The following is a 72,089-nucleotide window of genomic DNA, read 5'->3' as shown; positions in this document are numbered from 1 at the left end:
ACAAGATGGTGAGACTCTATATGAAGCATGGGAGAGGTTCAAGGACTTAACAAGGAGGTGTCCACCTGACATGTTCAATGAATGGGTGTAACTGCACATTTTCTATGAAGGGCTCTCTTATGATCAAAGAAGGCCGTAGACCATTCATCTGGAGGATCTTTGAACAAGAAGAAGACTATTGAGGAAGCCATAGATATTATTGAAACAGTAGCAAAGAACGACTACTTCTATGCTTCCGAAAGAGGGAACACAAGAGGAGTAATAGAGCTAAACAATGTAGATGCTCTGTTGGCCCAAAACAAGCTCATTACCCAGCAGCTGGCTGACCTCACCAAGAAGATGGAGATGAACCAAGTAGCAGTAATCTCCACTTCATCAACAACCCAAGAAGGAGTGAATGAAGAAGCAGAGGGGAGTCAGGAGCAAGCCAACTACATTGGGAATTCACCAAGGAAAAACTATGATCCATACTCTAAGACCTATAACCCTGGATGGAGAAACCACCCAAACTTTGGGTGGGGAAGTGAGCAAGATCAAAACCAAGACCAGAGACGTTACAACTCCAACAACAATGCAGCTCACCAGCAATTCACACAGAGGACATCTCAACACCCCCACAACAACACTTCTCCACACGCCTATCAAAACCAAAATAGCACATCTGCTCCGAATCACTCATCAATTGATGACAAGCCCTCTAAGATTGAAGCCCTACTTGAAGGAATATGCCAAGAGATTCAAGAAAATAAGGTGTTCAAAGAGGAGGTGCGAGCCAATATTAAGAACCAGGGAGAGACCATCAAGAAGCTGGAATTTCAGGTGGGATATTTAGCTGAGAAAAACCCCAAAGGAGAAGCAAAGAAAGTAAGATGGGAAGATTGCAAAATGGTCACTGCGAGTGATCAAGAGACTGAAGACAAGCAAGGCAAACTTTGCAAATAACCTGAAGACAACTCAACAAAGGAGGAGGATAGAGATCGCCAAGAACCAGAAATCTCACAACAAGAGCTGCTGATGCTCTATGCACCCTTCCCTCAACTGCTCAATGGTGCTGTGGGAAAAAGAATATACTCAAGGTTCCTAGACTTGTTTGCATCTCTGCATGTGAACATACCATTCATCAAGACAATTCAACAAATGCTTGCATTCATCAAGTATATGAAGGAACTTCTTCCCAGGAAAAGCTCACTCAAAGGAGGCCAGACTATAGTGATGAACAAGGAATGTAGTGCCCTTATTCAACCTGAGTTGCCTACAAAAAGAAGAGATCCAGGGAGTTTTCACATCCCTTGTGCCATAGGTGAAACTATGTTCGATAGAGCACTATGTGATTTAGGGGCCAGCATCAACTTACTACCCTTATCCCTGGCAAAGAGGCTGCAGATCAATGAGATAATACCCACAGATGTAATCATCAGACTGGCTGACAAAACTCAAAAGCAAGCAATAGGAGTGGTGGAAAATGTGTTGCTAAAAGTTGGGAAATACTTTCTCCCAACAGACTTTGTCATCCTGGACATGGAAGAGAGTCACACTCATCAAATCATATTGGGAAGACCATTCCTAGCTACGGCCAAAGAACTTATCGATGTAGAGAAAGGGGAGCTAATATTGAGAATCCATGATGAACGACTCAGCTTCAATGTTTTCAAACTCTCATAAGAAACAGATCAAGAGGACAAGGAACTAAGCACAAATGATAATGAGACACTGAAGGAGGAAACAAGCACTGAAGCACAACTAGTTCATTTTGAGATCCCCTTAATAGATAAACAAAGAAAACAGCAATTGCCACAACTCAAGGAAAAGTTGGAGGAACCTAAACCTCTAGAGGCAGGTGAAGACAGCACCACAACTCCTTTAGAAAAAGAGGTCACCAAGGGGAAGGCAACATCAAAAGAAACAAAGAAGAAGGTACCAAGGAGGTAGAGGAACAAGAAAATCCCTACGGAAGATTTCTCTCCAGGGGATAGAGTTGTCTCAGCTTACTTCCTAGATATTCCCCCTAATCTCCCCACTGTACCATCTCAGTTACCCAAGGTCTTCACTATCAACAGTGTTCTTTCTCTAGAACATGTGGAGATCATTGATCCAACCAATGGATATAAGTCCACAGCAAGAGGGGAGGACTTTAAGCACTACCAACCACCCTGTTGAAGGAAAAACGTCAAGCTAGTGACGCTAAAGAAGCGCTTCATGGGAGGCAACCCATGTTTTATATGTTTTTAAAATAATGAATAAATCAATGTTTATGAATTTCAACCCAAACTTGACAAACACTTGGTGAAATCTTTATCATGCAGTATATAATGAAGAACAAGTTTGGTGTTCAAAGCAAACCAAGATGCATGCTAGTCTTGGGAGCTTTGAACAAAACTTTTCATCACATTGCTTCAAACTAAGTTTGGTGTCACCCCATGGTGCCACCAAGATGCATATAAGGACCTACCAATAGTTAGTTAGTTAGTTGGAATTCATAAATAAAAAAATCAAATCCTTTCTTCCCTTTTATTAATATTAGCCGTAAAGTTCATATGGTCATTTTAATATCTTTTCTTACTTTTCTTAGTTTGTCTTTATAGGAAAAGAAAAGGAGCATAAAAAGGGATAGATTGGACAACCCCAATTATGACCAGATTCTGCAAGATATTTGTGTACCAGGAGCTAACTGGGAAAGGGGTGCGGGAAATAACCCAAAGTTCATCAAGAGAACAGATCTCACTCCTGAAGCCAAGGGGTGGTTTGAGCTAGTGAGAAGGTCTATTCTCCCAGTTGCAAACAACTCGGAGGTGAATGTCAAGAGAGCCACAATGGTGCACTGTATACTAAAGGGAGGAGAAATCAAGGTTCATGAACTCATAGCTGAAGGTATTAGAAAGATGGAAGAGAAAAGCGATTCAAGAGGAACGTTAGGTTACCCCAGCACTATTTACCGAATATGCAAGAAAGCTGGGGTAGTTTTTGAAGATGAGAACCCCATGTGGATAAAGGAAGGCATCCCAATAACTGTACGAAGGATGAAAGCTGCAGCATCCCCTCTGCTTCAGCGGAAGCAAATGAAGAAAACAGCCCCTCAAGTAGTGGAAGGACAAGTCTTAGAGGGTCAAGCACAACAGGCCTTGGACATGCACCAATTGCAGGAGGCCATTGATGGCTTGTCTAGACAATATTTGGAAAGCCAAGGAGCACAGAAAGAGCTTCAACTACAGATGATGGGGCAGCAAGAGGAAACACTTTCAAGATGGATGACTCAGCAAGGTGAGTGGCAAAGGCAAATGATGGAACAGCAACTAAGTCAAGGACAACAATGGGGAAAAATATTCAACAGGATGGAACAAAGGCAAAACGAGCAACAAGAATCCACCCAGAGGCTAATCAACATCCAAGCACATCAAGGGGCGCACATACATGAGATGCATCGAAGACAAATAGAACAGGCAGAACTATTGGACGAGCAAAGGGCATTCGCAGAAGGAGTTTACATGAGCGAAACAGGACATCATATAAACACTCAAGCCAGGCTCGGTTACTTAGTGGGACAGCTGCCAATATTGCATCCAGGAATAGCCAAGTATGACGAAATGAAGGATGAATTAGCACGAAAGGAAAGACAAAGGGTGGAAGAGAGTCATGAGTCAGTGAGGAAGGCACTTGAGGATTGGAAGCAAGCAAGATTGGCAAGGATGCGAGGAAATGCAAGAAGAAACAAGGAGGACAAGCAAGGAAAAGTGCATGGACATCCACAACAGTAAAAGGTGGTGAAGTTCCTTCTTTGTTCCATCTTTCTCTATGTTTTAAATAAGGAAGATCTTATATGAAATAGAACTTGCTTCCATGTTATGTTTAAACCTTTTTCAATTATGTCTTTTAAGTTTTTGGTATTGAAGAAAGTCTATGTGTGATAGTCTTTATGTCACTGCATCCTCCTTAACTTACTTGTATGCTTGTCCTTTTTTTTATCAAATGAAGAAGAGAATGTTTATGTTTTTTTTAAATGACCAGAGTAGAGTTCATAATGTGGAAGTGTATTCATGAATCTTTGGGGTAGTCATAAGTTAGCTAAGTTGGTTCAACCACAAGGCTAGGAGGACAACTATCTATCCTGAATACTTGACTTTGGATATACCCATGAGACTAAGTTAATAACAAGATCCTAATAAGAGAAAAGGGAAAGAACAATGGAAGTGAAAAACAAAAGAAAAAGAGTAAGCAATAAGGCTAGGCACCAATGGTTTGGACCTTGAGACAAGTGTCTGTGGTGCTCCTGTGTGAGGGATCTACTTGGATGAATAAGCTCTCAGGGGTGCTTTATCACTTGGTAACTTGGGTTAACTAACCCGGGATTATCAGCTGAAAATCCATTATCAAGAGTAACCCTCACTACAGAACATTTAGTAACCCAAAGAGGTACTGGACACCAAGGTTTCAAGAAAAGAAAATAAATGAACTATATGCCTGTGGTGTGTATGTATAGGGGAGAGACTTGAGGGAGTAAGTCCTTAGGGGTGCTTCAACACCTAGCACCTTGAAGCAACTGGTTCGGGAGTGTTGGCCGAAAGCTTATCTTAAAGAGTTGCCCCTTACAGAGCACTTAGCCTAAATAACACAAATAACCCTTGAAATAACAATAAAAGGATCAATGAATAAAAGTCTCATGGGATGTAAACAAAGTAAGTGTTTAGGGACATGATAAAAGTCTGAAAGCCAGTAATGGAATGAACCTAAGTTGCTATGTATGAAACCACCATAAAATCAGTAACATGACTTCCACAAGAATGACTCATTCCTCTGGATATTCCATTCATCATTCTCTTGTTCCAGCACTTGCTTAGGGACAAGCAAGCTTTAAGTTTGGTGTTGTGATGCCATGGCATCTTGGCCAGTTTCACTGACCTTTTCTTTACTGTTTTTAGGGTAGTTTCATGCATTTCTTTAGGAAATAAGCTAGTTTTGGGTAGATATTCACCTACACCTTGATTCAAGCATACATTGTGCATTTTACATTATTTCATGAGGATTTTGCATGAATTTAGTGACAAATTGTATGCTGCATTACCCATGACTTGGACTAGAACTTTGATGCACTCTGTTGCTTGATTTCAGGACCAAAGGAAGCAAAGAAAGGGAGGTAACTTGCAAGGTTAATGAGAAAAGTGATTGTCAATAACACTCTCAAAGCCATCATTGCCCACATTAAAAGTCACGTTAACTAAGTTAACGTGCACTCTAACGTGGAGAAGGGAAGTTGAGCCAACGTTAGTGACACTTAACATTGTCACTAACGTTGGCAAACACTCATGAGTGGCCACGTTAGAGCCCACGTTAACCTAGTTAACGTGGCCTCTAACTTTAAAGGGGGAAGAGAAGCCAACGTTAGTGACATTCAACATTGTCACTAACGTTGGCCTAAGGATTCAACACACCACGTTAACTCCCACGTTAACTTGGTAAACGTGGGAGCTAACATGAGAAGTGAGAGTTGTCGACAACGTTAGTGACACTCAACATTGTCACTAACGTTGGAAGCAACCACACAACCCCCCAAGGAGCCACGTTAACTTCCACGTTAACTTAGTTAACGTGGAAGCTAACGATGAGGAATGAATGATAAGCCAACGTTAGTGACACTCAACATTGTCACTAACGTTGGGATGGCTAAGAATGGCCACGTTAGAAGCCACGTTAACCTAGTTAACGTGGACTCTAACGTGAGATCTAGGGGCACATTGGAACGTTAGTGACAATGTTGAGTGTCACTAATGTTCTCGAAGTTTGGCAAGGCCACGTTAGAAGCCACGTTAACCTAGTTAACGTGGGCTTTAACGTGAAGCAAATAGGGGCACACTGGAACGTTAGTGACAATGTTGAGTGTCACTAACGTTCTCGAAGTTTGGCAAGGCCACGTTAGAAGCCACGTTAACCTAGTTAACGTGGGCTCTAACGTGAGGCAAAGGGGTACATTGGAACGTTAGTAAAAATGTTAAGTGTCACTAACGTTCTCGAACTTATACTTTCACTAAATGTTAACACCCCTAACGCCCTGAGCTAAAGTCTCTGCCCACTTAGCACTTTCTCTTTGCAAGTAAAGCCAAGCCCAAATAAAGAAAAGAACTGCTTCAAACTCAAGATCCAAAGGCCCAAGACTTGAAGAGCAAACTAGAAGCTGAGAAGAGTAGTATATATAGGAGTAGCTTTGAATTGTTAAAAGGAGAGTTCGAAAAGTTGAAAAAAGAGAATTACACTCTGTATTTTACTTTCTCTGCAACTTCTAGTTCTATGATGTATTCTCCATCTTTATTTTCATTTTCAAGAGCTATGAACAACTAAACCCCTTTCATTGGGTTAGGGAGCTCTGTTGTAATTTGATGGATCAATACTAATTTTCATTATTCTTCTTCTATCTTTTCTCTTGATTTTACTTGAAAGCTTTCGATCTTCATCCCATTGAGTAGTTATCATGGAAGAGAAGCTATTCAAACTTGGATCTCTTTTGAACCTTGAAAGAGGAATGAAGAGATCAAGCTAGAAATGCTTTCTCATGCTGGACCAAATTGGGTTTGGATGGGTATGTGACTATAACCCTCTCAATACTTGATTTGGGAAATGCATGTGGTATAATCAATGACCATACTTCATCTCTTCTCATGAGCAATTGACCAAGGAATTGGCTATTGATCAAGATTTGAGAGATTGAATTGCAAGAAATTGTAATTCAATCACTTATGATTGCCAAGGAGATCAATGAGTGCATTGATTGAGGAAGAGATGAAAATGAACTTGATCCGGAAAATTGCAACATCTCCTAAGCCCAATGAACTCCCCATCTCTGATCTTACCCATTCTCTTTAATTTCTGCCATTTACTTTTATGAGCAAATCCCTCATTCCCATTTACAATTCTGCAATTTATTTTCAGTCATTTACTTCCAGTCCTTTAATTCTAGCATTTACTTTTCTGTTATTTACGTTCCCGCCATTTTATTTTCTGCAACTCTCAACCCAAATTATGGATTCGCTCAACTAGAACATTCTTCTAATTAAAGTTGCTTGATCAATCAATCCCTGTGGGATTCGACCTCACTCTATTGTGAGTTTTTACTTGACGACAAATTCGGTACACTTACCGAAAGGAGATTGTTGAGAGACAAGTTTTCCGTGCATCAGGGTGTACAACCTCCAAGGCATATCATGATTAAGGACTTGGAAGAGGTCGATCAAGCGATGGAGATTAAAGTAGAGGAAGCACAGCCTCCCATGCCCTTGGTACGCAATGAAGAAGAGATTGAATTGGAAGAAAGCTACCAAGAGGAAGAGGTTGAAATTGAAGAAGCTTGCAAAGAGGTGGAAGTTGTCAAAGAGCACAAGGGAGTGGAGCTTGGAATCACCTTGCCAAAGTTATTGGAGACTCCTCCCCCTAAGTTGCCATCATCCTTCATAACATTCAAGTGGGTAAAATTCATATCCCTTAGCTTTCTAATTCCACTTGAATATGAGCTACTGGAGATGAATGGTCAACTTAGAGCTCTTTGTGACATTAAGAGTAAGAGGAAGATGGTCAGTGGTAAGAATTGTCCTGCAAGGTTCATTATGGTTGGAAGCTTTAAGTTTAAACGCAAAGGTTGGTGTAGAGCTCAATTGAATGGGTCTAGGAAGTTGTTTGGATGCTACAGTGAGAATTCTAAAGCTGAACCACCCGGATGGAATCATGATAATCAACTTGAAGACGGTTGTAAAAGCAAGATTTGGGATCCTGGAATCTACTCTGACATTTGTCACCCCGGGAGCCTAAGAATCTGTTTGAAGCTTCTTAAGGGCTTTACATGCCTATTTTGGGACCCCGGAGGTTACTGGAATCACAAACATTGGTGGAGATTCCTGGATGAATTCAAGCACAAGCCACCATAACAAGGAGCTCACCAAATATCCAACTTAAGAACTTTAACTAAAAGTGCTAGGCGGGAGACAACCCACCATGGTATGATCGTTTCTTTTTCAATTTTATTTCATGTTGTTTGTTTTTATTTTATTTTAATTTTATTGAACCTGTAATTATTCATAGCATCTACATTAGCATTGCATACTGCATAATTGCATAAAAAAAATAAAAAAATAAAAAAAACACGCATGCGACGTGGCAGCGTCGTTGACGCGTCCGCGTCACTAGTGTGTTGGGAAGAAAAGAATTGAACAGAGAGTCATGCGAGAGCGTAGCTGGAGGCACGCCTTTAGCATAATTTGACCCCACACGACCGCGTCATTGATGCGACCGCGTCATGTGGGAACTTTGGCCTCCCACGCGACCGCGTCACCCACGCGGCCGCGTGCCATGAAAATCGACGTGAAAGGGTGCATAGCCGAAAGTTATGCTGGAGTGGTGTTGGACTGGTGCTGAAAGCACAACCTTACCACGTAGACGCATGGCTCACGCGTCCGCGTCATATCCCTATATTGGCCACTCACGCGATCGCATCGACCACGCGATCGCGTCACCCAAAATTTGGCAAAATAAGATTTTGAACAGAGAGTTGTGCGAGCGCGAGGCTGCCCTCGCGCCAGTAGCATAAAACGTGTCATGCGACCGCGTGACCGACGCAACCGCGTCGATTAACTTAAAGCGCAAGTCGCGCGAACGCGTCACCCACGCGTCCGCGTCACCTGCGCTGCACAACTTATCCAGATCAGTGCCAATTATCTTATCTTTTCTTCCCCAATCCTAATTTTTCCCCCCTCATCTCTTACTTACTTCTTCTTCATCCTTTTTCACTTTCATTTTATTTTATTTAATTTATTTGCATACTTTCATTCATTGCTTATTTTTATTTTTCTAAATTTATTATTTTAACATTGGTGTTCAAATGTTCTTATTCAACTGTTACATCTTTTCTGGTATTTTCTTGGTGCTTAGTGACTTGTTTCATTCTTATTGAGTAATATTATTTAAATCAATGCCAATCTTTTATATCTGTATTACTCTTGCATTGACATGAATTTATATTATCTCTCATTCCCCCACTCTCTTCCCCATTTTTGCAAATTTTGCACCGCTGGTATGCCATGGCTTCTATTGTTTTCTCACGTACATATTGAAGCTTCCATGTAAATGAGACCCTTATCATTTGGCATTAATCCAACCATACTTCATTTATTTTCTTATCTTTATTACTGGGTTACCTTTCTTCCCCTTTTCTTTTAGGATGGCCACCTGGAAGGGAACTGGAAGACGTTTACAAGGGGAGACAAGACAAGTCCATCTGCACAATCTTTGGAGAAAAGCATCAGTTATAGCAGCCTGTCCACTTGCACATCTTAGCATGCACCGAGGACGGTGCAATCTTTAAGTGTGGGAAGGTCAATACCGATCTCCGTAGGTTAGTTACCTTCTTCTCAACACCAATGTTTTATTTTCTCTGTTAATTCATTGTTGCATTTGCATATTTGATTGCATATTTGTTTGATTTTGTGCATTTAGTTACTACTTGGTTGAAGTAATATTTTCTTTTTCAAGAAATTTTTATAGTATTTCACTAATTTAAAAATGAAAAATTTGTGTTAAACTTGTTTGGAAGTTGTATTTGGAACATGATTTTTGAGCCAAAGAACACAACCTGTGAGATTTTGAGCTTATTTACATGGTTACATTATTTAACCATAAATATTTTATACTTGTGTGTTTTCTTCTCTATAATTGCAATCTTTGCTTTGTTTCAGTCTATATGTCCAATATTTAGTGTATTTACATGCTTGAATATGATTGAGGCCATTATTTGTTATTAGCTCACTTATCCCAAATAAGCCAACCTTTTACATCACCCTTGTTAGCCGCTTTGAACTTTTTAACCCCCTTCTATTTCATAACCACATTACTAGCCTTAAGCAGAAAAACAAAATAAAAATCCCGATTTGAATCCTTGGTTAGCTTAAGATAGATATTGTGTATAATTTAAGTGTGGGGAATTTATGTGAACATGGGATGATATGAAAAAGTAGGGAATTAAATTGAATAAGTTATTTGAAAATTTGGGAAGCATGTTCATATGAAATCAAAATAATTAAATTATCATGTGCATTGAGAAAAAAAATATTAAGTAATTAAATAAGGGGATACAAAAAAATAAAAATAAATAAAAAAATAAAAAAAATAAAAAAAAGGGAGAAGAAAAGAAAAGAGAAGAAAAATAATATTACCCCAAATGCAAAATAAAAAGAATCAATGCACATGGGACAAAATTCAAAAAATAAGTTTGATACATGAGCATATAATACAAAAGTGGGAAAATTTGGGTAGCTAGGTAAAGTATTTTAAGTATGTATATGTTAGGTGAGATCTTAGACTAATCAAGGATTCACTTTATAAAGCTCACTTGGCCATACATATATCCTTACCTTCACCTCATCACCATTACAACCTTAAAAAGACCTCATGATGTTTGCATTGGTACATTAAATATTTGTTGATTGGTTAGATGAAGAACAAAGTTTGGAAAGCATGATTAGAGAAGAGTAGAGTGAATTACCATATACACTTGAGAGACTAGAGTGATATACACTACCAGTGAGGGTTCAAGGCTTGATTATATGTTCCCTGCGTTCATGAGCTGTCTTCTTAAAAGTTTACTTGCTTTTTATTGTACGATTTAAATTAGTGGAAATTAGTTTGTATCTGTCTTGAAGAACTTGTTTGCTTTTAACGAAGTAGGTAGAAACATTTTGCATGTAGTTGCATTCATATAGATAGGTTGCATTTCATATTAATCTACCATTCCTCTTCATCTTTATAGTTTCTCTTGAGCTTAGCATGAGGACATGCTAATGTTTAACTGTGGGGAGGTTGACAAACCACTATTTTATGGTTTATCTTGTGCTCAATTGAGTGGTTTCTATCAACTCTTTACCCACTTATTCATACTATTTGCATGGTTTTACATTTGCCTTCCTAATTATGTGTTATGATTGAAAACATGCTTCTTTGATCTTACAATTGCTAATATTAATCCTCTCTTATTACCATTAGATGCCTTGATATGTGTGTTAAGTGTTTTCAGAGATTATAGAGCAGGAATGGCTTGGAGGATGGAAAGGAAGCATGCAAAAGTAGAAGGAATACAAGAAGTTGAAGGAACTGCAAAGCTGTCAGCCTGACCTCTTTGTATTCAAACAGTCATAACTTGAGCTATAGAGGTCCAAACGACGCGGTTCCAATTGTGGTGGAAAGATAACGTCCGGGGCTTCGATTTGATATATCATATATCATAGTTTCCCTGACGCTAGGAGACGCGACTGCGTGCTCCATGCGGACGCGTCGCAGTGACAAAAAACCAGCGTGACAAATTTCTTCTCCGGCGATTTCTGGGCTGTTTTTGACCCAGTTTTCAGCCCAAAACACACAGATTAGAGGCTATAAAGTGGGGGAATGCATCCATTCATATGGAGGGCTCTGATAATTCATTTTTCATAATTTTAGATGTAGTTTTTAGAGAGAGAGGTTCTCTCCTCTCTCTTAGGATTTAGTTTTAGGATTTAGGATTATTTCTTCTTCATCACAGGTTCAATGTTCCTTTACTTTAAGCTTCCCTTCTACTTTTATTCATTCCATTACATTAGTTGATTATTTGATGTTGCCAATTTGGTTTATGGATTCCTATGACCAATTTAACTTTCTATTTAATATTATTTGAGGTATTTCAGATTTAAGATTGCTTGCTTTATTTATATTGATACTTTCAATTTAATTTAGATATTTTCCCTTTTGGTTTTGGTTAAATTATTGGTGACTCTTGAGTTATCAAACACACGCAGTCGCGTGGGCATGGTTATGCCTAAGGCGCACCTCCAGCCACACTTTCGCGTGACTCTCTGTCCAATTCTCTTTTCTTCAAAACGCGCTGGTGACCCGGACGCGTCAGCGACGCTTACGCGTCACGTGCATTTTTTTTTATGCAATATGCAGATGCAAATGCAGTGCTATTATGGATGTTATGAATAATTCCAGGTTCAATAAAATGGAATAAAATAAAACTTAAAAACAAACAAAACGAAATAAAATTAAAATTGAAATGGAATGATCATACCATTGTGGGAGACCATTGTGGGTTGTCTCCCACCTAGCACTTTAAGTTAAAGTCCTTAAGTTGGACATTAGGTGAGCTTGATAAATCACTATTTTATGGTTTATCCTGTGCTCAATTGAGTGGTTTTTATCAACTCTTTACCCACTTATTCATACTATTTGCATGGTTTTACATTTGCCTTCCCAATTATGTGCTATGATTGAAAACATGCTTCTTTGATCTTACAATTGCTAATATTAATCCTCTCTTATTACCATTAGATGCCTTGATATGTGTGTTAAGTATTTTCAGAGATTAGAGCTCCCTGTCATGGTGGCTTATGCTTGAACTCATCCAGGAATCTCCACCAATGTTTGTAATTCTAATGGCCTCCGGGATCCCAAACTAGGCGTATAAAGCCTTCAAGCAAGTCAAAGCAAGTGACAAGGCCCCAAGAGTGTTAATTGCTAGACTCAATTCTGGGGTCCCAAACCTTGCTTTTGCACCCGTCTTCTTATTGATCATCATGATTCCATCTGGGTAGCAAGCAATTTGAATTCTCTACGGAGTACCAAACTTTTCTTTTAGATCTAACCAAATTATCACCAGTTTAGCCCTTACATCTATCTCTTGGAGTATCAACCTTAATGAGCCTTGATTTGCAACTCCAACCACTAAACATTATTCTCTTACGCTTAATGCCACAAAGGTTCCTAAGTTGGCCATCTGTTTCAAGAATACCGTACTCAAGTGGGATAGGAAGACGAACAGAGATAAGTTTTACCCACTCAAGTGAAGGAGTAGACGACAACCTAGGTGGAGAAGTCTCCAACGTCCTTGACAAAGCGTGCTCCACTCCCGTCCATCCTTTTCGAAGGGCTTCTACTTCCACATCATTTGCAAACTCAATCAGAGAAGAGTCTTCATACTCAAGGAGTTCGTTTGCGGATGTAGATTTATCATTACGAGGACTTGATCTATCCCATCCAAGGGAACTTACTTCTTGATCTATCCCATCCAAGTTTTCATAAGGAATATGCCATCGAGGTTGTGCACTGGCCTTCTTGACATCAATTTCAATCCTATTGGAGGGGTACTCTACAATTCTAGATTCCCATGGAGGTTCAGCATCTCCTAAATCTTTAACCACTTCTTCATCTGCAACTGTTACGGCTTCTTCCACTTGTTACAATACAAAGCCATGTTTCTCATTGTCCACCGAAAGTTCTAGTATCTCATTCATGCTACGTTCTTCTTTTGATTCTCCACATGTAGCCATGGGAGTACTTTGAGTGATCAGATGTTTGGAAGCTAATCGATTTACTACCTCGGTAAAGGCAGTCGCGAATTCTAGTACTCCCCATTTCATTTCTCTTTGCCCTTGAAGAAGAACACCAATAGTATCATGCATTGAAGGTTGAGGTGGATGTGAGGGCTCATTATTTGGGAGGAAAGATTCATGATAAGAGGGTGGTTCATCACTCTCTATCTTTTCCACTTGTTGCACAGCACACTTCAATTCCTTGCTCTCAATTTGAGATTCTTTAGCTATGAAAGCTCTGGGTGCCATTCGGTTTACCGCTTGGTCCAATTGACGCAGGGTTGCTTGAAATTGATCCATTGTTTCCTTGAGATGATCCCTTGACTCTTGTTCTGCTCGGATATCATAAGTAGGATCATAAGGCTCTTGGATTGATGGATATGGATGTGGTGTATATGGAGGTGGTGGTCCTTGGGAGTAACTGGGTTGGAATTGGGGTGGATCTATGTATGGCTCATATGGCTCATAGGGTGGTTGATATGGTGGATAAGGGTTAGAATCATGTGATGGTGTTTGGTATTAGGGGGCTTGTGAGTATGGTAGTCCATAGTTGTGTTGAGAAGGTGGTTCATAGGAATACGGCGGGACTTGTCAGTAATTACAAGGGGTTCCACCATATCTATCATCTTGGTATGCACCTCGGAATGTCTCTTGACTGTAGTAAATTGGTGGGTGATGGTTATCACGAAAGGGTCCACCATAACTATTGTCTTGACATGCATTGTGGAATGGTCATGGTCCATGGTATCTTGGAGGGTGTTGTTGCCTAAAGGGTTGATCAGATCCTCGTGGCTCCTTCCATCTTTGATTATTCCGAACTTGATGCATGTTCCTGTTATAACTTCAATTCCTTTCAACAACATTAGAACCAAACTTGAAACCAGATAGGTGATAATTCATAGAAGTAATTAAAGACAAAAATTAATAAAAATTAATGAAAATAAACTCTTAAAACTAAAAACACTAACAACAATATAAGATAAAAATTTGAAAAAGGTTTAAATTTTGAAAAACTTTGATATTTAAAATTTTAAATTTAAATTTTAAATTTTGAATTTTGAAATTTAATTGAAATTTGAAATTTGACTTTGAAATAAGATAATATTTTGAAGAAGATATGATTTTTGAAAAAGATTTGAATTTTGAAATTTAAAACTAAGATAAGATAAGATAAAAAAATTTTTAAAATAAAAATCTTAAATTTTTTTTCGAAAAAAAATCAATTTAAAAGTAAATATTTACAATAACCAATAATAAGGCACACGTTTGCAATTCTCCGGCAACGGCGCCATTTTGAAGAACAAAACTCTCGCGCGATCTAGAATTTTCACAAAAATATAATCGCGTTGTAAGTATAGCTTCTAGAACGACAAGAATTCCTTTCTTACAAAAGTTTGGTTGTCACAAGTAACAAAACCCAATAAAATTTATAACCGAAGCATTTAAACCTCGGGTCGTCTTCTCAAAGAATTGCAGGGTGGTATGATTTATTATTGGTTATGTAAAAAGATATGTTTTTGGGTTTTTTTAAATAAGGAACAAGTAATTTAAATGACAAGAAAAATAAATTAATAATAATTAAATCTCTTGGCAAGGTATAAGAAATTGAAGTCCTATCCTCGTTATCGTTATCAATTTTGATGAGAATTGGATTTTGATCCCACTTAAATTAACCCTTGCTAAACAAAGGAAAGTCAAGTGGACAAATTAATTTGATCCTCAGGTCCTAGTCAACTCCTATGGAGAGACTAAAGTTATTGGAGTGCAAATTAACCAGCAAAGAATTCCAATTTCAATCAACAGTTGAGTTGTAACTCAAGTTTTATAAATTACTTAACCAAAGCCAAAAGGGATGAAAATCTACTTGAATGAAAATAATTTGGATACATAAATTAAAGAAAGCAATCATAAGTATGAAATACGTCAATTAATATCAAATAGAATATTCAAATCTTAAAATAAAAGAGGTTCAAAAGCCAATTTAAGAATATTAACAAGTAAAAGTATTGGAATAAATAAAAGCAGAAAATAAATTAAAGGAACATTAAACCTGTGATTGTAGAAGCAATCCTAAAATAAGAGAAATCCTAATCATAAATCCTAAGAGAGAGGAGAGAACCTCTCTCTCTCTAAAACTACATCTAAAACCTAAAATTATGTATATTAAAGCTTGATTCTATTGTTTTATGATGAATGGATGCATTTCCTCACTTTATAGCCTCTAATCTATGTTTTCTGGGCCGAGAACTGGGCTAGAAACAGCCCAGAAATCGTTGGAGAAGAAATCTGCCACGCTGATTTTCGTCACTGCGATGTGTACGCATGGAGCACGCCTTCGCGTCACCTAGCTCTATGGCCACTATGAGAAATTATACATCAAATCAAAGCCCCAGATGTTAGCTTTCAAACGCAACTATAACCATGTCATTTAGACCTCTGTAGCTCGAGTTATGACTGTTTGAGTGCGAAGAGGTCAGGCTGGACAGCTTAGCAATTTCTTCAACTTCTTGTATTCCTTCCACTTTTGCATGCTTCCTTTCCATCCTCTAAGCCGTTCCTGCCCTGTAATCCCTGTAATCACTTAACGCACATATCAAGGCATCGAATGGTAATAAGAGAGGATTAATATTAGCAAATATAAGGCCAAAGAAGCATGTTTTCAGTCATAGCACAAAATCAGGAAAGAGAATGTAAAACCAAGCAAATAGTATGAATAAGTGTGTAAAGACTTGATAAAAACCACTCAATTGAGCACAAGATAAGTAATGAAATAGTGGTTTATCAACCAACGACTCTCTTCCCTCTTGCTTCCCTCCTTAATCTAAGGAAGGTCCTCTCAGGTTCGGAATCAAAGGAAGTTGAAGCCCCGCTTCTTCTACCTCTCATACAACCAACACAGCAAAAAGCAAGAAAGAAAATGAATGAAGAAATCACTCTTGTTAGAATGGCTGTTAGTGTGAGTGGTGCAATATATCAAACAGTTAGTGGGTTAGTGAACTGAATTGTAAACAACTAAAAAAAAGAAACAAAACAAACGGGTAAGGGAAAAAGGGAAGAAAATAGCTAAAACTGAAAATAACTCGCTCAGATGGAGTTAAATAAAACAAATGAAAATTGCTCAATCTAGTTATCCTCCAACTTAATCATTGTCGATACAAAATCAATCCCTGGCAACAGCGCCATAAAATTGATGCACGGAAACTTGTCTCTCAACAAATTTCCCTTCGGCAAGTATACCGAATTGTCGTCAAGTAAAAATTCACAATAGAGTGAGGTCGAATCCCACAGGGATTGATTGGTCAAGCAACTTTAATTAGAGGAATGTTCTAGTTGAGCTAAGCAGAAATTGAGTTGGGAAATTGCAGAAACTTAAATGGCGGGAAAGTAAATAACAGAAAATATAAATGCTGGAAATAAATGACGGAAAGTAAATTGCAGAAAGTAAATTGCAGAATCTTAAATGAGGATTTGGAGAGATGAGCATAAAAGTAAATGGCGAAAGGTAAAGAGAATGGGTAAGATCAGAAATGGGGGATTCATTGGGCTTAGGAGATATTTCATTCTCCGGATCAAATGCATTCTCATCTCTTCCTCAATCAATGCATTCATTGATCTCCTTGGCAATCTTAAGTGATTGGATCCCAATTCATTGGTAACCCAATCTCTCTAAGCTTGAACAATTGCCCAATTCCTTGATTTAATTGCTCATGGAAAGAGATGAAGTATGGTCAATGATTATACCACATGTATTTACAAATCAAAGTATTGGTAGGATTATATGTCACTATATCCATCCAAACCCCAATTTGGTCCAACATGTGAAAGCATTTCTAGCATGATCTCCTCATTCCTCTTCCAAGGTTCCGAGAAGATCCAAATATGAATAGCCTCTTTTCCAAGACAACTACCCAATTGGATGAAGATTGAAAGCTTTCTAGTAAAATTAAGAGAAAAAAAAGAAAAAGAATAATGAAAACTATTATTGATCCATCAAATTACAGCAGAGCTCCCTAACCTAATGAAAAGCGGTTTAGTTGTTCATAGCTCTGGAAATGGAAGATGATAGAGAATAGTGCATTCTTAAATTAAACTAGAAGTTGCAGAGAAAGTAAAATATACAAAGTGTAGTTCTCAAGTTCCAGATCCCCATTTTAATTCAAAACTATCACTCTATATACTACTCTTCTGATCTTCTAGTTAGCTCTTCAAGTCTTGGATATGGGCCCTTGATCTTTAGTTGAAGCAGTTACAGTCTTTAGTGGGCTCAGCTTTGCTTGCAAAAAGAATATGAGTTAGGCATGATGGGAAATTAGTTAGGACGTTAGTGGCGTTAACGTTAAGTGTAAACTTGGGTTCGAAAGCGTTAGTGACGATAAATTTGTCACTAATGTTCCAAACTAGTTGATCCACGTTAACTTCAATGTTAGTGGTACTAACGTAACCACTAACGTAGCCTCTTAGCCCTTCGCAAGCATTATTGGCACTCACTTTTACCAATAACGTTGCTCCTTGTCCCTCTCTTCCACGTTAATGATCCACATTAGTGTAACTAACGTGGCCCTTAACGTAGGCATGCCAAAGCTTCGAGAGCGTTAGTGACATTCACCTTTGTCACTAACGCTTCAAGGTGCCCCTTTCTCCCAGGTTAGTGCTTCACGTTAATGGAATTAACGTGACCATTAACGTGGGTATGCTTGCCATCTCCAACGTTAGTGACAAAGGTTAGTGTCACTAATGTTGGCACATCATCCCTTGCTCCACTTTACCCTTCACGTTAGTGGTCTTAACGTGACCACTAACGTAGGCAATCTTGGCCTGATCCAACGTTAGTGACAAAGGTGAGTGTCACTAACGTTGAAAATCTCTTCTCCCTCGACGTTAGAGTTCACGTTAATTAGATTAACATGACTCTTAAAGTGGCTATAGGTGGCCTTTTGGAACGTTAGTAGTGTTCACTTTTACCACTAATGTTGGAGCTTCTTTTTCCTTCCACGTTAGTTCCCTCGTTAGTGTAGCTAACGTGACAACTAACGTGGGTTATGATGGCTTTCGAGGAAGTTATTGGTGGTAACTTTACCACTAACGTTGCAAGCTTGCTCTCTTCCCACGTTAGTGATCACGTTAGTGAGACTAACGTGGCTCTTCTTTGCTTCTTTTGTCCTGAAATCAAACAAACAAGGTGCATCAAAGCATTGTTTCAGGTCATGAGGTCATGCATCATCCATTTTATCATTCAATTCATGCAAAATTCTTATGGAATCATGTTTGCTTGAATCGAGATGTATGTGTATATTCACCCAAAACTTGCTTATTTACTAAGGAAATGCATGAAACTACCCTAAAATAGTAAAGAAAAGGTCAGTGAAACTGGCCAAGATGCCCTGGCATCATACGTCCGAGATCGACCTATAGTTTCAGGTAACCCTCGGAACAACTAACAACTCACAAAACCGATAGTCACAAAACCCTCCACATCAACAACCAAACCAAGAAAGAAATTACCAAATCTACCTATCACCTCATAGGCAACCACCTCAACACAACCAAGACCAAGCACCTCAAATCACATATCCTTCCTCTTCCTCCAATCAAGACGAGACGCTCAAGTCCATACTCCAAGGGCAAAAAAAACTCCAAAATACCCTCAACTCAAGCCTCATTGGCCTCACTTCTACCCTCCAAGCCCTTATTTCTCGTATGAAGCCACCTTCTACCTCCACTTCTCAAGCTCCAATCTCTAGTCCCATACCCTCTTAACCTCTACCCAATCCCAAAGATGGCATCAATGCCATAAACTTGAGGTCCGGAACTCAATTGAAAGAGAAGAGTTCAAAGGCACCTAGCCCAATGATAGTTTCTCAAGAAGAGGATGTGGTTGAGGTAGAAGAAATTGAAGAAGAGGATAAAGCACATGAGGTAGTTGAAGATGAAGTCCCTCAAACCAAGGAGTGAAGCCTCTAGAGATGAGCAAATCTTGGAGGAAGTGGCTCAACCAATTCCATTTCCTACATTGGCAAGAAAGACTAAGAAGAGTGTAGAACTCGACCCCAAAATGGTGGAAATGTTCAAGAAAGTTGAGGAAACTATCCCTCTCTTTGATGCTATCCATCAATTGACTAAATATGCAAAGTTTCTTAAGGATTTGTATATGAACAAAGATAGAATCCATGAATTTGAAACTATTCCATTGGGGAGTTCTATTTCGGCTTTGATGGGAGCAATACCGAAAAAGTGTGTTGATCCGGGCCCTTGCTTAGTCTCTTGTACCATAGATGGAGTTCAATTCATTGATTGTATGTGCGATCTTGGTGCATGCGTTAGCATTAGTGAATCCGAAAGGACATCATCTATCCTACTTGGGAGGCCATTCTTGAGGACCTCCAGGTTCAAATTAGATGTCTATTTGGGAACATATTCTTTTAAAATCGACGGAAGAGTTGTTAGCTTTAGTCTTGATGAAGCCATGAGACACCCACCGGAGAATCATTCCATATTCCAGTGTGACTTAATTGACAATGTTGTGGCCAAAGTGCATTTTGCAAATATTGAAGAGAAGATTGAAGAATCAAGTGTGAGGAAACCCCACGATTGTAAAGAAGACATCATACCCCCGGAAGTTCAAATGCCAAGTCAAGAACAACAAATGGAGTTGAAACCACTACCGTCCCATCTAAAATATGCCTATCTTGATGAAGCTCACAAGTTCCCGGTAATTGTTGCAAGGGAACTCTCTCCTCCACAAGAAGAGAAGTTACTAGATGTTTTGAGGAGGAACAAAAAAGCTATAGGATAGAGCTTGGCGGACTTAGTGGGCATAAGCCCCCAAGTGTATGAACACTGAATCTTCCTAGAAGAAGGAGCTAGACCCGTTCAACAACCTCAAAGGCGATTGAATCCTACCATTCTAGAGGTTGTAAAGAAGGAGGTAACCCGGTTACTAGAGGTGGGCATCATCTACCTCATTTCGGATAGTGAATGGGTAAGTCCCGTCCAAGTTATGCCAAAGAAGTCCGGGGTGACCACAATCAAGAATGAGAGCGGAGAACTCATAGCCACACGGGTGCAACACTTTTGTAGGGTATGTATCGACTACCGGCGTTTGAACATAGCCACTAGAAAGGATCACTTTCCGCTACCGTTTATCGATCAAATGCTTGATCGGCTATCCGGTAAACCTTATTATTGCTTTCTAGATGGTTATTCGGGGTATTTTCAAATCCACATTGCTTTAGAGGATCAAGAAAAAACAACATTCACGTGCCCCTTTGGAACTTATGCCTACAAGCGTATGCCATTTAGCCTATGCAATGCACCGGCAACTTTCCAAAGGTGCATGATGAGCATATTTGCAGATTTTCTAGAGCAATGCATGGAGGTATTCATGGATGACTTCACGGTTTATGGAGACTCTTTTGATGAATGCTTGGATAATCTTGCAAAAGTATTGGAAAGATGCACTAAATCGAACCTTGTCCTAAATTTTGAGAAATGTCATTTTATGGTTAGGCAAGGTATCATTTTAGGTCATATTGTTTCCAAAGATGGTATCTCTGTGGATCTGGCAAAGATCAATGTGATATCTAGCTGGCCTTACCCCTCTTCCGAGAGGGAAGTCCGTTCATTCCTTGGACATGCAGGATTTTATCGAAGATTTATAAAGGACTTTAGTAAGGTAGCAATGCCTCTATCAAGATTGTTGCAAAAAGATGTTGAATTTGATCTAAGCAAGGAGTGCATAGAGGCTTTTGACAAGCTTAAAGTGGAAGTAACCCAAGCTCCCATAGTGCGAGGGCCGGATTGGAGTCGGCCATTCGAAATAATGTGTGATGCTTCAAACTTTGTCGTGGGAGCCGCGTTAGCACAACGCGAGGGTAAGAATCCGTATGTCATAGCCTATGCATCAAAAACATTAGATGGAGCCTAATCCAACTACACTACCACCAAAAAAGAATTATTGGCAATTGTTTTCGCCTTGGACAACTTCCGAGCATATCTACTTGGTTCCAAGGTGGTAGTGTACTCGGATCTTGCGGCGTTAAAGTATTTGTTGGCTAAGAAGGAATCCAAACCAAGATTGATTAGATGGATTTTATTATTGCAAGAATTTGACTTGGAAATCCAAGATAGGAGTGGTTCGCAAAACCTAGTGGCGGATCACTTAAGTCGCCTTGAACACACCAAAGGCGACACCACTCCTATTAATGATTCTTTCCCCCTTGAGGGCTTGAATGCAATCTCGGAAGCCATTCCTTGGTATGCACCAATAGCCAATTACTTGGTATCCCGCACCTTTCCTCTTAATCTCTCCAAACATCAAAAGGATAAGCAAAAAAGCGAATCCAAATACTACGTATAGGTTGACCCATACCTTTGGAGATGTGGTGCGAATCAAGTAATTCAGAGGTGCATTCCACAAACCAAATTCCACTCAATCTTGGAAGCTTGCCACTCCTCCGAAGGAGGAGGCCATTATGGACCTCAAAGAACGGCAAGGAAAATCCTAGATTATAGATTTTGGTGGCCAACTCTTTTTAAGGACTCTTCTATCTTTTGTAAATCTTGTTCTTAATGTCTTAGATTTGGTAATATCTATAAGAAGGATGAAATCCCCCAACAAACCATGCTATTTTGTGAGATTTTTGATGTGTGGGGTATCGACTTCATGGGACCATTCCCAAATTCTAATAGTTTTCTCTACATTCTACTAGCCGTTGATTATGTGTTCTAATAGGTGGAAGCGATACCCACCCGGACGGACGATGCTAATGTGGTCCTTTTCTTTGTGAGAAATAACATAATTTGTAGATTTGGGTCGCCACGAGCAATCGTGAGCGACCAAGGCTCACATTTTTTGCAATAAGAGAATGGAAGGGCTAACGAAGAAATATGGCATCATGCATAAAGTAGCTACGGCCTACCACCCACAGACAAACGGCCAAGCCGAGGTTTTCAATCGGGAGATTAAACGCATATTGGAAAGAATTGTGAAGCCTCATCGAAAGGATTGGAGTGCTAAGCTCACCGATGCATTATGGGCCTACCGAACGGCATACAAAATGCCAATTGGCATGAGCCCTTTTCGGTTGGTCTATGGCAAAGCTTGCCACTTACCGATGGAGATAGAGCACAAAGTATATTGGGCCGTCAAGGAGTGTAATTCAAGATTTGGAGGGGCCGGAATAGAGAGGAAGCTACAACTAGCGGAGTTGGAATATTTGGGGCTTGAAGCTTATGAGAACTCTAGACTTTACAAGGAAAGGATGAAAGCCGTGCATGATAAAAACATAAAAGGTAAAGAATTTAGAGCCGGCGACCTAGTCCTCCTCTACAATTCAAGATTGAGGTTGATGCCCGGAAAGCTTAGGTCAAGATGGGAAGGACCTTATAAGGTCAAGAAGGCAGAGCCATATGGAGTCTATCATTTGCGCCCTCCTTCAAGCTCCGATATCTTCAAGGTCAATGGGCACCGTATCAAGTTGTATCATGGTGAGCAAATGAAAAGCAACAAGTAGATTGAGGTATTCCGCTTGGAAGATGCACTTCTTGGCAAAGAGCAATGAGCTAGTGGAAGTCCAACTTAAGGACATTAAACAAAAGTGCTAGGTGGGAGACACCCCACCATGGTGAAATCTATCTTTTTGCCACTTTTTGCATATAGTTCTTGAATTCTTCATTGTTTTGTGATTGCTTAGCTATAGAATTGGTTGGTTAGAGTTGATTGTGGCTACCTTGGATAAATTGTTCATGAAGATTTGCATTGATTTTTCAATAGGTGGATTGATTGTGTGGTAGAAAACACCCCGTCTTTAGGTATTGCAGGGAGTTTTGGGTGTTTTTGACCTATTTGGCTTGTTTGCCCACTGAATTCATGATAAATATGCATTCTTCATGTCATTCAAAAAAAAAAAGGGGGCGCGCGTGCGCGCACTAGACACGTACGCGTCCATAGGCCACTTGCAGCTCCTGGTCCATTTTCCAGAGAGTTATGCGTGCCTTGAGCCAACAATGAGCCCCAGGCATAACCTGACTTACGCACGCGCGCACTTGGTGTGTGACCGCCCTTACGCTGTTTCGCGAATCGACGCGCGAGCACACCGGCCGCGTCCGTGTCGCTCGCCCCACCTGCAACCCTGGTACATTTTCCAGAGAGTTGCACCTACACTGAGCCTACACCATGCTAGGGGCACAACCTCCACTGACGCGTAGGCGATCCTGCCGCCTGCGCGTCCATTTGCTTCGACCACTCCTGGGCATGCTCGCACCATGCGCGCACGCGTCGACCTCCCTACTGCCAAATCCTAGTACATGGACCCGAGAGTTGCGCGAACCTTGGGCCAACATTGTGCCACTAACACAACCACCTGCATGCGTGTGCGCACCCGGCGCGTACGCGTCCTCCCTGCACCGTGGGCGCGCGCGTCGGTCGTTGACAAACCCCAATTTGACGGTTTATCTTGTATTGATTTTTGGGGATTTTATCACCTTTTACCCATATTTATTCAAGAAATAGCATGGTTTTGTATATTCTCCTTTAATTGTGCTTGAATGTGAAACATGCTTTTTAGGACTCAAAATAGCTAAATTTAATTTACCTTGATTCTATTAGATGCCTTGATATGTTTGTTAAGTGATTTAAGGTTTAGGAGGCAAAGATTGGATCAAGGGAATGAAGAAAGAAAGCATGAAAAGTTGGAGAACTCATGAAGAAATGGAAGAATCGGAAAGCTGTCAAGCCGACCTCTTCGCAGTCGTACGATGCGGAAATGCTGTAGCGCGCCTAATTTCAAACTCCCAACCCCTCTTCTCTCACTTTCCACCTTCTTTCTTTAGTCTTTTCTTCTCCACTTCTCCAACCCTTCTCCCACCCTTTCTCAGCTTTTTCCACCGGCGGCACTTCCCTCCGGCGACCACCACTTCTGGCGGTCCCACACTCTTCTATTTCCTCTCTTTCCCCATTTTTCTTCTACCCCTCTTTTCTCACTTCCTTTCTCCATTAATTCCCTCATCTTCACAAGGTATTCTTACTTCTTCCTTTTCTTTCTTTTGCCTTTCTTTCTTCTCCTCTCTTTAGTTATTTGTCTTTGTTCTCTTCCTCTTAATTAGCTTCTTCTTGCTCACTTGTTTCTTTGTCCTTGTCTTTATTTTTCTAGTTTTTGTGGGTGTTGTGGGTAAAGATTTCTTTTTACATTGGTGGGTTGGTTTGTTCCATTTGATTTTCTTGCAAAATATGGTGCTCTAGGATGATTGATATTGCTTTATGGGAGGCTACATTGCCCCATTTCCTCCATTTGTTCATTACTTAAAGGGGGCACACCAAGTGTTTGATGAAAGGCGTACATGACTTTTTGAGTCAAATTTGACTTAGTGTCTTCCATTTAGTGCTCTTTCTCACTCACTTGCTTACTTCTATATGCATTGAGCATATCATTCTTCATGTTTCCTATCTTACATGCTCACCCCTTATGACTTGCTTCTTGATTTTGAGGTTTGAGTTTATGCTTCTCGTGCCTCTCAAATGCATGCTTATACCACTCTTGCATCACATGCTAGTGACTTGCCATTGTTTCCAAAGTTGTCTTAGTTACATGTTGCAGCTGTCATGTATTTAAGACACCTATCCTTTTATGGCCTATTTTCTCACTTGCATGACTACCATTTTTGAGGGTTTCCTTGAGTTTATTGTCTCCTCCTGATGCACGAAAACTTGCCCTTTAACAAATCTCCCTCGGCAAGTATACCGAATTGTCGTCAAGTAAAAACTCACAATAGAGTGAGGCCGAATCCCACACGGATTGATTAGTCAAGCAACTTTAATTGGAATGTTCTGGTTGAGCTAAGCAGAAATTGGGTTGAGAATCGCAGGAAATTAAATGGCGGAAAAGTAAATTGCAGAAAATAAATGACGGAAGGTAAATTGCAGAATCTTAAATGGGGAAGGGAGTTTAGCATGAAAGTAAATAGCAGAATGTAAAGAGAATGGGTAAGATCAGAAATGAGGAGTTCATTGGGCTTAGGAGATGTTGCATTCTCCGGATCAAGTTCATTTTCATCTCTTCCTCAATCAATGCATTCATTGATCTCCTTGGCAAACTTAAGTGATTGAATTCCAATTCCTTGGTAATTCAATCTCTCAAATCAGATCAATAGCCAATTCCTTGGTCTAATTGCTCATGAGAAGAGATGAAGTATGGTCACTGATTATACCACATGTATTTCCAAATCAAAGTATTGGGAGAATTATATGTCACCATATCCGCCCAAACCCCAATTTGGTCCAACATGAGAAAGCAATTCTAGCATGATCTCTTCATTCCTCTTCCAATGTTCAGAAGAGATCCAAGTATGAATAACTTCTTTTCCAAGATAACTACTCAATTGGATGAAGATTGAAAGCTTTTTAGTAAAATCAAGAGAAAAGAGAGAAGAAAGATAATGAAAACTATTATTGATCCATCAAATTACAACAGAGCTCCCTAACCCAATGAAAGGGGTTTAGTTATTCAAAAATCTGGGAATGAAAAGCATAGATGGAGAGTACATTCTGAGAATTAAACTAAAAGTTGCAGAGAAAGTAAAATATAGAGAGTAATTCTAATAATGCCAAAAGCTCCTTTTCTAGTTCAAAGTTCTCCCTATTTATACTATTCTTCTGATCTTCTAGTTAGCTCTTCAAGTCTTGGATATGGGCCTTTGGATCTTGAGTTGAAGCAGTTATCTTCTTCAGTGGGCTTAGCTTTACTTGCAGAGAGAAAGTATGAAGTAGGCAGGGATTCCAGCTTAGGACGTTAGTGGCGTTAACGTTAAGTGAAAGGGTGGGTTCGAGAACGTTAGTGACAATCACCTTTTTCACTAACGTTCCTAACCCAATGATGCTCCACGTTAACTTTAACGTTAGTGGCATCAACGTGACCACTAACGTTGCCTCTTGGTCCTTCGCAAACGTTACTGGGGTTCACCTTTCCCATTAACGTTGAGAGTACCCCTTTCTCCTTCGTTAGAGTTCATGTTAGTATAGCTAACGTGACCTTTGACGTAGGCTTGCCAAATCTTCGAGAACGTTAGTGACACTTATCTTTGTCAGTAACGTTCCAAAATGCCCCTAATTCCCACGTTAGAGTTCACATTAACTAGGTTAATGTGGCTTCTAACATGGTATTGATAGCCATCTCCAACGTTAGTGACAAAGGTGAATGTCACTAACGTTGGCTCATCATCCCTTTTACTCACGTTAGCTTCCACGTTAATGTAGTTAACGTGGGACTTAACGTGGCTCATAGTGGCTCATCCCAACGTTAGTGACAAAGGTGAGTGTCACTAACGTTGGCGATTCTTTGCTCCCTCCACGTTAGAGTCCACGTTAACTGAGTTAACGTGGCAACTAACGTGGCTAAAAGTGGCTTCGCTCAACGTTAGTGACAAAGGTGAGTGTCACTAACGTTGGTCATTCTTTTGTTTTCCCACGTTAGAGTCCACGTTAACTGAGTTAACGTGGCTCTTAACGTGGCCAATATGAGCTTCGTCCAATGTTAGTTACAAAGGTGAGTGTCACTAACGTTGGCTTCATTTTCTTCTTCCATGTTAACTACCACGTTAATGTAGTTGACGTGGCAATTAACGTGGGCTATGATGGCTTCGAGGACGTTATTGGCGATTACTTTTCTCATTAACGTTGCAAGCTAGTTCCCCTTCCATGTTAGAGGTCACGTTAGTTAGACTAACGTGGCTTCTAACGTGGTTCTTCCTTGCTTCCTTTGTCCTTAAATCAAGCAATAAACTGTATCAAAGTTCCAGTCCAAGTTATGAGACATGCATCATCCAATTTGTCATTCAATTCATGCATAATTCTCATGAATTCATATAAAAATCAGAAAACTTGCTTATTTCCTAAGAAAGTACATGAAACTACCCTAAAACCATAAAGAAAAGGTCAGTGAAACTGGCCAAAATGCCCTAGCATCACAACACCAAACTTAAAGCTTGCTTGTCCCTAAGCAAGTACTGGAACAAGAGAATGATGAATGAAATGACAAGATGAATGAATCATTAATCTGGAAGTCATGTTCTTGGTTTTATGCCTTGGAATACTCACTTGATTGCACCCTTTGAGACTGTTATTCATTGATCCCTTTTTCTTTCCAAGGTCTATTGCATCCTTAGGCTAAGTGCTCTATGAGGGGGCGACTCTTTAAAATAAGCTTTCAGCCAACACTCCCGAACCAGTTGGTTTAAGGTGCTAGGTGTTGAAGCACCCCTAAGGACTTACTCCCTCAAATCTCTCTCCCCCATACATGCACACCACAGGCACATGGTTTGTTATTTTCTTCCCTTGAGGTCTTGGTGTCCAGTACCTCTTTGGGTTACTAAATATTCTGTAGCAAGGTTGCTCTTGATAGTGGATTTTCAGTTGATAATCCTGGGTTAGTTAACCCAAGTTACCAAGTGATGAAGCACTCCTAAGAACTTATTCATCCAAGCAGATCCTTGGTACAAGAGCACCACAGACACATCCCTCAAGATTCAAGCCCTTGGTGCCTAGCCTTATTCTTTATTAACTTTTCTTTCTTTTTCAAATCTTATTGTTCTTTTCCTTTTTCTTATTAGTATCTTATTATTTAGCAAGTCTCATGGGGGTGTGTTTCAAGCATATGATTTAGGACAGATAGTTGCCTTCCCACCTTATTGGCGAACCAACATAGCTAAGTGATTACTACACCACAAATCTAAGAACTTACTCCACAAATTAAACTCCACTATGGTCTTTCATAACATCTCTTTTTTTTTTATTTAGCTTAAAAGGACAAGCATACAATAAGCAAGATGAAAATGAAAATAGGCAACTTGACTAGCAAGCATAGACCTAAGCAAAAACAAACTTAAAGACAGAATTGAAAATTCCTAAGCTACTATGGAAGTATGTTCTATTTCATACATGATTTTCCTTATTTAAAAGACTTGAAAAAGAAAAATGGAATAATGAGGGAACTCCACCACCTTTTACTCATGGGGTTGCCCATGCTCTCCCTCTTGTTTGTCCTCTTTGCGTCCACTTGTGCTTCCTTGTATCCGTGCTAGTCTGGCTCTTTTCCAATCTTCAAGTGCCTTCCTTACTGATTCATGACTCTTCTCCACCCTTTCTCTTTCTTCTCATGCTAACTCATCCTTCACTTCGTCATATTTTGTGATTCCCAGATGTACTATAGGTAGCTGTCCGACTAAGTATCCGAGCCTGGCTAGCATGTTTACATGATTTCCACTTTCACTCATGTAAACCCCTTCAAAGAATGCCCTGTGCTCGTCAAAGAGTTCTGCTTGTTCTATTTGTTTTCGATGCATCTCATGTATGTGTGCACCTTGATGTGCTTGGATGTTGATTAGCTTCTGGATAGATTCTTGTTATTCATTTTGCCTTTGTTCTATCCTGTGGAAGGATTCACCCCATTGTTTTCCTTGTTCCAATTGCTGCTCCATCATTTGCTTCTGCCACTCCCCTTGTTGATTCATTCATCTCGAGAGCGATTCCTCTTGACAGCCCATCATCTGTAATTGAAGCTCCTTCTGTACCTCTTGATTCTCCCAATATTGCCTAGATAAGCCATCAATGGCTTCTTGTAATTGGTGCTTGTTCAAGGTGGCTGCGGCTTGCTCCTCTGGGTTTTGCCCTTCTACAGTTTGCTGGGCTACCCTCTTTCTTATCCTTCGTTAAGGTAGGGGAGATGTAACAGCATGCATACGTCGGACAGTAATTGGGATACCAACTTTTATCCATTCGGGGTTTTCATCTTCGAACACTACCCCGGCCTTGTCACACAGGCGGAAAATGGTGCTGGGATAGCCTAACCTTCCTCCAGAATCACTTTTATCAGCCATCTTCCTAATGCCTTGGGCTATGAGCTCATGCACTTTGATTTCCCCCCCTTTAAGTATGCACTGCACCATTGTTGCTCTCTTGAGATTCACCTCTGAATTGTTTCCAGCAGGAAGGATGGATCTCCTTATAATTTCGAACCATCCCTTTGCTTCAGGGGTGAGATCACCTCTTTTAATAAATTTGGGTTTTCCATTGGGATCTCATCCAGTTTGCCCCTTGTATGCAGATATCTTTCACAATGTGGTCATAATTAGGATTACTGATAAACCCATATTTCATGAGTTCTTTTGTGCTTAATTTGAGTGATTTATACAATCCTTCACCTACTTATTCACATTAATTACATGATTTTACTTTCCTTTCCTTATTATGTGATGTAAATGAAAAACATGTTTCCTAAGCTTTAAAAATTAATTATTTTAATTACCTTTATTTCCATTCGATGTCGTGATCAGTATGTTGAGTAGTTTCAGATTTTCTAAGGCAGAATGACTTAAAGAATGGAAAAGGAAACATACAAAAATAGAAGGAGAAAGAAAAATGGAGCTTTGAAGGAAACTGGTATTCACGCGATCGCATGGATGACGCGATCGCGTGCCAAGCACGAATCAGCAGCGACACGGCCGCATGACTGACACGACCGCGCGCCTTAAGGAGAACGCATATGACGCGGTCGCATGACTGACGCGACCGCGTGGCAAGGAAAAGCTCCAAATGACACGACCGCGTGACCCACGCGGACGCGTGACAGAGGCCACGCACCAGAAATTACAGAATACGCCCCCAGCAAATTCTGAAGCCCTTTTTGGCCCAGATCCAAGTACAGACAGCATAGACCAGAGGTTATAAAGTGTGGGAATGCACCCATTCAAAGAGAGCTCGCATATTTTACCTTTCAATGATTTAGATTTAGTTGAGAGGGAGATATTCTCTCTCTCTTTTAGGATTTAGGATTTCTTCTTGTTTTAAGAGTAACTCTGGATTCCAAGTTTAATGTTCTTTTATTTTAGTTTTACTTCTATTTATTTATTCCAACATTTGAATTGATTATTATAATTTGATCTAAGAATTCTTCCATGTTACAGACTATTATTTGAATTAATGATAATTGAGGTATTTTCGGTTTATGATTGTTCTCTTTGATTTAAGTTACCATTGCTTCCCATCTAAGGACATTTTTATTATTCCAGCAATTTTACTTTTTTCCCTTTTGGTTCTGGTTAAAAATTTAGTAACTCAACAGTTATTAAACTCAACATAATTGATAATTGTTATCTTGCTAATTGCGCTGAACTTAAGTAATCCCAACCTTTTCTTAGGAAATAAATAGGATTCAAAGGTCAATTTAATTAGTCCCTTGACTTTCCTTGCCCTGGTACAGGTTGATCAAGTGGAGTTTAGATTCAACTTTCAGTATAGTTGAGAGAGATAACTACGTTGGACCTTCAACTTCTCTTACCTTGCCAAAAGTTTGCTTTATAGTAATTATTTATTTTTAATTGCCATTTACTTTACCTGTCATTCAAATTACTTGCCTCTCATCTTCTAAACCCCGATTACAACCTCTATAGCCAATAATAAGAACATACTTCCTCGCAGTTCCTTGAGAAGACGACCCGAGGTTTGAATACTCGGTTAACAATTTTTAAAGGGGTTTGTTACTTGTGACACCCAAAACGTTTGTACGAAGGGATTTTTGTCAGTTTAAAAACTATATCTACAACGCGACTGTTTCTATGAATCCCTTTACTGGTAAAAATCCCCTCGTCAAAATGGCGCCATTGCCGGGGAACTGCTAACGTGTGCCTTATTATTGGTTATTGTAAATATTTTTTTTTTGCTTGTTTATTTATTTTTTGTTTTCCCTTTTTACCTTTATTTGCTACTATGAACCCTCACCCCTCTCGCTTTGAGTTTGGTTCTAATGTTGTTAAAGGAAATAGAAGTTACAGCAGGAATGTGCATCAAGGTCAGACCAATCAAGGATGGATGGAACCAAGAGGATCTAATCAACCCTTTTGGCAGCAACACCTTCCGAGATATCCTGGACAAAGACCATTCCACAATGCATACCCAGCTGAAAGACATGGTGGACAACCTTGTAACTACCAACAAGCTCCACCCCGTACATATAAACCACCCTTTCAACATAACCTTGAACCACCACACTCACAAGCTTCTCTTCACTATTCGCCACCATATGATCCATCCTTACCCCAATACCAATCCAATCGCTCCCAACCACCACCACTTTCCTTTGTAGCATATCCAAGTCCAGTAACCCAAGAAGCAGAGGATCACCTAAAGGAAATAGTAATTAAATTCCAAACAACCATTAAACAACTGGAGCAAGCGATGATTCAATGGGCTTCTAGGCGCTCAAATATACAAGGATCAACTACAGCTCGATGTGGACAGCCCAATAAAGAGCAGAGCATGAAGGAAGTGCCAGAAACTCCAGTGGATAAGACAGAGCATGAATTTGTACTGGAACAATTAGAAGAAGCTATTTTTGTTCAAGAAGAAGAGTTGGTTGAAGATCTAGGAGATGCTGAACCTCCATGGGAATCCAGAATTGAGGAAAACTCCGTCCAGGATGCTACAGTTGATGCTAAGGAGGATATTTCTCCAAGGCAAATCGTTTATGAAGAATCAGACGGAATAATCCAAGAAACAAATTCCCTTGATGATGATAGTCACAAGTCTAGCTCTCTTAGTGATGAACTTGCATCCGCAAGTGAATTCTCTGAGATAGAAGAATCTTCCCCAAGTGAATATGAAGATGATGTAGAGGTAGATTTCTCTCAACCTCCAATCTATGACTCAAGTGATGAGGAAGACACAGAAGACTTTGACCAGGACACAGATACAATTGAAGATCTTTGCAAAGAAGTGGAGGAATTCACAGAAGAGCACAAGGAAACGGAACTTGCAGAACCACAAAAAACACCTATCCCAAGGCCATTACCACCTAATACAAGCTTCAAGTGGGTACAATCCTTAACTTATAACTTTACTTATTCACTTGAATATGGTTTGCTTGAAACAGATGGCCAGCTTAGAGCTCTCTGCGGCTTTAAGAGTAAGAGGGAAATGGCTCGTACTCAGAGCTGGTGCACAAGGTTCAATAAGGTTCCACGCTTCACCTCGAAGTACACGGATTGTTATCATGCTCAATTACATGGATCAAGAAAAACCTATGGTCACCAAGGTGAGATTCTACTTTTTAACCCGCCCGAATGGAGACATGTAGATCAAGACGGAGGCGGATTTAAAAGCAAGGCATGGAATCCTGGAGTTTATTCTGACATTTGTCATCCCGAGAGCCTAACAATATATTTAAAGTTTTTCGGAAGCTTTGCGTGCTTAGTTTGGGACCTCGGAGGCTATTGGCATTCCAAGCACTGGTGGAGATTTTTGGACAAATTTAAACATAAGCCACCATAACAGGATACCCCTCCAATGTCCAACTTAAGGACTTTAACTAAAAGTGCTAGGTGGGAGACAACCCACCATGGCATGGTCGCTTCTTTTTCAATTTATTTCTTGTTAATTGCTTTCATTTTTCCTTTTTCATTTTAATTTATTAAACCTTGAATCATGCATAACATTCATGTTAATCATTGCATTCTGCATTTTTCAGTTTAAAAAAAAAAAAGAGAAGAAAGGGATGCACGACGCGACCGCATGCCCCATGCGATCGCGCCATATCGCGGAAAACGCCACCCGCGCGACCGCGTGACCCACGCGGCCGCGTGATATATATATCGGCGTAAGGATCCAACGAACAGAAAGTTAGGCTGGAATCGTGCAGCCCTTGTGCGTTTCACACAAATTGGCCCACGCGATCGTATGCCCCATGCGACCGCGTCACTTGCACAATACCAATCCCACGCGACGCGATCGCGTCGCACGGATTGCACATCACCTCAAAAGGAGACAGAGAGTTGCGCTAAAACGGCGCTAGAGTCGTGCGTTTAGCACAAATTCCAGCGACGCGATCGCGTCACCCTTCCTCCCCCCCTCTCATGCAATCGCGCGCCCACGCAATCGCGTCACTCCCATTTTCACCCCTACCACGCGACCGCATGCCCCATGCGGCCGCGTGGATTCGACAATATAACCCCCCAGCCCGCGAACCCTATCAGTCGCGAGCCCCCCACCCCCAACCCTCTTCTCCTTCTCTGCTCCCTCTCCCTCCAACCACCACCCAGCCGCCACCGCCGGCCACCCAGACGCCGCCGCCACCCCGGACGCCGCCGCCGCAACCCCCTCCCCTCCCTTCTTCTCCCTTCTTCCTCTCTCCTCCCCTCTCCACCACTGCCTCCGCGACCACCGCCCCCCACCGCCGGCCACCCAGCCGCGACCCCCCTTCTTCTATCACTAACCCGAAACCCTCACCGCCACTGCCCCCACCAGCCACCACCGCGACACCATGCCCCGCCACCGCGCCGGACGCTGCCGCAGTCACCTTCCCCGTTCCACCCCTTCCGCCTACCAAGTTCCGCAAAACGCAACCCCCTTTTATCCGTTCGTCGTTTTTTTCTGTACTTTTTTCCGTTTCTGTTCATCATTAGGATAGATAGATATGCATTCTGTAGTGGATTTTTAGGTTGTTAGGTAGCTTAGGCTGTGGTTAGTGGATCTAGGTCTGTTTACTTGCACTATTCCTGTTTATGTTTTATCATAACTGCAATTTTGCTGTTCCTGTGACCTCGTTCATATGCTATGATTTCTTGCACTTGCTGCTTGTTACTCTAAATTTTCCTATTTCTATTCATTGCTGGTAACTGCAGCTAGTTTTTAAATTCATATGAACTGCTATGATTGCTGTTTATTTTCCGGGATAATCCAATTTTAGCCGGAATGCTGCCCAAATTTTTTAAAAAAATTGTTTTCATTCATGTTTTGGTTTAGCATTTCTGAACTCTGTTTTACTCTGCTTTACCCACACTATTTCATGAATGCTATGGCAGACTTTCCTATCTTCTTTGATTTCCTGGTTCATAAACTGCATTTGTGATTCACTGATTCCAATTTTTACTTTCTTTATTTCTATTCGAATCAGCATCACCCTGTTTTCCTTGTTCGATTATGAGTACTTCTATTCTTACCTGTGAATCCTTGTTATGTGGAATTTTTCTATGCCACTTACTTTAACCCGCACTTTACTAACTCACTAATTTAAATTTACTAATTTCTTTTTCAAATTCTAACCATATTAACCCTTTTAATCTCTTTTCTGATTATTTTCACTTTCCTCTAACTTTCTACCCATGGCATATTGTTTATTTTTCCATTTAACATGAATTCAATCACATTTCATTTACTCATTTTCCTTATTTTATTTCTCCCTTGCAGCTTTGAGTTTCCTTTATTTAATTGCCTATTTGCTTTCCTATTTTATCCATATCCTGGTTTTCTGTTTTTCAGGATGTCTGCCTCATAGAGAAAAGGAAAAGGCAAGGCTACTGGCAAGCGCAAGAGAGAAGATTCCTCCCAGTCCATCATTGCTCTAATGCATGATTCTTCATGGCGGGAGAAGAACTTCACACCGCAGGAAAAAGCTGACCAGCTGCTCCCTGCGACTGATCCTATAAAATTTGCAAACCGGTACTGTGAGTTGAAGTACCCGGCTTTTGCAAACTCCAGAAATCTATACCTGGAACGAACTCTGAAGATTCCAGAAGCCCTCCAGCAGTACACCACTGAGCAAATTAAGCAAAGGGGCTGGTTCTTTCTGGAGAAAACACTGACAGAGGTCAATTCATCTTGGGTCCGGGAATTCTACCGCAACTACTACCTCACCACCATAGATGCAGTGAACCTGAGAGAAAAACAAATTCTGGTCACCGAGGAGGCCTTAGAGGACATTCTCTGGCTCCCAGCCAAGTCCGATCAGCCTGATGGTTATTCAAAGGCTGAGGAGGACATGTGCCAGATGAAGTTTGATTGGGATGCCGTAAAGGCACGGATAGCTCTCGACCCGACAGTCCCTTGGGAGATGGGTCAGGACACTACCATGCCTAGAGGGATCAAGAGAGCATACTTGAACGATGAGGCTCGGTTATGGCATCAGATCTTGAGTAATTATGTGATGCCGAGTACTCACGAGACGGAGATCCCGACTGCTATGATCACCCTCCTTTGGTGTGTGCTGGAGGGTAATGACCTTTATCTGCCACGTTTCATTCGGCATTATATGGACAGGGTCCACGTTCGAGGCACCCTCCCCTTTCCATATCTAGTTACACAGCTTGGCCGTCGAGCTGACGTGCCATGGGAGGATGCCGATGAGAGACCACGAGCGGCGGATTGCAGGAAGATCATTCCGCACAGCCGGAACTTCTTAGCCCTGGGCCACAGACCAGCACCATTCACTGCTACTGATGAGTCAGCCCCACAGTCTGTTGGACCCTCTTCCTTCACTGCTGCACCACCTACCCCTGCTACCACCACTGCACCTCCACCTGCCACAGAGCCCGTCTATCATCTGGTGCACCGCTTGTTCCAACGACTTGACCAGATGGAGCGTCGCAACAAGCGGCGCTATGAGCACCTAAAGCTGATGATACGATCCGGCGACATCCCCTCCGAGCCCGACACACCATCCGAGGCATCTGAGGAGGAGGCAGATGCGCCCGAGGCAGAGACCCATCCCCAGGAGGCAGCACCAGCCGCACCACAGGCAGCGGTCCCACATCAGATTGAGGCTGCGGATCTTGAGATCCCGATCCAGTCAGCCCCTCCTCCACAGCAGCCAGACCCTCAGCCCACCACCACTAAGACTCCAGCTACCATCCCTCCCAATGATGACACTCCTTCACACCCGGCTTGATTGAGCATCAAGGACGATGCTTCCTTTTAAGTGTGGGGAGGCCGCCATATCTGGCGTTTATTTTGGTGAACCGCTACATACTTTTTCTTTTATTTTGGATATTTTTCTGTATTTTTCCTTTTACTGTTATTTTCTGAGTACTTATACATTGCTTTTATGTAGTTTTACTCTATTTTCTGCATTTTGCATCTTTAGTTCATACTTTAGCCATTTAGTTTATTTTAGTTATTTAGTTTAGTTTGTAATTCTGATTTATTAGTGGATTAATTAGTATAGCTTACCCTTTTTAGCATAAGATAGTATAAGTTTAAAATTGAAAAATATAAAAAGGAAGTAAGCTAGGAAATTGAACATAACAGATTTAAATCCACAAACCTTATATATAGCATTACATGATGTAGTTAAGCTGACAACATTTCATCAAGGAGGAACATTAAAACTTTAAAAGCCACCCTAAATAATTTTTTTATGAGAATAATGGGAATTTTTAACTAAACCTGCATACAATATATAAATGATATATGATGCTTGAGTTAGAGAACACACAGCCTGTGAGTCTTGAGCTTAAATTGTATGGTTGCATTCAAACCATAATTTCTTTTCTGTGTGTTACATTTCTTTTTATTCTGATGTTCTTTCCTTTGCTTTAATCTATATGTCCAATTATAGAATATAGAATAGATACATACCAAGAGAATGATTGAGGCCATCATTTGATTTCAACTCACTTACCCCAAATAAGCCTACCTTTTACATCACCCTTGTTAGCCCTCTTGAGCCTTTTAAAACCCCTTTATTCTATTTAGCCAAATTACTAGCCTTAAGCAGAAAAACAAAAAAAAATCCCAAGTGAATCCTTGGTTAGCTTAAGATAGAAAATTATGAATAGAGTTAAATGTGGGAAACCTTTTGGGAACATGGGTAATAGAAACAAAAGGGTAGAAAAGTTTAAAGGAATAAAAATAAAATTTGGGAAGCATGCTCATGAGAAAATCTAAGTGATTCAATTACCATGTGCATTGAAAAAAAAAGTTATTTTTCAGCATCTAAATAAAAGGGGATACAAAAGAAATTCCCCAATGCAAAATAAAAACAATGCACATGGGATAAAAATAAAAAGTGAAACATGAGCATGTAACAATAAGTGGGATAATATGGGAAAATAGGTAAAAAAAGATTTTATTTTACTAAATATGTATGTTAGGTGATATCTTAGTCTAATTAAGGATTCACTTATTTAGCTCACTTAACCCTATACATAAATCCTTACCCTTACCTTAGCCCCATTACAACCTCAATTAAAGACCTCATGACTTTTTGGTATGACTATATTCTATAATTGTTGATTGGTTAGATGAAGAACAAAGCTATAGAAAGTAAGAATAAAAAGAAAAATAGAGTGAATAAACCCAATAAACACTGAGTGACTAGAGAGTAAACACAAAATCCAGTGAGGGTTCAATAACTCATCAACATATATCTGTGCTCAAATTTACTAATTGTTTTGCAAGTTTATACAAATGTTTTCTTTCCCATCTCATTTGCTAAATTGCTTTATTATTTAAGGGTTGGCTATGTATATATACATGACTCCTTGAGAATATGAATTAACTTGGCTACATGTAAGCTTTATATATGAGTGAATAAATTAGAGTTGCATAATGCATCATTCATTTAGGTAGTTGCATTTAAATTAGGTTGCATTGCATGACATTCCATCACTTCAACCTTAATTATTTACCTTGGATTTAGCATGAGGACATGCTAGTGTTTAAGTGTGGGGAGGTTGATAAACCCATATTTCATGAGTTCTTTTGTGCTTAATTTGAGTGATTTATACAATCCTTCACCTACTTATTCACATTAATTACATTATTTTACTTTCCCTTCCTTATTATGTGATTTAAATGAAAAACATGTTTCCTAACCTTTAAAAATTAATTATTTTAATTACCTTTATTTCTATTCGATGCCGTGATCAGTATGTTGAGTAGTTTCAGATTTTCTAAGGCAGAATGATTTAAAGGATGGAAAAGGAAACATACAAAAATGGAAGGAGAAAGCAAAACGAAGCTTTGAAGGAAACTGGTATTCACGCGATCGCATGGATGACGCGATCGCGTGCTAAGCACGAATCAGCAGCGACGCGGCCGCATGACTGACGCGACCGTGCGCCTTAAGCAGAACGCATATGACGCGGTCGCATGACTGACGCGACCGCATGGCAAGGAAAAGCTCCAAATCACGCGACCGCGTGACCGACGCGGACGCGTGACAGAGGCCACGCACCAGAAATTACAGAATACGCCCCCAGCAAATTCTGAAGCCCTTTTTGGCCCAGATCCAAGTACAGACAGCATAGACCAGAGGTTATAAAGTATGGAAATGCACCCATTCAAAGAGAGCTCGCATATTTTACCTTTCAATGATTTAGATTTAGTTGAGAGGGAGATCTTCTCTCTCTCTTTTAGGATTTAGAATTTCTTCTTGTTTTAAGAGTAACTCTGGATTCCAGGTTTAATGTTCTTTTATTTTAGTTTTACTTCTATTTATTTATTCCAACATTTGAATTGATTATTATAATTTGATCTAAGAATTCTTCCATGTTACAGACTATTATTTGAATTAATGATAATTGAGGTATTTTCGGTTTATGATTGTTCTCTTTGATTTAAGTTACCATTGCTTCCCATCTAAGGACATTTTTATTATTCCAGCAATTTTACTTTTTTCCCTTTTGGTTCTGGTTAAAAATTTAGTAACTCAACAGTTATTAAACTCAACATAATTGATAATCATTATCTTGCTAATTGAGCCGAACTTAAGTAATCCCAACCTTTTCTTAGGAAATAAATAGGATTCAAAGGTCAATTTAATTAGTCCCTTGACTTTCCTTGCCCTGGTACAGGTTGATCAAGTGGAGTTTAGATTCAACTTTCATTATAGTTGAGAGAGATAACTACGTTGGACCTCCAACTTCTCTTACCTTGCCAAAAGTTTGCTTTACAGTAATTATTTATTTTTAATTGCCATTTAATTTACCTGTCATTCAAATTACTTGCCTCTCATCTTCTAAACCCCGATTACAACCTCTATAGCCAATAATAAGAACATACTTCCTCGCAGTTCCTTGAGAAGACGACCCGAGGTTTGAATACTCGGTTAACAATTTTTAAAGGGGTTTGTTACTTGTGACACCCAAAACATTTGTACGAAGGGATTTTTGTCGGTTTAGAGACTATATCTACAATGCGACTGTTTCTCTGAATCTCTTTACTGGTAAAAATCCTCTCGTCAATTACCATCTATTCGAGATTGATAACTCTCTTCCTCAAATGGTATAATTCGTAGCTTCAGCACTCTCATGATGCTCATGGGACTAAAATCCACCGTCACTCCTCTCACAAAGCTTATATAAGACTCCTCTTTCCTATCATACCTCACCGCATTTGCGAAGAACTCTCTCACGAGCGTTGCATTTATTCTTGCGGTGACCGGATCGGTGAGGAGCTCCCATCTTCTCTTCTCTAGCTTCTATGTGATTTCGGGGCACTCAGTTTTCTTGACTTGAAAGCCTATCTCATATATGATCTCCTTATCAGCCATCCATCCAAATTGGAGTGCATGATAAAAAGTTCTAAACTTCTTTTCATCGAAAGTGCATTGCTCTATAGGCTCCTTCCCCTTTCTTCTTTTAGAGCTTAATGATGCCATGAGTGACTTTCGAAAAGTGAAGGTGTTGAGGTTAGTGATGAGTGGTGGAATTTGGTTGGGTTTGGATAGGGCGTGGCTTGGAGAGTTGTACTTCGAAAGTGAGAAGTTTGAAGAAGTGGTTGCTGGAATGTGAAGGGAAGTAAGGACTAGGACTCACTTATATAGGAAAATGATGAGTGAATGAAAGGTGTTGATTGATGGGGTGGTTGTGTGATGGACGGATGGGGTTTAACATGGGATGAGCACAAGGATCATCATCTTAATGATGGTGGTTGGTTCAGTTTCCAAGCTTCTTCTCCTTCCAATGTTGCATGGCAATAATTTCCAATGCAATCCCCTTGAAGACATGTGTATAGTCTTCTCTTTTTGTGGTGGCCGAACCCTTCAATTGCCCCATCAATTCTCTTACAAAATAAAAGAAATGTGATTAAAAGAAAACTTGTGGAAAGTGGTGGCAAAATTAAAAGAATAACTACTTTTTAAAATTTTTGTTTCTAACTACTAAGTGTTGTTCATGAGTGCACACCAACTGACTAACTCAACATCCGTGTATGCAACATTGGCAACACCAAACTTAGTTTGGTGCCGTGTGGTGGCCCCTAAGGGTGACATGATATGGGTTACATTTATGTTCTCTTAGTGTGCCTTGAACACCGAACTTGTTCCTCACTATATGTTGCACAAAAGGATTCATTCAAGTGCATGTCAAGTTGAGTTGAAATCCCTGAACCTTGCTTTATTAACTACTTTAAAAGAATGTAAAACATGGGTTGCCTCCCATGAAGCGCTTCTTTAGCGTCACTAGCTTGACGTTATGACTTTGTCATGGTGGTTGGTAATGCTTCAGATCTTCCCCTCTTGTAGTAAACCTATATCCATTGGCTTCATCAATGATCTCCACATGTTCTAGGGAGAGCACTTTGTTGATGGTGAAAACCTTAGGTAACTGAGATGGGATGGTGGGGAGATGAGGTGTGATATCTAGGAAGTAAGCTGAGATCACTTTATCCCCTAGAGAGAAATCTTCTGTAGGGATCTTTTTATTCCTCCATCTCCTTGGTACTTTCTTCTTTGTTTCTTTTGTTGTTATCTTGCTCTTTGTGGTCTCTTTCCCTAGGGAGATTTTGTTGCTGGTCTCATATGATTCTGGTGGTTTTGGCTCCACTTGAGTTTCCTTTAGCTGTGACAGCTGCTAATTCTCTTGTTCATCACCCAAAGGAATTCCAGGGTGTACAGCTTGTGCTTCAATGCTTTTTTCTCCCACCATTGCTCTGTCATGCTCTGCCCTTAGTTTCTTTCCTTCCTAACTTGCTTCTTGTGAGGGTTTGAAGACGTTGAAGGTGAGTGGTTCATCATGTATGCTCAGTATTAGCTCTCCTTGCTCCACATCTATGAGTGCTCTGGCTGTAGCTAAGAATGGTCTTCCCAATATGATTGGGTGAAGGTGACTTTCTTCCATTTCCAGTATGACAAAGTATGTGGGAAGGAAGTAGTTCCCAACCATCACCAGCACGTTTTCAACCACTCCTATTGCTTGCTTTTTAGTTTTGTCTGCCAGCCTGATGACTACGTCTATGGGTATCAGCTCATTGATTTGCAGCCTCTTCATAAGGGATAAAGGCATTAAGTTGATGCTTGTTCCCAGATCACAGAGTCCTTTATCGAACATTATTTCTCCTATGGCACAGGGGATGTGAAAACTCCCTGGGTCCTTCCTTTTTGTAGGCAGCTCTGGTTGAATGAGGGCACTGCACTCCTTATTCATTACTATGGTTTGTCCTCCCTTGAGTGAGCTTTTCCTGGTCAGCAGCTCCTTCATGTAGTTAATGTATGAGGGCATTTATTGGAGGGCCTTGATGAATGGTATGTTTACATGGAGAGATACAAATATGTCAAGAAACCTTGAGTATATTCTCTTCTCTACACCACCATTGAGTAATTGGGGAAAGGGTGCATAGAGTCTCAGCAGCTCCTTCTGTGTAATTGTGGTTTCTTGATGATTCTCTTCCTGCTTTCCTGCTGATGTAGCTTCAGGTTGTTCTGATGGTTTGTTCGGCTCTTCCTCAGTCTCCTTATCACTTATAGTAACCATCTTGCAATCTTCCCATCTGACTTTCTTTTGTTCACCTCTCGGATTTCTCTCTGTGTCACTTGGGAAGCTATCAGTAGGTTTGAGAATCTTCTCAGATAGGTATCCCACTTGAAATTCCAGCCTCTTGATGGTGTCTCTCTGATTCTTAATATTGGCTCGCACCTCCTCTTTGAACACCTTGTTATCTTGAATCTCCTTGCATATGCCTTCAAGTAGAGTCTCAATCCTTGATAGTCTTTCTTCCGATGATGGAGAGTTGAGATTAGAAGGATGAGAATAGCTAGTTTGACTTTGGTATGGATGTTGAGAAGTCTTGTTGGGTGGGTGTTGGTATGACCTCTGTGTGGAGTGTTGGTGAGTTGCATTGTTGTTGGGGTTATGGCGTCTCTGATCTTGGCCTTGGTCTTGTTGATTTCACCACCCAAAGTTTGGGTGGTTCCTCCAACCAGGATTATATGTTTTGGAGTATGGGTCATGGTGCTGCCTAGGTGAATTCCCAATGTAGTTGGCTTGTTCCTGATCACCCTCTGCTTCTTCATTCATACCTTCTTGTGTTGTTGCTGAAGTAGTGATTGCTGCTACTTGATTCCTCTCCATCTTCTTGGTGAGGTCAGCTAATTGCTTGGTAATCATCTTGTTTTGAGCTAGCAGTGCATCCACGTTGTTCAGCTCCATCACTCCTCTAGTGTTGCCTATTTCAGAAGCATAGAAATAGTCATTCTCAGCTATAGTCTCAATGACATCTATGGCTTCTTCAATGGTCTTCTTCTTGTTCAGAGATCCCCCGGATGAGTGGTCTACTGCCTTGTTTGATTCATATGAAAGACCTTCATAGAAAATGTGCAACTGCACCCATTCATTGAACATATCTGGCGGGCATCTTCTTGTCAGGTCCTTAAACCTGTCCCATGCTTCATATAGAGTCTCACCATCTTGCTGCCTAAAGGTTTGTACCTCAGCTCTCAACTTGTTGATCCGTTGAGGATGATAGAATCTTGCCAAGAATTTGTTCACCACATCTTCCCAGGTTGCTAAACTCTCATTTGGAAAGGATTCTAGCCATTTAGATGCTTTGTCCTTGAGCGAGAAAGGGAACAGAAGTAGTCTATAAGTGTCAGGATGAGCACCATTAGACTTCACAGTATCGCATATCCTCAAGAAGGTGGTTAGATGTTGATTGGGGTCTTCTTGGACACTTCCTCTGAATGAACAATTGTTCTGAACAAGAGTGATGAGCTGTGGCTTTAGTTCAAAGTTGTTGGCATGTATGGTTGGCCGTTGGATGCTACTTCCATAGTTTCCTGGGTTTGGATTGATGTAAGAACCCAGAACTCTTCTCTCTTGCCCAGCCTGATGTGCTGGACCTTCTCAGCCATGGTTGTGAGCCTCTTCTTCATGATGGTTCTCCATATTCTCATCCATATTTGGTTCAAAGTACTCCTCCTCTTCCTCATCACCAACTACTCTCTTTCCTCTTGCTTCCCTCCTTAATCTAAGGAAGGTCCTCTCAGGTTCAGAATCAAAAGAAGTTGAAGCCCCGCTTCTTCTACCTGTCATACAACCAACAAGGCAAAAGCAAGAAAGATAGATGCAGATAGTAATTTCTACAGAAATGATGTGAGTGTGAGTGATGTAATATATCAAACAGTTAGTGGATTGGTGACTGAATTGTAAACAACTAAGAGAAATGGGTAGGGGAAAGGGAAGAAAATAACTGAACAGAAAGTAAATTACTCAAATGAACTTAAATCAGACAAAATAAAAACAAATGCTCAATCTAGTTATCCACCAATTTAATCATTGTTGATACAAAATCAATCCCCGGCAAGGGCGCCATAAACTTGATGCACGGAAACTTGTCCTTTAACAAATCTCCCTCGGCAAGTATACCGAATTGTCGTCAAGTAAAAACTCACAATAGAGTGAGGTCGAATCCCACAGGGATTGTTTGGTCAAGCAACTTTAATTGGAAGAATGTTCTAGTTGAGCTAAGCAAAAATTGGGTTGAGAATTGCAGGAAATTAAATGGCGGGAAAGTAAATTGCAAAAAATAAATGACGGAAGGTAAATTGCAGAATCTTAAATGGGGAAGGGGAATTTAGCATGAAAGTAAATATCAGAAAGTAAAGAGAATGGGTAAGATCAGAAATGGGGAGTTCATTGGGCTTAGGAGATGTTGCATTCTTCGGATCAAGTTCATTTTCATCTCTTCCTCAATCAATGCATTCATTGATCTCCTTGGCAATCTTAAGTGATTGAATTTCAATTCCTTGGTAATTCAATCTCTCAAGTCAGATCAATAGCCAATTCCTTGGTCTAATTGCTCATGAGAAGAGATGAAGTGTGGTCACTGATTATACCACGTGTATTTCCAAATCAAAGTATTGGGAGAATTATATGTCACCATATCCGCCCAAACCCCAATTTGGTCCAACATGAGAAAGCAATTCTAGCATGATATCTTCATTCCTTTTTCAAGGTACAGAAGAGATCCAAGTATGAATAGCTTCTTTTCCAAGATAACTACTCAATTAGATAAGCTTTCTAGTAAAATCAAATGAAAAGAGAGAAGAAGGATAATGAAAACTATTATTGATCCATCAAATTACAACAGAGCTCCCTAACCCAATGAACGGGGTTTAGTTCTTCATAGCTCTGGGAATGAAAAGCATAGATGGAGAGTACATTCTGAGAATTAAACTAAAAGTTGCAGAGAAAGTAAAATACAGAGAGTAATTCTAATAATGCCAAAAGCTCCTTTTCTAGTTCAAAGTTCTCCCTATTTATACTATTCTTCTGATCTTCTAGTTGGCTCTTCAAGTCTTGGATATGGGCCTTTGGATCTTGAGTTGAAGCAGTTATCTTCTTCAGTGGGCTTAGCTTTACTTGTAGAGAGAAAGTGTGAAGTAGGCAGGGATTCCAGCTTAGGACGTTAGTGGCGTTAACGTTAAGTGAAAGTGTGGGTTCGAGAACGTTAGTGACAATCACCTTTTTCACTAACGTTCCTAACCCAAGGATGCTCCACATTAACTTCAACGTTAGTGGCATCAACGTGACCACTAACGTTGCCTCTTGGTCCTTCACAAACGTTTATGGGGTTCACCTTTCCCATTAACGTTGAGAGTACCCCTTTCTCCTTCGTTAGAGTTCACGTTAGTATAGCTAACGTGACCTTTAACGTAGGCTTGCCAAATCTTCGAGAACGTTAGTGACACTTACCTTTGTCACTAACGTTCCAAAATGCCCCTACTTCCCACATTAGAGTTCACATTAACTAGGTTAATGTGGCTTCTAACGTGGTATTGATAGCCATCTCCAACGTTAGTGACAAAGGTGAGTGTCACTAACGTTGGCTCATCATCCCTTTTACTCACGTTAGCTTCCACGTTAATGTAGTTAATGTGGGAGTTAACGTGGCTCATAGTGGCTCATCCCAACGTTAGTGACAAAGGTGAGTGTCACTAACGTTGGCGATTCTTTGCTCTCTCCACGTTAGAGTCCACGTTAACTGAGTTAACGTGGCAACTAACGTGGCTCAAAGTGGCTTAGCTCAACGTTAGTGACAAAGGTGAGTGTCACTAACGTTGGTCATTCTTTTGTTTCCCCACGTTAGAGTCCACATTAACTGAGTTAACGTGACTCTTAACGTGGCCAATATGAGCTTGGTCCAACGTTAGTGACAAAGGTGAGTGTCACTAACGTTGGCTTCATTTTCTTCTTCCACGTTAACTACCACGTTAATGTAGATAACGTGACAATTAACATGGGCTATGATGGCTTCGAGGACGTTATTGGCGATTACTTTTCTCATTAACGTTGCAAGCTAGCTCCTCTTCCATGTTAGAGGTCACGTTAGTTAGACTAACGTGGCTGCTAACGTGGTTCTTCCTTGCTTCCTTTGTCCTGAAATCAAGCAATAAAGTGCATCAAAGTTCTAGTCCAAGTTATGAGACATGCATCATCCAATTTGTCATTCAATTCATGCATAATTCTCATGAATTCATATAAAAATCACAATGTTAGCTTGAATCAAGATGTAAGTGAAATTCTACCCAAAACTTGCTTATTTCCTAAGAAAGTGCATGAAACTACCCTAAAACCATAAAGAAAAGGTCAGTGAAACTGGCCAAAATGCCCTGGCATCACCTCCTTTTCCACTTTTATAGGATGGTCATCAAGAAGGATAAGGAAAAGGTGCCAGCCACTAAAAAGGCGCCAAAGAAGCTGGCCACTAAGGCCACCACGGCTAAGCCCCTCATCAAGAAGCCAAGGAGCATCGTCAATATTGATGCACTAGAGAAGGATAACCCTTCAAGGGACCCAACCAAGTTTCCCAACCGATACTGCGAGCTTGCCTAGCCATGATGATTGAAAAGAACTATCACGTGGAGCCTCTTCTTGCCCCTTCGGCTCATGTTGTTTCGTTTGTGAAGCCCCGCATTCAGCGGAGGCAACGTGGGTGGTGGAATTTTACTCCAACTACCACTCGGCTTTCCTTGCCTCAGTTTTCGTGCATAAAAAGCAAGTTCCCATCACGGAGGAGGCCATTCAAGGAGTGCTTAAAATCGGGCCATTAGCGGATGGAATTGACACTTACCAAGAGGTCATGTCGGTATGTTGCGAAACTGATTTTGATTGGGATGCCATTCTCCAGGTCATTGCCATACCCGAATCGTTTTGGATTCAAGGGAGAATGAGGTCGAGGCCCAAGGGCATTGACGCACGTTTTCTCACTCAAGAGGCTTGATGACTTCATCATCTACCCTTATTCTTGCATAAAAAGGACCATGAAAGAGCATAATCTCAATTGATCACTGCAATTCATGCATTAATTGATGAGCATTATAGTACATTGCTTTGAAATAAGTTTGTGCTGAATTTCAGGTGAAAAAGACATCAAAAAGGGGGAGAAAGCAACAAAACAAGCTTGGCGTGTGAAACTGGCGTGCCACTTGGAGCAAACGACACAAAATTGCATTGGCGTGGCACGCCATAAGCTGGGCGTGGCACGCTAGTACTAAGGTCCAGAGAGGATCCCCCAAGCATTTACATGGGCGTGGCACGCCAGTACAACTTTCCAGAAAGCAACAATGAAGGCCACCAAAGGAAAGTGGCATGCCAGGCTGTGCGTGGCACGCCTAACCCACCACTTGAGCCATGGGCGTGCCACTTGGTATCAAAGGTGTGGCCCGCCAACTTTAAAATCATTTGGGCGTGCCACTTGAGGAACCAGGCATGGCACACCAAGCTAAGAAGGACACAAATGAATGGGCATGCCACTTGAGCAGAATGGCGTGGCAGGCTAGTACAAAATTCCAGAGAAGAGGTTGAAGGCTAAAAAGGCTGAGCGTGCCACTTGAGATCGAAGGTGTGGCACGCCAAGCTTCCACCCTTACTTGGGCGTGCCACTTGAGCATCTGGGCGTGGCACGCCAAGGTACAAAAAAGGCCAAAGCAAAGGCTGGGCGTGCCACTTGAGATCGAAGGCATGGCACGCCAGCTCAAGATTCCCACCGGGGTGTGCCACTTGAATGCTGGGCGTGGCATGCGAGCTACTGGAACCAAGGCAAATGATGGGCGTGGCACGTTGGTTATATTTTCCGGAAAGGGAGAAAGAAGGCCAACTATATGGGCGTTGTAACGACCCAATTTTCAGTAAGTCTAGATCATACCGGAAACTGAGCGCTATCAATTTGTCTTCCTAATTATTATCTATTATTTATTATATGAGCCTGAATCGTTGTTAAGGCGTAGTTTTTTAGCGAGGTATTTTTTTTTGAAAACGTTTGGACTAATAAACGGAATAATTCATAATCAATTCACAAATAATAACAGATATAACAGTTATAAACAACCACACATAAATACATCACAAGCAGTTAATAAAATTCAGTGATCCAGCCTTTATTCAGGTATAGACTTTTAGTTAGAACACCCCTAGATATAGCTAGATAATAACTATATACATATATATACATACAACATCCCAGGTCCTGTCTTGTTCAAGAAGTCCCTAAGCTGGCACCCAGGCTAGCCTAAACTCTATACTCACCTAGTCTCTCTAAACTACTAAGCGAGGGAAAGTACGTTCTAAGTCTTCAAAATTCAAGTCAGGTGGAACGTCATCAAAAGGTAGAACAAAATCTGCTACTCCTCTGCACGATCAGACATTGCCATAAAACGTCTCTCTGGTACCTCATCAAGTAGCCACACAGCAGGAGTCTCGTACACAGGATTTAGGTTAAAGTTCACGTACAAACGTGGTGTAGACATTGGCTGGTCTCACAGTATATACATATAAACAGAGAACGATATTCACCCTAGACTCAGAAGACTATCTAGAGCGGAATCCTCTTTGTAGAACCATCATCAACAAACTACGGTAAGGTACACTTACTTCCATCTGAAGGAGGACAGGAGAGAGAAGGGATAAGAACTGGGGAGTTCTTAGTAGGGCCAGGGTTATTAGTTACGTTCATTAATTCCGTATATTTTTAGCAGATGAATAGCAAAATACCGAGAAGTAGTGAACAGAAGATACAGAAAAATAGAGAAAATAGAAAAAACAGAAAGCAGAACGCAAAAAAAAAATACAAGAAAATAAAACACACATACAAAGAATAGAATACAAACAAACAAAGCATACATTCATTCAACAATTATAACAGAGGAAATGCACAACCAAGTATGATTTATGTCTGTCCTATGCAGGCCATGAGCTCACGTGTCTGTTTACACCCTGTAGCCCGACATTACCTAGGAACAAGTCCTAGACATGGTTTCCCTTTGTGTCCTTAGTGCATACGTGTAGGTGGTAAGAATACCACTCCTTCGTGACTACCGGCAGTCGACACAAAGCTCGACCCCATAATATACGCACAAGGGGAAACATTGATCCTCAGTTCGTGGGCGTCCCCGAGATCAACACACAAACAAAACAAAGATCCTCATTTCGTGGGTTTTCTCGAGATCAATACACAAATAAAATAGAGATCCTCAATTCGTGGGTTTTACTACTCTTTTCTCTTTGTCTGTTTACTCTGTTCTGATTACTCTTTTCTCTGTATCTGTTTCCTCTGCTCTCATTACTCTTTTCTCTATATCCCTATTACTCTTTTTTTTATTTATCTCTCTACTTTACTCTGGTTACTCTGTTCTCTGTGTTACTTTATTCTCCTCTGATTTCTCTGTTTAATGTTTGTTTTTAAGGCTTATGTAAATTTTGGAATGAATAGTTAGCCTGTCCCAAGTATAGGTTCATTAAGTCTATACTGAAACAGTTTAACTTTTCATATAATACCTAACCCTAGTCACAACTCAAGGACTAACTATATTGCCCTAGTTCGTTCACTAATCTCTGTCTGCTTTTCTGTTATTAAAACTTTACAGACTTTTCTTTGGTTTTTATCTTTTCTTTAACTTCTTATCTTTCATTTATCTTTGCCTCACTAACCTGTTATTACCACTCCCTAAGTGTTTTATGAAGATAATTATGAGATTATACGCTTAAAGTTGTCTTTCTAAAGCTTTTACAGAAAACTACCTTTTCAGCATTATTTTATTGTTTTTATTAAAATATTATTTTTAATTAAATATTATTATTTAATATTTTATTATTATTTATTATTTTATCATTAATTTTCGAAAATTAACTTACCTTTTACTTTTAACCTTTAAAATTTACTTTTTACCACCCGTAACTTTTAATATTTCTACTTTTACCACCCTAACTTTCAGAAATTACCAAATAACCCCTTAAACACAAAAAAATTTACTTCCTTGACCTTTCTAAGATCTAAAAGGTGTTCTTCAATGTTCTTCATCACACTCAAAGTGTTCTTCGTGTTCTTCGTATATTCTTCAGATTCTTTCTCTGTTTTTACCCGTTTTTCAGTCTTTTCACCAACCGATTTTTACCAAAATTTATAATAAATTAGCAGCCACTAAAACCCCATATTTTCTACATGATTTTATCACAAATTGAACCTCAATTTTATCCTAGGGATTCGTTTTTCCAGCAGCCCAGAGAACACACATTCATAGCTTGAATTTCATCAAATTTTCACCAAAATTTCAACAAGAATTACTCATACAAACAATCAATTTCAAGCACAGACAAACCATATCATAATCACACAACTCAAACATAATCAATCAAGATTAAATTCGTCAAACCCTACCTTGATTTGCTGCTCCAAATCCGGTTACTCTTTGAAGTGTTCTTAAAGCACTTTTTCCTCCTAAAACACATCAAGAACAACTTTAAAAATCTAAACCATCAACTAAACAAACTTCAGCAGCATCTTAGGAAGGTTATCCTCACCTTAAACGTGCAGGAAATCAAAGATCTTTGGCCTACAGGTCAAGCTAAGCAAGAGATCTAAGGAAGAACATCAAGAAAACACTTGTTTAAGCATGTTTCTTTGAAAACCGAATTAAAGAGGGAGGGAGACAGCCATCTCACCTTATTTACAGCCTTGATAAGTCACATGGTTATGTAGAGGAAGAAAAGAGGATCATTTTGGTGAAATCAGAGTTTTGATTTGAGTTTTAGTTCAGAAGAAATCAAGCTTTAAAGATTAAGTGTTCATGAAAGTTTCTCTCTTTTCTCTCTTGTTATTTTCGGTCAAAATGATTAAATGAGACAGCCTTGGAGGTCTTGGGGGTGTAAGGTGAGTTGTGATTGGTTGGCTTGGAGGTGGTTAAAATAATATTAAAATATCTCAAGTGTATAACTACCAAAACTAGATGTATCGGAACACTCGTAAAAACATCTCTAAAAATTATTTTCTGAGCTACTAGCATAAATGATAGTAGTAACATATTTATTATGAGAATAGAACATCTATGATGAGGCCATATCATTGCTAAAGTCATCAGAGAGTGCTGGTGCTAAGCTGCACCAATAAACTATAAACCCGGTTAAACCGATTTTCTGTTTTTAACTAAAACAGACTAGGTAACCTTATAATATCATTCAAGCATTTTATAATACTAATATAATGATAATATTATACTATTATCTCCTTCCTCTCATGAATCGAGCCTGGTTCATCAAACAGAGATTATTTACGAAAATCAGAATCAAAACTGCCAACCGATACGGTTCAAAAACTAGGTTCTTCGCAATTGCATTATCGAGCTTGCCTCAGAAGAGGTTCTAGCTTAAGGATAACATAATGACAATTCGGATTGAGATGCTTGATGATATATCAGAGGTGTTCCCTTTACTGATCTTCTGGAGAAATCCGTACTTTCAGAAAAGATCTCACGTACTTGAAAATCAGGGTTGTTACATTCTACCCTCCTAAAAGAAAATTTTGCCCTCAAAATTTCAGCCGCGTGCAAGAATCCTTCTTCAAGCAGTGTAATTCCTTCAAGCCATCCTAACGAAGAGATCGGTTCGTTCCTTACAGCATCCAAATCTCACATAGCCATAGCCATGAATATCATAACAGCTATGAAGATCGCTGTGGCTCACGTCGATTCATCGTTCGGAGCTCGATTAAACCATGCCTATTCATAGTCATTGAGGTCTTATCCGCACCAAACAATCAACATTAAGGTGATCAGTCTTAATATCTCAAGTTAGGCACGAACATTCCCAAAATGAGTGCTCATAGACATTCATACCAAATGTATCTTAAAGATACCCTAACAGCATGAGACACACAACAGAGTATGCAATGAAGCATAGTCAGTCCACTCCCCAGGCGCTATTAGGAACGAACTACTTTGATACCAAATTGTAACGACCCAATTTTCAGTATGTCTAGATCATACCGGAAACTGAGCGCTACCAACTTGTCTTCCAAATTATTATCTATTATTTATTATATGAGCCTGAATCGTTGTTAAGGCGTAATTTTTTAGCGATGTATTTTTTTGAAAACGTTTGGACTAATAAACGGAATCATTCATAATCAATTCACAAATAATAACAGATATAACAGTTATAAATAACTACACATAAATACATCGCAAGCAGTTAATAAAATTCAGTGATCCAGCCTTTATTCAAGTATAGACTTTTAGTTAGAACACCCCTAGATATAGCTAGATAATAACTATATACATATATATACATACAACATCCCAGGTCCTGACCTGTTCAAGAAGTCCCTAAGCTGGCACCCAGGCTAGCCTAGACTCTATACTCACCTAGTCCTTCTAAACTACTAAGCGAGGGAAAGTACGTTCTAAGTCTTCAAAACTCAAGTCAGGTGGAACGTCATCAAAAGGTAGAACATAATCTACTACTCCTCTGCACGATCAGACATTGCCATAGGTCGTCTCTCTGGTACCTCATCAAGTAGCCATACAGCAGGAGTCTCGTACACAGGATTTAGGTTAAAGTTCACGTACAAACGGGGTGTAGACAATGGCTGGTCTCACAGTATATACATATAAACAGAGAACGATATTCACCCTAGACTCAGAAGACTATCTAGAGCGGAATCCTCTTTGCAGAACCATCATCAACGAACTATGGTAAGGTACTCTTACTTCCATCTGAAGGGGCAAAGGAGAGAGAAGGGATAAGAACTGGGGAGTTCTTAGTAGGGCCAGGGTTATTAGTTACGTTTATTAATTCCGTGTTTTTTTAGCAGATGAATAGCAAGATACCGAAAAGTAGTGAACATATATAGATAAATAGAGAAAATAGAAAAAAACAGAAAGCAGAACGCAAACAAAAGAGTACAAGAAAATAAAACACAAATACAAAGAATAGAATACAAACAACCAAAGCATACATTTATTCAACAATAATAACAGAGGAAACGCACAACCAAGTATGATGCATGTCTGTCCTATGCAGGCCATGAGCTCACGTGTCGGTTTACACCCTGCAGCCCGACATTACCTAGGAACAAGTCCTAGATATAGTTTCCCTTTGTGTCCTTAGTACATACGTGTCGGTGGTAAGAATACCACTCCTTCGTGACTACCGGCAGTCGGCACTAAGCTCGACCCCATAATATACGCACAAGGGAAAACATTGATCCTCAGTTCGTGGGCGTCCCCGAGATCAACACACAAACAAAACAACGATCCTTCTTTCGTGGGTTTCCCCGAGATCAATACACAAATAAAACAGAGATCCTCAGTTCGTGGTTTTACTACTCTTCTCTCTTTATCTGTTTACTCTGTTATGATTACTCTTTTCTCTGTATCTGTTTCCTCTGCTCTCATTACTGTTTTCTCTATATCCCTATTACTCTTTTTTTATTTATCTCTTTACTTTACTCTGGTTACTCTATTTTCTGTGTTACTTTATTCTGCTCTGATTTCTGCGTTTATCGTTTGTTTTTAAGGCTTATGTAAATTTCGGAATGAATAGTTAGCCTGTCCCAAGTATAGGTTCATTAAGTCTATACTGAAATAGTTTAACTTTTCATATAATACCTAACCCTAGTCGCAACTCAAGGACTAACTATGTTGCCCTAGTTAGTTCACTAATCTCTGTCTATTTTTCTGTTATTAAAACTTTACAGACTTTTCTTTAGTTTTTATCTTTTCTTTAACTTCTTATCTTTCATTTATCTTTGCCTCACTAACCTGTTATTACCACTCCCTAAGTGTTTTATGAAGGTAATTATGAGATTCTACGCTTAAAGTTGTCTTTCTAAAGCTTTTACAGAAAACTACCTTTTCCGTATTATTTTATTGTTTTTATTAAAATATTATTTTTAATTAAATATTATTATTTAATATTTTATTATTATTTATTATTTTATCATTAATTTTCGAAAATTAACTTACCTTTTACTTTTAACCTTTAAAATTTACTTTTTACCACCCGTAACTTTTAATATTTCTACTTTTACCACCCTAACTTTCAGAAATGACCAAATAACCCCTTAAACACCAAAAATTTTACTTCCTTGCCCTTTCTAAGATCAAAAAGGTGTTCTTCAATATTCTTCATCACACTCAAAGTGTTCTTCGTGTTCTTCGTATATTCTTCAAATTTTTTCTCTATTTTTACCCGTTTTTTGGTCTTTTCAGCAACCAATTTTTACCAAAATTCATAATAAATTATCAGCCACTAAAACCCCATTTTTTCTACATGATTTTAACACAAATTGAACCTCAATTCAAGCCTAGGGTTTTGTTTTTCCAGCAGCCCCAAGAACACACATTCATAGCTTGAATTTCATCAAATTTTATCAAATTTTCACCAAAATTTCAACAGGAATTACTCATACAAACAATCAATTTCAAGCACAGACACACCATATCATAATCACACAACTCAAATACAATCAATCAAGATTAAATTCGTCAAACCCTACCTTGATTTGCTACTCCAAATCCGGTACTCTTTGAAGTGTTCTTAAAGCACTTTTTCCTCCTAAAACACATCAAGAACAACTTTAAAACTCTAAACCATCAACTAAACAAACTTCAGAAGCATCTTAGGAAGGTTATACTCACCTTAAACGTGCAGGAAATCAAAGATCTTTGGCCCACAAGTCAAGCTAAGCAAGAGATCTAAGGAAGAACATCAAGAGAACACTTGTTTAAGCATGTTTCCTTGAAAACCGAATTAAAGAGGGAGGGAGACAGCCATCTCACCTTATTTTCAGCCTTGATAAGTCACATGGTTATGTAGAGGAAGAAGAGATGATCATTTTGGTGAAATCGGAGTTTTAATTTGAGTTTTAGTTCAGAAGAAATCAAGCTTTGAAGATTAAGTGTTCATGAAAGTTTCTCTCTTTTCTCTCTTGTTATCTTCGGTCAAAATGATGAAATGAGACAGCCTTGGAGGTCTTGGGGGGTGTAAGGTGAGTTGTGATTGGTTGGATTGGAGGTGGGTTAAAATAATATTAAAATATCTCAGGTGTATAACTACTAAAACTAGATGTATCGGAACACTCGTAAAAACATCTCTAAAAATTATTTTCTGAGCTACTAGCATAAATGACACTAGTAACATATTTATAATGAGAATAGAACATGTATGATGAGGCCTTAGCATTGCTAAAGTCATCAGAGAGTGCTGGTGCTAAGCTGCACCAGTAAACTGTGAACCCGGTTAAACCAATTTTCTGTTTTTAACTAAAACAGACCAGGTAAGCTTATAATATCATTCAAGCATTTTCTAATACTAATATAATGATAATATTATACTATTATCTCTCTCCTCTCATGAATCGAGTCCGGTTCATCAAACAGAGACTATTTACGAAAATCAGAATCAAAACTGCCAACCGATACGGTTCAAAAACTAGGTTCTTCGCGATTGCATTATCGAGCTTGCCTCAGAATAGGTTCTAGCTTAAGGATGACATAATGACAATAAGGATTGATATGCTTGATGATATATCAGAGGTGTTCCCTTTACTGATCTTCCAGAGAAATCTGTACTTTCAGAAAAGATCTCACGTACTCGAAAATCAGGGTTGTTAAAGGCGTGCTACTTGGCATCGAAGGCGTGGCACAGCGGTCCTAAAAATCAGTTGGGCATGCCACTTGAGTCCAAAGTGTGGCACGCCATCATCACCAATCTACTAAGAGAAGACCTGGGCATGCCACTTGAGTTCTGGGCGTGCCACGCCAAGCAAAGGAGCCACGATAGTTCAATTTTCCAAAGAGGAAGTCCAAGCACACAAAATAGGCGTGGCACGCCAAACCCAGGGCATGCCATGCCAGTTCAACTTTCTAGAAGCTAAGAAGAGGAGGAAGAAGGTCTGGGCTTGACACTTGGGCTCGAAGGCGTGGCACGTCAGGCTATCCAAGTCTTTAAAAAGGCCTGGGCGTGCCATTTGGGCTCGAAGGCATGGCACACCAGGCTATCCAATTCTTTAAAAAGGCCTGGGCGTGCCACTTGGGCTCGAAGGTGTGGCACGCCAGGGTGGTAAATGAAGGGAGACGTGCCACTTGAGGATTGAGCGTGGCACGTCAAGTCAGATTCAGAGCAGGCGTGGCACGCCACTGAAGCGCCAACCACGCGCCAGCTGTGAGATCACGTTTATTGAGTTTCTTTTCCCTCCAAAATGTAATTTTTCTTTCACTTTTGTATTTTATTTATTTGCTAGTGCTAGGATTAGTATAATACCCCTTGAAAGTACTGAAGAAGGGGTTAAGCAATTGAGATATTAGTTGAAGCATAGTTAGATTCACTGTTCCGAGGGTTACCTGAAACTGTAGGTCGATCTCGGACGAGATCTTCTGTGCTAGTCGGAACCAATGTGTCCGGTTGGTGAATGGTGACCGGAGCTGGTACGTCCGACTTGTTTGGACTTGAACGTGCTACTGATCCTCTGTCACCGAAGGGTGGGGGGTACCTGCAAGAGACTCCGATGCTTAAGTTAGCATGGGTATTAAACAGGTGTTATGTAGAATCAGAGTATGAGTTATACCTGGGTGCTCCAGTGCATTCATAATGGTGAGATGTGACCTTTTTGGATAAGATAAGTTAGTTATCTTATCTTATCTTTATCTTTGAGTTGAGATCAGCGTATCTTCAACGAAACCGCCTTCATCTCTATAGGCTTAGGCCGCCTTAGGATTCGGGTCGTGCTCCTCTATTTGGGCCCTTAATCTGGGCTCTCTTGTTGATTTGGCCGAGCTCTTTGAGAAGAGGTCGGATAGTCTGACCTGAAGAGGTTGGTCGCTCTATTTCAAATCATCCCAGGTCGGATAGCTCAACCCAGGGTATGAACAGTGCCCCTGCTTGAGCTCGATCTTCTTTTTGAGGTCGAGTCCTTGTCTTCGGTGCTTCTTAAAGTCGAACTCAAGCATTTGTCGATTCCTTTCTTTGTAAAGTCTTTTTTGAATGTAGAACGTTTTCCTCTAAAAGCGCACGCTTTTGTATTAGCGCTTTTTTGGAAACGCAAGCGGTTTTAATATCCGCATTTAATTGGCATTAATTTGCCCTTCATTCTCTCTTGGCTTTTATTTTGAATTTTGTGATCAAAAACGGTTTCTCTTCTTCATTTTTTCTTCGTAACTTCTCCCTTTAATTTCTTGTTTTCTGTTTCTCTCATCTGCTCTCTGTCTTTCGCTTTCTGCTTTCTTGTGTTTGCAGCGTCGCTTGGCATTTTTATGGGCAGCCCTTATCTCTGCGCTTCCACTCTTCCTCGAAGCTTCTTCTGTCTCCAGGTTAGTCCCATTTCGTATCTTCCTCGTTGTTTTTGACTTTGCAATGGAGTTTTCCTTTTGATCTTCTTTTTGGAGAAAGTTTGGATCTTTCTGTTTTTATCATTCTTGATTTGTTGCATCCTCTGGAATTTCTTCGTTTTTTTGATGCGAATCTTTTTCTTGTTGCTTGAATCTTTTTTCTTTTGCATGTTGCCGCCGTTTCTATTTGTGCCTTGGCTGATGATTTTTTTCTTGATTAAAAAAAGTTTGCGCCTTTGCTGCTTGGCCTTTTTGGTATTTCTGATATACTGTAGAAGTAGTGCTTTTTGCTGGTAAACTGTAGGAGCAATGCTTTTCCTGATAAACTGTAGAAGGGTGGACCTTTTTGCGTTTTTGCTTCCTTTGTTTTCTTTCTGGATTTTATTTTGATGAGTGCTGGGATGTAGGCTGTAGAAATAACTTGAAGACCTTGTTTGTTTACTGCCTCCAAAGGATGCCCCGAGACTTTTTGTCTTAAGTCTTGGAGTTTTCCCTTTTTTGTTTATCCGCCCGTCGAGATATTTTGCCCCCTATCCGAGATATTTTTAAGTAATCCATTCTTCTTTTCTTTTTGTAGGATTTAGTTGACCTTATGTCTTCCCGAAATAACGTTGTAGTGATGCCTTCCCAGGTCCCTGTGGATATGGCCGATTGGGTGGACTCCATGGTTCTCATATGTGTCTCACTGGTTGATTCTGAGTTTTGTGCTCAGCTTAGGCAGTTTCATAGTGTCTGTAGTAATTCTGGTGACGAGAAGAACTATGAGCTTGTTCCTCCTTCTTCTGACGAGAGAGTCTGCTTCTCGACTCGAGTTGTTGACAATCGCCCTTCTTTTATGCTTACAATTTTTTCTTTGGTCAAATGGGTATTACCCTTCCTTTTACTCAATTTGAAACCGACCTATTATGGTCTTGTAATGTTGCCCCTTCTCAACTTCACCCCAACTCCTGGGGTTTCATAAAAATTTTCCAATTGCTGTGCGATGGTTTTGGTATTCCTGCTTCCCATTCTCTCTTTTTCTATCTGTTTGTTTTGACTAAGCCCGGTGTGGTAAAAAAGAAGTCAGCTTGGGTCTCCTTTCATTCTACCTAATGCCAGGGCATCTTCGCCAGTTTCACTGACCTTTTCTTTACTGTTTTTAGGGTAGTTTCATGCATTTCTTTAGGAAATAAGCTAGTTTTGGGTAAATATTCACCTACACCTTGATTCAAGCATACATTGTGCATTTTACATTATTTCATGAGGATTTTGCATGAATTTAGTGACAAATTGTATGCTGCATTACCCACGACTTGGACTAGAACTTTGATGCACTCTGTTGCTTGATTTCAGGACCATAGGAAGCAAGGAAAGGAAGGTAACTTACAAGGTTAATGAGAAAAGTGATTGCCAATAACACTCTCAAAGCCATCATTGCCCACGTTAAGAGTCACGTTAACTAAGTTAACGTGCACTCTAACGTGGTGAAGGGAAGATGAGCCAACGTTAGTGACACTTAACATTGTCACTAACATTGGCAAACACTCATGAGTGGCCACGTTAGAGACCACATTAACCTAGTTAACGTGGCCTCTAACGTTAAAGGGGGAAGAGAAGCCAACGTTAGTGACATTCAACATTGTCACTAACGTTGGCCTAAGGATGCAACACACAACGTTAACTTCCACGTTAACTTGGTTAACGTGGGAGCTAACGTAAGAAGTGAGAGTTGTCGACAATGTTAGTGACACTCAACATCGTCACTAACGTTGGAAGCAACCACACAACCCCAAGGAGCCATGTTAACTTCCACGTTAACTTAGTTAACGTGGAAGCTAACGATGAGGAATGAATGATGAGCCAACGTTAGTGACACTCAACATTGTCACTAACGTTGGGATGGCTAAGAATGGCCACGTTAGAAGCCACGTTAACCTAGTTAACGTGGACTCTAACGTGAGATCTAGGGGCACATTGGAACGTTAGTGACAATGTTGAGTGTCACTGACATTCTCGAAGTTTGGCAAGGCCACGTTAACCTAGTTAACGTGGGCCTTAACGTGAAGCAAAAAGGGGCACACTGGAACGTTAGTGACAATGTTGAGTGTCACTAACGTTCTCGAAGGTTGGCAAGGCCACGTTAGAAGCCACGTTAACCTAGTTAACGTGGGCTCTAACGTGAGGCAAAGGGGTACATTGGAACGTTAGTGAAAATGTTAAGTGTCACTAACGTTCTCGAACTTATACTTTCAATAAATGTTAACACCCCTAACGCCCTGAGCTAAAGTCTTTGCCCACTTAGCACTTTCTCTCTGCAAGTAAAGCCAAGCCCAAATGAAGAAAAGAACTGCTTCAAACTCAAGATCCAAAGGCCCAAGACTTGAAGATCAAACTAGAAGCTGAGAAGAGTAATATATATAGGAGTAGTTTTGAATTGATAAAGGAGTTCTGGAAGTTGGAAAAAGGGAATTACTATCTGTATTTTACTTTCTCTGCAATTTCTAGTTCTATGATGTATTCTCCATCTTTATTTTCATTTTCTAGAGCTATGAACAACTAAACCCCTTTCATTGGGTTAGGGAGCTCTGTTGTAATTTGATGGATCAATACTAATTTTCATTATTCTTCTTCTATCTTTTCTCTTGATTTTACTTGAAAGCTTTCAATCTTCATCCAATTGAGTAGTTATCTTAGAAGAGAAGCTATTCAAACTTGGATCTCTTTTGAACCTTCAAAGAGGAATGAAGAGATCAAGCTAGAATTGCTTTCTCATGCTGGACCAAATTGGGTTTGGATGGGTATGTGACTATAACCCTCTCAATACTTGATTTGGGAAATGCATGTGGTATAATCAGTGACCATACTTCATCTCTTCTCATGAGCAATTGACCAAGAAATTGGCTATTGATCAAGATTTGAGAGATTGAATTGCAAGAAATTGTAATTCAATCACTTAAGATTGCCAAGAAGATCAATGAGTGCATTGATTGAGGAAGAGATGAAAATGAACTTGATCCGGAGAATTGCAACATCTCCTAAGCCCAATGAACTCCCCATCTCTAATCTACCCATTCTCTTTAATTTCTGCCATTTACTTTTATGAGCAAATCCCCCATTCCCATTTAAAATTCTGCAATTTAATTTCAGTCATTTACTTCCAGTCCTTTAATTCTAGCATTTACTTTTCTGTTATTTACATTCCCGCCATTTTATTTTCTGCAACTCTCAACCCAAATTCTGGATTCGCTCAACTAGAACATTCTTCTAATTAAAGTTGCTTGATCAATCAATCCCTGTGGGATTCGACCTCACTCTATTGTGAGTTTTTACTTGACGACAAATTTGGTACACTTGCCGAAAGGAGATTTGTTGAGAGACAAGTTTCCACCCGCATCAAGTTTATGGCGTCGTTGCCGGGGATTGATTGTACATCAACAATGATTAAATTGGAAGATCGCTAGATTGAGCATTTTTATTTTTGTGAATTTCATTTTCTGTTTGAGTGATTTACTTTTTGTTTTAGTTGAACTTCTTCCCTTCCCCCTCTACTCTTTTTTTTTTCTTTGTTATTTTCAATTTTGTTTGCTAACCCACTAACTGTTTGATATATTGCATCACCCACAACTAACAGTAATTCTGACACAAATACTTTCTGCACCTATCTTTTCTTGCTCGCACTTGATGGTTGTATCACAGGGAGAAGAAGCAGGGCTTCAACTTCCTTCGATTCTGAACCTGAGAGGACCTTCCTTAGATTAAGGAGGGAGGCAAGAGGAAAGAAAGTGGTTGGTGCTGAGGAAGAAGAGGAATTCTTTGAAACAAACATGGAAGACAACATGGAAAACCATCATGAAGAAGAGGATCACAACCATGGGGGAGGAGGTAGAGCAAATCATGCTGGGGAGGATAGAGGAGTTTTGGGCTCTTACATCAATCCAAACCCAGGCAATTGTGAAAGTAGCATCCAAAAGCCAACAATCTATGCCAACAACTTTGAACTTAAACCACAGCTCATCACCCTTGTTCAGAACAACTGTTCGTTTGGAGGAGGTGTTCAAGAAAACCCCAATCAACATTTGACCACCTTCCTGAGAATATGTGACACAGTGAAGTCTAATGGTGTTCACCCTGACGCATATAGACTGCTCCTATTTCCATTCTCACTTAGAGACAAAGCAGCCAAGTGGCTGGAATCTTTCCCAAGGGAAAGCTTGACAACTTGGGATGACGTGGTGAACAAATTCTTAGTAAGATTTTACCCTCCTCAACGAATCAATAGGCTGAGAGCTGAGGTCCAAACTTTCAGGCAACAAGATGGTGAGACTCTATATAAAGCATGGGAGAGGTTTAAAGACGTAACAAGGAGGTGCCCACCAGATATGTTCAACGAATGGGTGCAGCTGCACATTTTCTATGAAGGACTCTCTTATGAGTCAAAGAAGGTCGTAGACCATTCATCCGGAGGATCTTTGAATAAGAAGAAGACTATTGAGGAAGCCATAGATGTTATTGAAACAGTAGCAGAGAATGACTACTTCTATGCTTCCGAAAGAGGGAACACAAGAGGAGTAATGGAGCTAAACAATATAGATGCTCTGTTGGCCCAAAACAAGCTCATTACCCAGCAGCTGGCTGACCTCACCAAGAAGATGGAGATGAACCAAGTAGCAGCAATCTCCACTTCATCAACAACCCAAGAAGGAGTGAATGGAGAAGCAGAGGGGAGTCAGGAGCAAGCCAACTACATTGGGAATTCACCAAGGAAAAACTATAATCCATACTCCAAGACCTACAACCCTGGATGGAGAAACCACCCAAACTTTGGGTGGGGAAGTGAGCAAGATCAAAACCAAGACCAGAGACGTTACAACTCCAACAACAATGCAGCTCACCAGCAATTCACACAGAGGACATCTCAACACCCCCACAACAACACTTTTCCACACGCCTATCAAAACCAAAATAGCACATCTGCTCCGAATTACTCATCAATTGATGACAAGATCTCTAAGATTGAAGCCTTACTTGAAGGAATATGCTAAGAGATTCAAGAAAATAAGGTGTTCAAAGAGGAGGTGCGAGCCAATATTAAGAACCAGGGAGAGACCATCAGGAAGCTGCAATTCCGGGTGGGATATTTAGCTGAGAAGATTCCCAAACCTACTGATAGCTTCCCAAGTGACACGGAGAAAAACCCCAAAGGAGAAGCAAAGAAAGTAAGATGGGAAGATTGCAAAATGGTCACTGCAAGTGATCAAGAGATTGAAGACAAGCAAGGTAAACTTTGCAAACAACCTGAAGTCAACTCAACAAAGAAGGAGGATAGAGATCGCCAAGAACTAGAAATCTCACAACAAGAGCTGCTGAAGCTCTATGCACCGTTCCCTCAACTGCTCAATGGTGTTGTGGGAAAGAGAATATACTCAAGGTTCCTAGACTTGTTTGCATCTCTGCATGTAAACAAACCATTCATCAAGGCAATTCAACAAATGCCTGCATTCATCAAGTATATGAAGGAACTTCTTCCCAGGAAAAGCTCACTCAAAGGAGGCCAGACTATAGTGATGAACAAGGAATGTAGTGCCCTTATTCAACCTGAGTTGCCTACTAAAAGAAGAGACCCAAGGAGTTTTCACATCCCTTGTGCCATAGGTGAAACTATGTTCGATAGAGCACTATGTGATTTGAGGGCCAGCATCAACTTACTGCCCTTATCCTGGCGAAGAGGCTGCAGATCAATGAGATAATACCCACAGATGTAATCATCAGACTGGCGGACAAAACTCAAAAGCAAGCAATAGGAGTGGTGGAAAATGTGTTGCTAAAGGTTGAGAAATACTTTCTCCCAACAGACTTTCTCATCCTGGACATGGAAGAGAGTCACACTCATCCAATCATATTGGGAAGACCATTCCTAGCTACGGCCAGAGCACTTATCGATGTAGAGAAAGGAGAGCTAATATTGAGAATCCATGATGAACGACTCAGCTTCAATGTTTTCAAACTCTCACAAGAAACAGATCAAGAGGACAAGGAAACAAGCACTGAAGCACAGCCAGTTCATTCTGAGATCCCCTTAATAGATAAACAAGGAAAACAGCAATTGTCACAGCTCAAGGAAAAGTTGGAGGAACCTAAACCTCTAGAGGCAGGTGAAGACAACACCACAACTCCTTTAGAAAAAGAGGTCACCAAGGGGAAGGCAACATCAAAAGAAACAAAGAAGAAGGTACCAAGGAGGTGGAGGAACAAGAAAATTCCTACGAAAGACTTCTCTCCAGGGGATAGAGTTGTCTCAACTTACTTCCCAGATATTCCCCCTAATCTCCCCACTATACCATCTCAGTTACCCAAGGACTTCACTATCAATGGAGTTCTTTCCCTGGAACATGTGGAGATCATTGATCCAATCAATGGATATAAGTCCACAGCAAGAGGGGAGGACTTTAAGCACTACCAACCACCCTGATAAAGGAAAAACGTCAAGCTAGTGACGCTAAAGAAGCGCTTCATGGGAGGAAACCCATGTTTTATATGTTTTTAAAATAATGAATAGATCAATATTTATGAATTTTAACCCAAACTTGACAAACACTTGGTGAAATCTTTATCATGCAGTATATAATGAAGAACAAGTTTGGTGTTCAAAGCAAACCAAGATGCATGCTAGTCTTGGGAGCTTTGAACAAAACTTTTCATCACATTGCTTCAAACTAAGTTTGGTGTCACCCCATGGTGCCACCAAAATGCATATAAGGACCCACCAATAGTTAGTTAGTTAGTTAGAATTCATAAATAAACAATCAAATCCTTTCTTCCCTTTTATTAATATTAGCCGTAAAGTTCATATGGTCATTTTAATATCTTTTCTCACTTTTCTTAGTTTGTCTTTATAGGAAAAGAAAAGGAGCATTAAAAGGGATAGATTGGACAACCAAACAAAGAAGGTTCGGACACCACAAAAGGAGGGGCTACACACTTGTTCTAAAAAGGGAATACATCGGAAAATGTTGCCATGCAACATTGAAAAAATGGCACCCCTAGAAGACCGAGCAATCCCCATCATAAGGTGATGATCCTTGCCTTCTAGCCATGCATAACCCCAACCGTCCATCAAGTGACCACTTCATCAATCTACACCCTCCATTCTCTCACAACTTCTCTATATAAACGACCCTTGTCCGTACCACCCTTCATTGTCATCACACACGCTTCACCACTCTTCCTTTTGGTACAAGACACCCTCTATCCGATTATAAACATTCCTCCCATCACTCTCTTCATTGCCATAAAACCCTAAACAACCAAAAGTCTCCACAACCTTACCGCCTTCACATATTAACTATCATTCATGGCGTCTTCGGGTTCTAAAAGAAGGAAGGGAAAGGAACCCATGGAAGATCACCCATATGATGAAAGGAGATTTAGAATCTTGCATCATGCATTGCAATATGGGTGGATGGTTGATAAGGAAATCATTTATGAGCTGGGATTTCAAGTTACAAAGACTGAGTGCCCTGAAATCACAGAGAAGATAGAAAGGAGAAGATGGGAGCTCCACACTGACCTGGTCATTAAGGTGAATGCAAATCTCATAAGAGAATTTTATGCAAATGCGGTTCGATATGATAAGAAGGATGAGTCTTACACAAGCTTTGTGAGAGGAAAGATGGTGGACTTTGGTCCCATGAGTGTCATGAGGGCATTGAAGCTACGGTCTATACAATTTGAAGAAGAAAGCTATCACTCAAGATTGGACAACCCCAATTATGACCAGATTCTGCAAGATATTTGTGTACCAGGAGCTGACTGGGAAAGGGGTGCGGGAAATAACCCAAAGTTCATCAAGAGAACAGATCTCACTCTTAAAGTCAAGGGGTGGTTTGAGCTAGTGAGAAGGTCTATTCTCCCAGCTGCAAATAACTCGGAGGTGAATGTCAAGAGAGCCACAATGGTGCACTGTATACTGAAGGGAGGAGAAATCAAGGTTCATGAACTCATAGCTGAAGGTATTAGAAAGATGGGAGAGAAAAGCGACTCAAGAGGAACGTTAGGTTACCCCAGCACTATTTACCAAATATGCAAGAAAGCTGGGGTAGTTTTTGAAGATGAGAACCCCATGTGGATAAAGGAAGGCATCCCAATAACTGTACGAAGGATGAAAGCTGCAGCATCCCCTTTGCCTCAGCGGAAGCAAAGGAAGAAAACAGCCCCTCAAGTAGTGGAAGGACAAGTCTTAGAGGGTCAAGCACAACAGACCTTGGACATGCACCAATTGCAGGAGGCCATTGATGGCTTGTCTAGACAATATTTAGAAAGCCAGGGAGCACAGAAAGAGCTTCAACTACAGATGATGGGGCAGCAAGAGGAAACACTTTCAAGATGAATGACTTAGCAAGGTGAGTGGCAAAGGCAAATGATGGAACAGCAACTAAGTCAAGGACAACAATGGGGAGAAACATTCAACAGGATGGAACAAAGGCAAAACAAGCAACAAGAATCCACCCAGAGGCTAATCAACATCCAAGCACATCAAGGGGCGCACATACATGAGATGCATCGAAGACAAATAGAACAGGCAGAACTATTGGACGAGAAAAGGGCATTCGCAGAAGGAGTTTACATGAGCGAAACAGGACATCATATAAACACTCAAGCCAGGTTCGGTTACTTAGTGGGACAGCTGCCAATATTGCATCCAGGAATAGCCAAGTATGACGAAATGAAGGATGAATTAGCACGAAAGGAAAGACAAAGGGTGGAAGAGAGTCATGAGTCAGTGAGCAAGGCACTTGAGGATTGGAAGCAAGCAAGATTGGCACGGATGCGAGGAAATGCAAGGGGAAACAAGGAGGACAAGCAAAGAAAAGAGCATGGACATCCACAACAGTTAAAGGTGGTGGAGTTCCATCTTTGTTCCATCTTTCTCTATGTTTTAAATAAGGAAGATCTTGTATGAAATAGAACTTGCTTCCATGTTATGTTTAAACTTTTTTCAATTATGTCTTTTAAGTTTTTGGTATTGAAAAAAGTCTATGTGCACTAGTCTTTATGTCACTGCATCCTTACTTTACTTTCTTGTAAGCTTGTCCTTTTTAATCAAATGAAGAGAGAATGTTCATGTTTCAAAAGACCAGAGTGGAGTTCACACTATGGAGTACATTCATGAGTTTGTGGTATGATCATAAGTTAGCTAAGTTGGTTCAACCACAAGGCTAGGAGGACAACTATCTATCCTGAATACTTGACTTTGGATATACCCATGAGACTAAGTTATAACAAGATCCTAATAAGAGAAAAGGGAAAGAACAATGGAAGTGAAAAACAAAAGAAAAAGAGTAAGCAATAAGGCTTGGCACCAATGGTTTGGACCTTGAGACAAGTGTCTGTGGTGCTCCTGTGTAAGGGATCTACTTGGATGAATAAGCTCTCAGGGGTGCTTTATCACTTGGTAACTTGGGTTAACTAACCCGGGATTATCAGCTGAAAATCCACTATCAAGAGTAACCCTCACCATAGAGCATTTAGTAACCCAAAGAGGTGCTGGACACCAAGGTCTCAAGAAAGAAAATAAATGAACTATATGCCTGTGGTGTGTATGTATGCGGGAGAGACTTGAGGGAGTAAGTCCTTAGGGGTGCTTCAACACCTAGCACCTTGAACCAACTGGTTCGGGAGTGTTGGCTGAAAGCTTATCTTAAAAAGTTGCCCCCTTACAGAGCACTTAGCCTAAGAACATCAATAAGCTCTGAAATGACAATAAAGGGATCAATGAATAAAAGTCTCATGGGATGTAAGCAAAGTGAGTGTTTTAAGACATGATAAAGGTCTGAAAGCCAGGAATGAACCTAAGTTGCTATGCATGAAACCACCATAAAATCAGTGATATGACTTCCAAAAAATTGACTCATTCCTCTAGATATTCCGTTCATCATTCTCTTGTTCCAGTACTTGCTTAGGGACAAGCAAGCTTTAAGTTTGGTGTTGTCATGCCAGGGCATCTTGGCCAGTTTCACTGACCTTTTCGCTACTATTTTTAGGGTAGTTTCATGCATTTCTTTAGGAAATAAGCTAGTTTTGGGTAAATATTCACCTACACCTTGATTCAAGCAGACATTGTGCATTTTACATTATTTCATGAGGATTTTGCATGAATTTAGTGATAAATTGTATGCTGCATTACCCATGACTTGGACTAGAACTTTGATGCACTCTGTTGCTTGATTTCAGGACCAAAGGAAGCAAGGAAAGGGAGGTAACTTGCAAGGTTAATGAGAAAAGTGATTGCAAATAACACTCTCAAAGCCATCATTGCCCACATTAAGAGTCATGTTAACTAAGTTAACGTGCACTCTAACGTGGAGAAGGGAAGTTGAGCCAACGTTAGTGACACTTAACATTGTCACTAACGTTGGCAAACACTCATGAGTGGCCACGTTAGAGCCCACGTTAACCTAGTTAATGTGGCCTCTAACGTTAAAGGGGGAAGAGAAGCCAACATTAGTGACATTCAACATTGTCACTAACGTTGGCCTAAGGATGCAACACACAACGTTAACTTCCACGTTAACTTGGTTAACGTGGGAGCTAACGTAAGAAGTGAGAGTTGTCGACAACGTTAGTGACACTCAACATCGTCACTAACGTTGAAAGCAACCACACAACCCCCAAGGAGCCACGTTAACTTCCACGTTAACTTAGTTAACGTGGAAGCTAACGATGAGGAATGAATGATGAGCCAACGTTAGTGACACTCAACATTGTCACTAACGTTGGGATGGCTAAGAATGGCCACGTTAGAAGCCACGTTAACCTAGTTAACGTGGACTCTAACGTGAGATCTAGGGGCACATTGGAACGTTAGTGACAATGTTGAGTGTCACTAACGTTCCCGAAGTTTGGCAAGGCCACGTTAGAAGCCACGTTAACCTAGTTAACGTGGGCTTTAACGTGAAGCAAAAAGGAACACACTAGAACGTTAGTGACAATGTTGAGTGTCACTAACGTTCTCGAAGGTTGGCAAGGCCACGTTAGAAGCCACGTTAACCTAGTTAACGTGGGCTCTAACGTGAGGCAAAGGGGTACATTGGAACGTTAGTGAAAATGTTAAGTGTCACTAACGTTCTCGAACTTATACTTTCACTAAATGTTAACACCCCTAACGCCCTGAGCTAAAGTCTCTGCCCACTTAGCACTTTCTCTCTGCAAGTAAAGCCAAGCCCAAATGAAGAAAAGAACTGCTTCAAACTCAAGATCCAAAGGCCCAAGACTTGAAGAGCAAACTAGAAGCTGAGAAGAGTAGTATATATAGGAGTAGCTTTGAATTGATAAAGAAGTTCTGGAAGTTGAAAAAAGGGAATTACTCTCTGTATTTTACTTTCTCTGCAATTTCTAGTTCTATGATGTATTCTCCATCTTTATTTTCATTTTCTAGAGCTTTGAACAACTATACCCCTTTCATTGGGTTAGGGAGCTCTGTTGTAATTTGATGGATCAATACTAATTTTCCTTATTCTTCTTCTATCTTTTCTCTTGATTTTACTTGAAAGCTTTTGATCTTCATCCAATTGAGTAGTTATCTTGGAAGAGAAGCTATTCAAACTTGGATCTCTTTTGAACCTTGAAAGAGGAATGAAGAGATCAAGCTAGAATTGCTTTCTCATGCTGGACCAAATTGGGTTTGGATGGGTATGTGACTATAACCCTCTCAATACTTGATTTGGGAAATGCATGTGGTATAATCAGTGACCATACTTCATCTCTTCTCATGAGCAATTGACCAAGGAATTGGCTATTGATCAAGATTTGAGAGATTGAATTGCAAGAAATTGTAATTCAATCACTTAAGATTGCCAAGGAGATCAATGAGTGCATTGATTGAGGAAGAGATGAAAATGAACTTGATCCGGAGAATTGCAACATCTCCTAAGCCCAATGAACTCCCCATTTCTGATCTACCCATTCTCTTTAATTTCTGCCATTTACTTTTATGAGCAAATCCCCCATTCCCATTTAAAATTCTGCAATTTAATTTCAGTCATTTACTTCCAGTCCTTTAATTCTAGCATTTACTTTTCTGTTATTTACATTCCCGCCATTTTATTTTCTGCAACTCTCAACCCAAATTCTGGATTCGCTCAGCTAGAACATTCTTCTAATTAAAGTTTCTTGATCAATCAATCCCTGTGGGATTCGACCTCACTCTATTGTGAGTTTTTACTTGACGACAAATTCGGTACACTTGCCGAAAGGAGATTTGTTGAGAGACAAGTTTCCACCCGCATCACTACCCAAGGAAAGAAGGTTTTTTCCATGTTTGATGAGTCGTTCCGTTATTTTAAGAACTACTTTTTCAAGGTCCGAGCTGTTAAAGGAGCTCGGCCCTTTTTTCTGGATGAGAATGACGAACCTGCTTTTCCCTTGGAATGGCAAAAAGATGTGAGGGTCTCCCGGTATTCTTGGGAGATGTTGGATGAGGCCGAGCGAGCCTTTGTGACTATCTTGGAAGAACGTTGGGGTCAACCTCCCCATCTTGACACAAAGAAATTTATGACCAATCCTTCTCTTCTTCAAACTGAACTGGGTATCTTGTGTTTCTTGTTTATGTTGCTTGTAGCTGTCTTTTCTGACTTATCCGACTTGTAGCTAAATTTTCTGTTTTGCTTGCAGAGGCAATGAAGAATAATGAAGCTATGAAAGCTTTTAAGAGGGCACAGAGGGCGACTGCTGCCAGAAATGTTGCTTCCATGGCAGCTGGGGAGGGATCCTCCCAGGCGCGCGAGAAGCCATCAGTGCAGAGTTCCACCGGGGTGAAGAAAGTGATCCATACACCCCCATTAAGGAGTTAAAAGAGGAGCTTGAGACGAAGGTGGCCAAGCTGGAGAAGGACTTGAAGAATGAGGAGGCGAGTTCTCAGTCATTGGCAGCTTCGTTGAGGTTGGCTGAGGACACAGTCTTGATGCACAAGGATAGTTATGTTACCTCTTATCGAGAGGTGCTGCGCCTGAGGGAGGAGCTCGACCATGCCCGGGAAGATTATTCTGAGCTTCAAGGTCATCTCGTTGGCAGCGTGACTGCTGCTTACGAAAACTTGAAGGAGCAAGTTTGGGTCATTACTCCCGAGGCCGATCTCACCCTTTTTAGCCTAGATAATATAGTCAGGGATGGCAAGATTGTCCCTGATGATGAGGGTGATGATGATGATATTGTTCCTCCCCCTGTGTCTTCTACCAAAGTGCCGACCTCTTCGATTCCTCCTCCTGTGCCCGACTCGGATTGCCAGATCCTGAATCGGGAGGATGGAACTGTGGATGCTGTGCCGATCCAGACTCGCCCTCCTTCTCCTTGTCCTAATGCTGCCAAGAAGGTTCCTGATGCTTGCTGATCTCTGCTTGAAAATTTGTGTAGTTGGCCCGGCTTGTGAGCTCTTTTAGAACTTTTTTATTTATTTGCTGACGCTTTCTAGTTGCTTGTCTAGCAACTTTTTATTTTTAAAAACAAAAGGTAACTTGTTATCTCTTTGTGGTAGGTTTTGGTGGCCTTTCGGGCCTTATAACTTTATAAAGTAGAAGTAGTTGTTTGACTTGACATCTTTTTTGTTTTTCTATTGATGTTCGAAATCTTGCTGCTCGACCTTCTTGGATTACTTTGTTGTTTGTAGCTTGAATCCTTTGAGGTTACGATTTGTGGGGTTCAACTTGTTTCTCGGTTTTCCGTATTTGTGGCCGGTTCCTTTGCGTTGGTCCCTTTCTAAGTTATTATTGTAATCCCCTCTTTCAGAGATTATTTTTATAACTTGTTTGTAGGAGATTGACTTCGTCAGGTCGATCTCTTTTTAAGTTATTTTTGTAATCCTCTTTCTTGGACCTTTGTCAGGTTTTTTTCAGGGATTACTTTGATAACTTCTTGGTAGTAAGAGTCCAACTTGGTTATGTCGGTCTCCCTTAAGTTATTTTTTGTAATCCTCTTTCTTGGATCTTTGTCAGATCTCTTTCAGGGACTACTTTGATAACTTTTTGGTAGTAGGAGTCTGACTTGGTTGTGTCGGTCTCCCTTAAGTTATTTTTTGTAGTTCTCTTTCTTGGATCTTTGTCAGATCTCTTTCAGCGACTACTTTGATAACTTTTTGGCAGTAGGAGTCCGACTTGGTTATGTCGGTCTCCCTTAAGTTATTTTTTTGTAGTCCTCTTTCTTGGATCTTTGTCAGATCTCTTTCAGGGACTACTTTAATAACTTTTCGTTTTGGGCTGACTTTGTTATGTCGGGCCCTTCTAAGTTAAAGTAATCCTCTTTAATAGGGTTGGCCAGACCTCTTTCCAGGGTTTACTTATAACTTGGTTTGACTTGGTTCGACTTCTTAACGTTCGACCAGTCTTTCAGTTATTATTTTAGCGATCCGTAAGACCTCATCAGGTTCTTTTTTAGATCACTTTCGATAACTTCTTACATTATTCTATGTTCATCTTTGCCGATTTGTAGAAAGTGGTTGTCATCTCTAGATCGTCCTTTGGGTGAATCGCGTTTTCACCTTTATCGGACGGTTGTCTTTATCGTGATCGTGCAGTGAAATTCTTTTTCACTTTCTGCCTATCTGTTGCTTTATAATCGGACGATGAATGCTTCAGATTAATGCGTCTTAAAATCTTTGTAGAATATCTAAAATATATTTTATTTAAAGGAAAAGTGCAAATAGATACATATGGGATTGTCTGAGTCTCAACTTGGTGCCTCATTAAAAAACCTTTTAAGGAAAAAGAGTGCATCCAATGATGAGATCTTTTATCTCTTCTTAACTGTAGTACCTTCTTAGGTTGCAAGCGTGCCACGACCTGGGAAGCTCTCGTCCATCGAGTTCAGACAGTCTGTAGTATCCCTTTCCAAGAACTTCTACAACCCGGTAGGGTCCTTTCCAGGTTGCTGCCAGCTTTCCTTCTCCTGGTCGAGTTGTTCCGATATCGTTTCGGATTAGGATGAGATCATTCTCTGCAAAACTTCTCGGCACTACCTTTCGATTATATCTGGAAGCCATTCGGCGCTTTAGAGCTTCTTCCCTGATCTGAGCTCTTTCCTGGAGTTCGGGTAACAAGTCGAGCTCTTCTCTCTGAAG

The 72,089-nt window shown here is 40.3% G+C and overlaps 2 non-coding genes across 2 annotated transcripts in view; one reads left to right on the top strand and one right to left on the bottom strand.

Annotated features, from left to right (window-relative positions):
• Positions 1–72, bottom strand: part of LOC112781951 (small nucleolar RNA R71) — a 104-nt gene extending 32 nt beyond the window's left edge. Inside the window, exon 1 of the small nucleolar RNA XR_003192696.1 lies at positions 1–72. This exon is cut by the window's left edge and continues 32 nt beyond it. This is a non-coding gene — a small nucleolar RNA (small nucleolar RNA R71).
• A 42,669-nt stretch (positions 73–42,741) lies between these two features.
• LOC112781547 (small nucleolar RNA R71) lies at positions 42,742–42,848 on the top strand. The gene has a single exon (XR_003192319.1). It is a non-coding gene; the product is annotated as a small nucleolar RNA R71 (small nucleolar RNA).
• Positions 42,849–72,089: the final 29,241 nt, after the last annotated feature.

Source organism: Arachis hypogaea, chromosome 19 (genome assembly GCF_003086295.3).
Source record: "Arachis hypogaea cultivar Tifrunner chromosome 19, arahy.Tifrunner.gnm2.J5K5, whole genome shotgun sequence".
NCBI classification, from domain to species: Eukaryota; Viridiplantae; Streptophyta; class Magnoliopsida; order Fabales; family Fabaceae; genus Arachis; species Arachis hypogaea.
This window is presented reverse-complemented; position numbering and strand designations above follow the sequence as displayed.